This window comes from Vigna unguiculata, chromosome 10 (assembly GCF_004118075.2).
Source record: "Vigna unguiculata cultivar IT97K-499-35 chromosome 10, ASM411807v1, whole genome shotgun sequence".
Taxonomy (NCBI): domain Eukaryota; kingdom Viridiplantae; phylum Streptophyta; class Magnoliopsida; order Fabales; family Fabaceae; genus Vigna; species Vigna unguiculata.
This window is the reverse complement of record NC_040288.1, coordinates 32,869,553-32,931,600: the sequence shown is the minus strand read 5'-3', so window position 1 is coordinate 32,931,600 and position 62,048 is coordinate 32,869,553. Positions and strand designations below refer to the sequence as shown.

General features: G+C 35.0%; 4 protein-coding genes and 2 non-coding genes across 8 annotated transcripts; 2 read left to right on the top strand and 4 right to left on the bottom strand.

Annotated features, from left to right (window-relative positions):
* Positions 1–8,266: 8,266 nt before the first annotated feature.
* LOC114165561 lies at positions 8,267–11,371 on the bottom strand. The gene has a single exon (XM_028050152.1). The coding sequence runs from the start codon at positions 11,369–11,371 to the stop codon at positions 8,267–8,269; it is 3,105 nt and encodes a 1,034-aa protein (XP_027905953.1).
* Positions 11,372–27,654: 16,283 nt separating this feature from the next.
* On the top strand, positions 27,655–27,725 carry TRNAG-GCC. Its single transcript has one exon. It is a non-coding gene; the product is annotated as a tRNA-Gly (tRNA).
* Positions 27,726–29,653: 1,928 nt separating this feature from the next.
* Positions 29,654–34,516, bottom strand: LOC114167447 (probable methyltransferase PMT13). Its single transcript, XM_028052542.1, has 7 exons — positions 33,848–34,516; positions 32,481–32,684; positions 32,183–32,393; positions 31,833–32,094; positions 31,241–31,609; positions 30,637–30,732; positions 29,654–30,171 (listed from the first exon to the last, which is right to left on the bottom strand). Exons 1-7 carry the CDS (start codon positions 34,274–34,276, stop codon positions 29,964–29,966), a joined length of 1,779 nt encoding a protein of 592 aa, XP_027908343.1. The 5' UTR covers positions 34,277–34,516; the 3' UTR covers positions 29,654–29,963.
* Positions 34,517–36,488: 1,972 nt separating this feature from the next.
* Positions 36,489–40,665, bottom strand: LOC114167189 (COP9 signalosome complex subunit 1). The gene is made up of 6 exons (XM_028052188.1): positions 40,067–40,665; positions 38,533–38,853; positions 38,287–38,403; positions 38,098–38,183; positions 37,104–37,338; positions 36,489–36,860 (listed from the first exon to the last, which is right to left on the bottom strand). The coding sequence occupies exons 1-6, from the start codon at positions 40,463–40,465 to the stop codon at positions 36,684–36,686; spliced, it is 1,335 nt and encodes a 444-aa protein (XP_027907989.1). The 5' UTR covers positions 40,466–40,665; the 3' UTR covers positions 36,489–36,683.
* Positions 40,666–46,564: 5,899 nt separating this feature from the next.
* On the top strand, positions 46,565–52,393 carry LOC114166114 (plant UBX domain-containing protein 9-like). 3 transcript variants are annotated; one of them, XR_003599853.1, is made up of 11 exons: positions 46,565–46,797; positions 47,474–47,535; positions 47,769–48,282; positions 48,373–48,456; positions 48,538–48,660; positions 49,866–49,988; positions 50,092–50,292; positions 50,369–50,488; positions 51,003–51,143; positions 51,778–52,011; positions 52,095–52,179. XR_003599853.1 is itself a non-coding variant. In XM_028050779.1 (11 exons), exons 1-11 carry the CDS (start codon positions 46,720–46,722, stop codon positions 52,200–52,202), a joined length of 1,611 nt encoding a protein of 536 aa, XP_027906580.1. In that variant the 5' UTR covers positions 46,566–46,719; the 3' UTR covers positions 52,203–52,393. The 3 variants fall into 3 exon arrangements, 2 of the variants coding, with proteins under 2 accessions (XP_027906580.1, XP_027906581.1); XM_028050779.1 differs by having other exon boundaries at positions 46,566–46,797; positions 51,778–51,834; positions 52,095–52,393; XM_028050780.1 differs by lacking the exon at positions 46,565–46,797 and having other exon boundaries at positions 47,490–47,535; positions 47,777–48,282; positions 51,778–51,834; positions 52,095–52,393.
* A 2,172-nt stretch (positions 52,394–54,565) lies between these two features.
* Positions 54,566–54,636, bottom strand: TRNAG-GCC. The gene has a single exon. It is a non-coding gene; the product is annotated as a tRNA-Gly (tRNA).
* Between the last annotated feature and the right edge of the window lie 7,412 nt (positions 54,637–62,048).

The window sequence follows — 62,048 nt, the reverse complement described above, 5'->3', positions numbered from 1 at the left end:
GATTATTTATGTATAGAACCATTGTCGTGACTTAATAACTTAGATATGATGTAAGTTAGAAGTGAGTTTTAAGTTTAATTCAACCTCATCCAACACATTCCCTCACGTCCGATGTATGTACATCTTGTGCGTGTCTGATATCACGTTAGAAGTGAGTTTTAGACCTAACTCAATCCCACAAAACCTACTTGTAAGGTGAAGATTGCACCCACTCATATATTATGAATTGGCCTTATCTCTAATCGATGTGAGACTTCCAACAAACATATATATGCTTTTCATAATTTTAATTAAACTTAAAATTTTGTTATCAACATAACATAATGATATATGGTGTTCTTTAAGAATAAATTTGACAGAGTGGTTAATAATTTTTTATAAGAAATCAAAACATATATATATATATGTTAAAAATCTTACATTAACTAAAGTTAAAGATAAATATATATAGTATATAAGTGTTAAAATTTACTTTTTAAGATTATATTGAAAGTTACTTAGAGTTTATTTTATTAGTTTTAGTCTTTTATATAAGGTTGACCAGGTTATATAAATGAAGCTCTGGTTATTGTTTGTAAAATCAGATATACTGTTTCAGTCTTTTTATAAAAGTTTATTCATTCTTCTTTCTTTTTTTTTTTTTCTTTTTCGCTTAGAACTTATCGTATATTATTTTGGAGCCTATTATACTACCGTATTAGACCAACCTCTCGCACTTTATATTTATATATCTGAAACATGTTAAAAATCCAACCAAACTTAAGAATAAATTTTTTCTTCCACTCAACATTGAAATATTGAACACCAAATAATAGTAAAAAAAAATCATATAAAAGACTAAAACATTATATATATATATATATAAGTTAAAATAAAAATATCATTAAATATTTATTTTTACATATTGATTATTTATTGATATTTTTTATTTGAAGTGAAATCTCATGTTTACTTTGAATTTTTAACATGTTGAATGGGAAATTGATGTATAACTTAAAAATCGACTTAAACAACTTAATTTAAGATTTAAATTTATGTCATATTAGTTTGTAGTAACTAAATATCAAACCAAACAATAGGGATTAAAGTTTTTCAAATAGCTTAAAAATTGAGAACTAAGTTAGATTTTTAGGTGAAAGAAGATGGGATGAAAGCGACAAAATAGGCGCAGAGTAAGGGACAAGGATCATCAATAATAGCTGAATGGGACCTTTCTATTTACAGGACTGGAAAATAAAACTATAATCTTCTCAATCTTATTTTTTCCCCTTTTTATTATCAAAATCGCCAACTTTACTATGCAAAACAGGTATTTACAAGTAGTGTACAAATTATAATTTTCATACTCTTATGATATTTATTCCAAACTTGGGATAGGTACCATAATTTTATTATGTGTATGTATATACATTTTCAGCCATCTTTTAATCAAATAATTATTTTCTTTTGCTTTTATGTGTAAAATTTACAAAAAGGAAAATGGAATGAAGTACGATCATCATTTTAATCGATCAAGATTTTACGTTGTTTGTGAATTTCAGTGCTTTAAAATTATTTTAAAAATTTAAGGATTAAATTTAAGTGGAAGCAAGACTATAAATATTGATAAAATTGAAAATTTCATATCTTCAATAAATGTTAAATAGATGTAAAACTAACAACGGTGGATAAATTTAAAAGTCCACACACACACACACACATATATATATATATATATATATATATATATATATATATATATATATATATATATTATGACAAAGTCATAAATTATTTTCCCACACCAATTATTCAATCAGTTCATTTTTTTCTACTTATAGTAAAATATTTATAAGATTTCTATTTTTCTCTTTTTGTTTTTTGTTATGGTAGAAAACTAAATCTCATATACATAAGAAAATAGTAATTAATACATTGTTTTAAACATTAAAAATAATAATTAAATAAAAAATAGATAAAAAATGAAGGAATTACGTTATCATTTAAAGACACATAATTGAATATAAAAAACCATTATTTTTTATCATCTCTCTTTAGTTTTATGAGAGATTTGTTTATAATTTTTAAGATTTGAGTCCTTCCTAATGGCCGATAATAAAGAGGAAGACATAACTTACCAATAAATTTTGTGTTTAGAATAAATTGCTCTTATAGTTCTTTCTCTTAGGTTGGTTGCATATTGGGTTATTTGCATATCTATGAATGTGTAATTAAATGTGCAATTTTATGGATAAAGATTGTACTAGCTTATTGTTTCGGGTGTAGGGATCGAGAGCCTGCTAAATGAACTCCTTCACTTCGCGTTATCTTCCTCCTCTCCAATGACTTCAACGAAATCCACTCCTTAGCTCGATCGGTTGGGATGACGATCGGGGTACCTGTCTAAAATACTCCGATGCTTAAGTCAGGAGGGGCCGATCGGCGTGTCAGAATATCAGTAGTAATAAATGCGCAATTAAGATTCTCACCAACCTACCTTTGGGCCCTATTTATAGCTTTCAACATGGGCTTGTAATTAGGGTTTCTTAATCACGGCCCAATGACCCCTTAATGAAGATTATTGACTCGTTTAGCCGATAATCCTTGGCTTAAGCTATATAATCGTGCGACCGATGGTCGCTTGGCTGGGTTGGTGACATTGTGTTGTTAACAAGCTAACGATGTGTTTTACCGATCGACCGCCAGGTGATTTTATAAATCCGTCGCTGTTATTTTACCGAGGGACCGATGGATCCTCAAGGTTGAAGGGCCATCGCTGTTGATTTACCGATGAACCGATGGACCCTTAACGTCAGAAGTCCATCGCTGATGCTTTACCGACGGACCGATGGGTATGAGTATGGTTAAGTCGTGACTTATATATTCAACCGTTTGACCGATGGTCTGCTATTTTATCTATTATTCGTTCGACCGATGGTCCTTTAATGATGCCACGTGGTTGTTCGTTTACCCGTGAGACCGATGGTCCCCTGAGGGTTAGTAACGACCGCCTGACCGACTGGACATACTGTACACAAGCCCCCCCAGCCTCGAGCGATGGGAATGAAGCGAAGAGGTTTTACCCAGACCGTGGTGCCGACTGACCGATGGTGTTTCCCAACGGTTACGTTGCCTCGTGGATCGTGCCTGACAGTTATGATCTGAAGCGTCGCGAAGCTGGGACCGTTGATCCGAATGTGATCGTAGGGTCCTGGAGCTGCCACGTGTCACATGGTCCCCCCTATAAATAGGTTTGTGTGGTTGTCGTTATTTTCACGCTTTCCTTTCTCTTTCTAGCCGAGCTTCCGATCGTTTTTCTCTCTCTGCAGGTAAAAAATGTCTTCAAGCGCATCGGATTCAGATGGTCTGTCGGGTGGAGCGGTCGGGTGGTCTGGGGACGCCGGGTCGATTTCCGCCTTGTTTGAGTCGTCTGAATCGGGAACTTCGCTCGGGGGAGTGTCGAGCGGCACGGGTTCACCAATACTCCTAAGTGGCAGTTCTGAGGACGAGGCACCGATCGCGGAGGCGGCGGAGCAGGTCGCTGCTTCTGAAGAAAGTGGGGACATCATCGGGATCGACGTTGGCGACGAGGGGGACGAAGTCAATCTGCCGGAAATATCGGGGTACGATTGGGCTCCTTATGAGCCGCGTACGGTCGCGACGAGGTTTCGTTGGGGGAACGACCTGGGGGATCTGGTCGAGCGGACCAGGATATTTAGCGAGGGGGTAGAGGATGGGCACCTTCGGGTCAAGATATGTGCCGGCAACGAGAGAGTGTGCCACGGGAAGAGAGAGGCGAAGCTAGACTTCTTCTACGTCTACACCTGCCTCTTCCATGATCTTGGTTTGAACGTGCCGTTTGCCGATTGGCAGATGGCCGTCCTCCGTCAGATTCAATGTGCACCGACGCAGATTCATCCGAACGCATGGGCGTCTATGCAGGCGTTCGACGTCCTTTGCCGGGCGGCCGGCCTGACACCCACCATGCCTCTGTTCCTTCATTTCTATAAGACGCGGCCGACGGCGTCCAAGGGTTGAGTTTCGTTCCTCGGGGCGAACAAGAGCCTGTTCACCCTTTATCTTGCCTCCTACAAGGGTTTCAAGACCGGATTTTTTAAGGTCGCAATTACCCGCAAGGGAAGGAGGTATATCTTCGACGAGCAGGATCGTCCCAAATTTCCGCTTTACTGGACGGCGTTCCCACCTCCCACTGATGCTTGGGCTGAAGAACGATTGACCCCGGCCGAGCGGGCTGACCTGGCCGTCCTCAAGACCCTGCCCGACAAGATCCCCCGCGGCCGCTGATCCAATGCCTCCGCTCTCCGGACTTATCGAGGGCGGTTTATGGTTAGTTGTTCTGATATTACCGATCGTCAATCTTGGTCGCAGTTTAACTTATTTGCTTTGTTGTTTTGCAGATATAATGTCTCGAACGACCGCTGCTAATGCCGAGTTCGTGGCTCGCGCTAAGGCTCGACGAAGGGGGGGAGATACCATAGAGGAGGTGGTGCCACTTTCGACCGTTCTAGCTGCCTCTCCGACCGGTCAAGTTCCTCCCACCGCCGCTCCTGCCGGCACTTCGGGCGCTGTCTCGCGGCCTCGTCTGGTTGTGAAGCGGCCGGGTTCTGGTGCTGCCGCCGCCGCGGCCGGGGACAAGGGAAAGAAGTCCAAAAGAGACGACCCCCCGATCGTTCCCCCGTTCAAAAAGCAGAAGCACAGGGAAACATCTGGATCCTTGGCCGACGCTTTCCTCGGCGGCGGCGCTCGCCTGGATGAAGAGGTCTTCCTTCAGTTGGGACCTCGCATGACTGAGGCACTGAAGGACGTGTCTGAAGAAGATGCCCTTCGGACCGCAGGGGAGCTCACCCTCAGACTGGCCGCCCTGTACACCAAGTTTCCTCGCCCCGAGCGGAGCAGAATAGAGGACTTGGAAAAAGAGCTCGCGGCGGCCAAGACTGAGCTCAAAGAGGTGAAGGCGTCGGCTGCTGACTTGAAGGCTCAGTTCGACCGGCTCAACGGCATCAAAACTGAGCACGCCAAGTGTGCCGGGCTGTTGAAGGCTGCAAACGACCGAGCCAAGGCAGAGCAAGCCAAAGCAGGTGAAGCCGCTGAAGAACTGCGCAAGCTCCAACGTCGTTTCGACGATCTAACTCTGGAGCATATGGCCGCCTCTAGTTCAGCGTCAGATTGGCAGAAGAAGGCCAAGGATTTGGAGGCCGAGCTGGAAGTGGCCGATGAACAAGTATTCGCTCAATATGAATTGGGCTTCCAGAGGGTCGTCGACCTGGCGGTCTTCCATTACAACTGCTCTCCCGACCGGTTCGACGTCCATATGGGAGTTGTAGATGGGAAGGTGGAGAGGGTCTTTGACCGGCTGGACGAAGTCAATGATCCTCCTGCATAGGCTTTTTATTTTTTATTTTTACTTGTAATTTTGATATAACCGATCGAACCCGATCGTCCGTTAGCTCGATCGCGTTCGCTCGGTTATTAACCTACTCAAACTTGTGTAAATTTTAACTTCCTGTTCATATCAAATGTTATTTCTTTCCTTCATTCGTTCGCTCACCAATTCGTTTTGGCGTCCGGCCGTAATTATGCTGTTTCTTAACGTTGGCGATCGGCCGTATAATTGTTTAACTTGTTGCTTTGCTTAGTCGTGCTTATTGAGCTGATCGATCGACCGGTGTGCAAACGTTAAACTTGACATCTTTGTTACCTGTCTTATACAGGTGACTTGTGCATTTGGTTCGTTTTTTAAATCGTTGGTGTTAAACACCGATCGACCAAGACAGCTCGTGTCACTTGTTTACCCGTAGGGTGATTAGATCTCTAGGATCGGTGCTGATGGAGTGGGGTTTCCTCTCGGAAGTCCCTGTCTCGATCGGTCAGGCTTTGCCTGGGTCCCGCAGGGACGTAGGGTAATTAGATCGCTAGGATCGGTGCTGACAGAGCGGGACTTCCTCTTGCAAGTCCCTTACTCGATCGGTCAGGCTTTCCTTGGGTCCCGTAGGGAGTCCCGTCGGTTAGAATGTTAGATGGAGTTGTATGAAACGCTCATTTTATTCATGATTAACTGTAATACATTTTGAGGTGTGACGCGTTCCATGTGTTGGGTATTTCTTTGCCGCTCAAGTGTTCCAGCCGATAGGCTCCATTCTGCAGGCTCTCGGTCACGCGGAACGGGCCCTCCCAGTTTGGTGCTAGCTTTCCCTGTGTTGACTTCTTTCGGGCGTCATTGGTTTTTCTCCAGACTAAATCTCCCTTGACGAAACTCCTTGGTTTGACCTTCGCGTTATACCTTCTTGCCACCATTCTCTTGCACGCTTCAGCTCGCACGGCTGCTCGTTCTCTTCGCTCGGTCGTCCAATCTAACTTCTCGCGCATTCGTCCATAATTCACCTCCAAGTCTTGCATTTCCCGCCGAAGGGTCGGTTCCCCTACTTCGACCGGCAGCATGGCATCTGTACCATATGTCAAGTTGAAGGGCGATTCTCCAGTCGTCCCGTGTGGCGTGCATCGGTAGGCCCAAAGGACTTGTGGCAGCTCGTCAACCCACGCTCCTTTGGCTTCTCCTAACCTCTTCTTTAACTCGGCCACTATCACCTTATTCATGGCCTCAGCCTGGCCGTTGGTTTGGGGATGCTCGACCGAGCTAGTCACGTGCCGTATCCCTACTTGCCGATAGAAGTCCTTCAGCTTTTTGTCAATGAACTGACGACCGTTGTCAGTGATTATCGTGTGGGGAAGGCCGAAGCGGCATATGATGTTACGCCAGACGAAGGAGTGAACCTGCCGAGCGGTGATATTAGCCAGAGCCTCCGCTTCGACCCACTTAGTGAAGTAGTCGACTGCTACGAGTATGAATTTCTTCTGCGCTCGGCCGATTGGAAAAGGTCCGACGATGTCCATGCCCCATTGGGCGAACAGCCACGGGGCTGTCAAACTATGTAGCTCGGTCGGAGCCCTCTTCATATCATTTCCATGGGCTTGACATCCTGCGCATTTGCGTATCACGGCTTCACAGTCTTCTTCCATGGTCGGCCAAAAATATCCCGCTCGGAGTATCCTTGCTTTCATCGTTCTCCGACCGGTATGCATCCCGCAGACGCCATTGTGGACCTCGTTCATGACGTACTCTGCTTCGTCGGCTGATAAGCACTTCAAGAGCGGCGCTGTGAAGCCTCTCTTATATAGATCTTCCCCGATGATCACGAACCGGAGCGCTCGTCTCCTCTCCGTCGGCCTAACCTCTTCTCCAGCCTCGCACCTCTTTAAGAGTTCTCGCACCTCGGTAGTCCAGTCAACCGATCGACTTGTTACGGCGCACTCTCCTGCTGAAGGTCTCATCAGGGTTTGCCTGATAATTGTCTTTAATTGGCCCTTCTCTTTTCCTTCCGCTAGCTTTGATAGCCTGTCGGCTCGGGCGTTCTCCGCTCGGGGGATGTGATGGATGGTCACCTCCTCAAACTCCTTCATGGCTTCGACAGTCTTGTGATAGTACTGGAGTAGTAAATCGTCCCTAACCTGATATTCTCCCTGTACTTGTCCGACCACAAGCTTAGAGTCGGTGTTACACCTCAACTTTGTTGCGCCCAAGTCTTTTGCTAGCCTCAACCCGGCGATCAGCGCTTCATACTCCGTCTGGTTATTTGATGCTTTAAACTGGAACTGCAAGGAGTGCTCCACTGTGAAGCCGTTCGGTCCTTCAATGACGATTCCTGCTCCGGCACTTCGTTTGTCCGACGACCCGTCGACGAACAGAATCCATGTTTGCTCGGACGAAGGGATCGGTCCATGGAGCTCGGCTGCAAAGTCGGCCAAATGCTGCCCTTTGATAGATCCTCTAGGTTCGTATTTGAGACCGAACTCGGATAACTCAACCGACCATGCGATCATTCTACCAGCCAAGTCGGGCTTCCGGAGTATTTTGGCTATAGGGTGATCGGTTCGGACGACCACCTGGTGGCTCTGGAAGTACTGCCGCAACCGACGTGAGGCCGTTAATAACGCCAAGGCTATCTTTTCTATCAACTGATACCTCGTTTCTGCGCTCTGTAGAACTCGGCTGATGAAATAAACAGGCCGCTGCTCCGGGGCTTCTTGTATTAAGGCCGCACTAATCGTGTCGTTAGATACCGACAGGTATAACTGCAGGGGCAACCCTTCTGCCGGTCGGCTCATGATTGGCGGACTGGTGATCATCTCCTTTATTTGTTGAAATGCCGCCTCGCACCGGTCATCCCACTTCTCTGTAGTTTGCTTCTTCATGATCTTCAGGATCGGCTTAACTTTCTCTGTCAGCTTGGGCAGAAAGCGTGCCAGAGAAGTCAGCCGCCCCATTAACCCGCCCCATTAACCGCTGAACCTCCTTCAGGTTTTTAGGGCTCCTCATCTCCACGATAGCAGCGCACTTGTCTGGATTCGCCTCTATGCCTCGGGCGGTCAGCATGAAACCTAGAAATTTCCCTGCCGGCACCCCAAAGACACACTTCTCTGGGTTGAGACGCATGTTGTACTTGCGTAACTGGCGGAAGACCTCGCCGAGGTCGCGTACATGGTCTTCGGCAGTCTGCGACTTCACGACCATGTCGTCCACATAGACTTCCATGGACCGACCGATCTGCCCGCGGAAGACCCGATCCATCAACCTCTGATAGGTAGCCTCCGCGTTCTTCAGACCGAACGACATGACCTCGTAGCAGAAGTTTGCTCGATCTGTGATGAACGCCGTTTTAGACCTGTTCGGGCCATACATAGGGATTTGGTTATACCCTGAGTATGCGTCCAGAAAGCTTAGGAAGTTGTGCCCCGAGGCCCCGTCTACCAGCCGATCGATGCTAGGCAGGGGATATGCGTCCTTTGGGCAAGCTTTGTTCAGATCAGTGAAGTCAGTACACATCCTCCACTTCCCGCTCGGCTTTTTTACCATGACCACGTTAGCCAGCCATGTCGTGTATTTGATTTCCCTGATAAAACCAGCTCCTTCTAGCTTTCTCACCTCCTCCTCGACCGCCTTCCGTCTTTCTTCTCCCATCTTTCTTTTCTTCTGAGCGACCGGCCGGGCTTCTCGGAAGATGGCTAGTTTGTGGGACATCACGTCCGGGTGGACGCCTGGCATGTCGGCGCTCGACCATGCGAAAAGGTCTTTGTTTTCCAGGATCACGGCGCCGATGAGCTCTTCCTCTTCCGCCCTCAGGGCTCCCCCAATCTTCGTGAGTTGTCCAGGTTGGCTCCCGATGAAGATCTCCTTGGTCTCTCCTTCTGGTTGCAGCCTATCCTCTGTGTTTGTTCGGGGATCCAGGTCCGTCATCGCTACCTCCGATCGGGATTGTTTACGCGGTCGGCTTTGAGGCCTGATCCTCAACCCTGCAGCATAGCACTGTCTGGCGACCTGTTGATCTGCATGCACCGTGCATATCGTCCCTCTGTCCGATGGGAACTTCATGGCCAGGTGCAGGGTAGACACAATCGCTCCGAAGGCGTTCAAACAGGGTCTCCCTAGCAACACATTGTATGAAGTGTTAGCTTCAACAAGAAGGAATCTAACTCTTACCTCTCGGTCGTCCTTCCTCGAGCCGATCCTCGTGCGAAGATCTACGTATCCCCTCGTGTCCACCCGCTCGCCCGAGAAACCAACTATCTGCTCGTTGTATGGTACGATCAGGTCCTCGGAGAGGTTCATCTTTTGGAAGGTCTTCCAGTATAGGATGTTTACCGAGCTTCCCTGGTCGACCAACACCTTCCCGATCCCATATTCGGCCACTTCTATCGAGATGACCATCGGGTCGTCATGATCAGGGTCCGACGCCTTGAAGTCGTCGTTTGTGAATGTGATGGGAGGCATCGATCGGATCTTCTTCTCGACCAGATGGACCGACTTCAGCGCCCGAACGTGCCTCTTTCGGGCTGCGGAGCTTGACCCTCCTCCGGCGAACCCCCCGGAGATGGTGTTGATATAACCCCTCAGAGGTCTTTCCTGGCTACGACTGCGGCTCCTTCTCGGACTCCGCCGTGACTGGGAGGGTCCCCTCCTACGCTTCTCGCGCTCGGGCTCCCTTTTCTTCTCCGATCGGGTTGGGGGGACTCTTCTCCTCGGGCTTTGGTTCCTCACCGGACTACGCTGGGGACGATCTTGCCGAATGTATTTCTTCAAGTGTCCCTGTCGAATGAGCTCTTCTATCTTGTCGCGGAGCGTGTGGCATTCTTCGGTAGTATGCCCGATAGTTCGATGGTACTGGCAATGCTTGCTCCCGTCGACACCGGGCGGCGGAGGCTTCTTCCTAATCGCTGGGAGCGAATCGGCGCTGAAGGCCTCCTGCAGGATCCTAGCTCGGGGAACAGCCAGGGGGGTGTAGGTTGTGAACCTCGGTGGCTTCTTCTCGGTAGGTCGGGCTACCGGTTTGCTCGATCTAGGAGCCATCGGCTTTGGGAGTGCCGCATCCTCTTTCTCCCTCTTCTTCACCCTAAACTCCTGCATGTCTTCCATCTGTATGAATTTGGCTGCGCGTTCCCTCATCTCTTCCATCGTCTGCGGCTTCTTACGGCTTATCTTGTCCGCAAAAACTCCTGGCTGGAGTCCGTAAGAGAAGTGATGTCGCGCGATCTCGTCACTGAGACCTTTTATCTTGACCGACATTCGGTTATACCGATCAAGGTAACTCCTCAGTGATTCCCCATCCTCCTGTCGGATGTTCACCAGATTGTCGACCGTCAGAATGGCCGGTTTCAGAGGCGCGAACTGTGTGCTGAACCTCGCTTTCAGAGTAGCAAATGAGTCGATACAACCGGTCGGGAGCTCAGAGAACCATTCCAGTGCCTCCCCGGTCAGTGAGGTTGAGAAGACTCGGCACCAGATGGGATCACTGACAGCATGAAACATCATCTGGTGCATGAAGACCCGCATGTGGTTGTCTGGATCGGTCGTGCCGTCGTACTTGTCAAAAGTCGGCATTTTCCATTTCTCCGGCAGCGGTGTTTCTAAGATATACGAGGTGAAGGGGGAAGACCCCGACGCGGGTATCGGCTGTCGTGACGGGCGGCCCCCGTTGTTTGCTCCTGAACTCTCCGCCACCGTGTGTGACGGGTTTCCTCTTGAGCCCTGCGTCCTCTCAACCCGAGCTGGTTGTGATTGTTCATGTCCCGAGGGTGGAAGACGGCTCTCCACCCGCTCAGCATCTCGATGCTGTTGTACTCGACTTAGCTTGTTCGGGTCGGGTACGGTCGGCGTCGAAGGGATTTCGTCCTCCTTCTGCCTTAGGATGGCATTCTCCTCACGTAAAATCTGCATCTGCGCTTCATAGTTCCTCTGCATCTCGTCCATTCTCTGCTGCATCAACCGCATCATCTCCCTAGTATCCGCCTGATCATCAGCTAACCTCCCTCCGTCCATGTTGCTGTTTCGGTTCCTCGTGGTCACCATATGGGTATATTCTCAGAAGAGACTGCTCGGCCCCACGGTGGGCGCCAAAATGTTTCGGGTGTAGGGATCGAGAGCCTGCTAAATGAACTCCTTCACTTCGCGTTATCTTCCTCCTCTCCAATGACTTCAACGAAATCCACTCCTTAGCTCGATCGGTTGGGATGACGATCGGGGTACCTGTCTAAAATACTCCGATGCTTAAGTCAGGAGGGGCCGATCGGCGTGTCAGAATATCAGTAGTAATAAATGCGCAATTAAGATTCTCACCAACCTACCTTTGGGCCCTATTTATAGCTTTCAACATGGGCTTGTAATTAGGGTTTCTTAATCACGGCCCAATGACCCCTTAATGAAGATTATTGACTCGTTTAGCCGATAATCCTTGGCTTAAGCTATATAATCGTGCGACCGATGGTCGCTTGGCTGGGTTGGTGACATTGTGTTGTTAACAAGCTAACGATGTGTTTTACCGATCGACCGCCAGGTGATTTTATAAATCCGTCGCTGTTATTTTACCGAGGGACCGATGGATCCTCAAGGTTGAAGGGCCATCGCTGTTGATTTACCGATGAACCGATGGACCCTTAACGTCAGAAGTCCATCGCTGATGCTTTACCGACGGACCGATGGGTATGAGTATGGTTAAGTCGTGACTTATATATTCAACCGTTTGACCGATGGTCTGCTATTTTATCTGTTATTCGTTCGACCGATGGTCCTTTAATGATGCCACGTGGTTGTTCGTTTACCCGTGAGACCGATGGTCCCCTGAGGGTTAGTAATGACCGCCTGACCGACTGGACATACTGTACACTTATGATCATAATGGTACCTTCAATTTTGGATTATGGATTTTTGTGGTTTAAGCTTCGTGTTTTAAACCATAAGCTTTGTTTAGAGTAATAAGCATTTTAAGTAAGGGAAAGTATATTTAATACTATTTTGATGTAGAAATGAAATGAAGTTTTGATTAGTTGGAAGAGTTTCGGTTAGAAAGTTAGGGTAGCATGCATGAAATGAGAACTGATGGAGTATTGTTGTCAAGGTTTTGGTTCCATCTAGTAGATAATGACTTATAAATTATTTTGATAATTAATTGTTATATTTTGAAATGGAGTTCTCCCTTTAAGCTAGTTTGAGGAGAAGGTAATTTTAATTAGGTTTAAATTTTCAGAACCTTCTCGTTTTTGTTCTAAAATTTCAATTGGTTTCTCATATTTTAAGTCGTTCCAATTGGATCTTTATGTTTTAAAATGTGTTCTAATTTGACTATTTTTTGTTAGTGCAACACTGATGACGTCTTTGTACCACGTGTAAGTTTTTGATTTTTTTAATTATTTTTTTATTAAAGAAACAGAAGCTAATACGTGATACAAAGTTAATGTCATCAGTGTTTCACTAACAGAAAGAGTTAAATTAGAAAACGTTTTAAAAAATGAAGACCCAATTGGAACGATTTAAAATCCGAAGATCCAATTAAGATTTTGAAACAAAGATGAGAATGTTTCAACGACGGTTTAAACCTTTTAATTATTATATTAAATTGTTGTTTAAGTAACATTTGAGTTAGAAGTTATCCATAATTTTCTTTTACCAATTAGTTTTAGGATATTTGTTTGCATTTATTTGTTAATGTGCATCGATGACTTTAATGGTTGGGTGTTTGTGTAGTTGGTGTGTGGATTTAAAGATTTAACTTGATTTGGCACATACAGTAAAAAGGAATGATTAGAACAGTGCATAATTTGTGATCTTCTTTTGTGAGAAACATAATGATAAGTGTTAATTAGGGCATGAAAAGGTGAAAGGAAGAAACATGAAGCACATGTTTATGAGAAAGTGAATTTGTAGGAAACTTGTGCAATAGGTTTTTGTTTTTTCAACCATTGATGCATCAACTGCCTCTTCATTGATATATGTTGTATATGGACAACACTTTCCTAACTAACAGCTTTAGATGTGCATCAGAATGAAGAACAACTTGTGGAGAGTATTGCAGCAATAAGTGTTACAATAATGATCAATAAAGAATAATTGAAGGAGTAGTGCTTTCTTGATTTGATACTTCAACCATCATTATTTTACTGGGGAATATACTAACACTCACCATCTCTAACTTCTTATTAATTAATTCACTTTGTTAAATATTCTTCTTCAGATTTATATTGTTTCAATGTTGCTTTGTTTAATTTAGTGATGTTTGGTTTAATAATATAGGTTTAATATTGTCTCATGTCTTGTTTAATATTTAATTAGAATGTTGCAGTTTTATTTAGATCATTAAAAACTTTCTATTGGTAAAAAAAGTGTAGTATAAGGACGAGTACGTCGTTACAATTCAAAGGTGGAGGACATCTCAATGTAGAAGGAAGGACAAACACGTATGTCATTATCGCAGTGCAAATCCACCTAGACAAAAGGATGAGTCACAAAGTAATTAAAGGTAAATAAACATGTTAAGCGAAAAACTAAAACAATCTAATCATGCATAAGTCAGGCTTAACAATCTGAGCTCATTCAGGTATAAAGAGCATTGTTCATGAGGTAAGAATCGGATGTTATTTATTACAACCATCCTATTTACTGCAGTAGCTAACTTAAACATCAGAATGTTTTTGCAAGCACCCATACCGTTGTCAACTCATCGAAAAAGAACATCTCGATAGGAAGGAGTAAAGAGTTCTCTTAAGTTAAAAGAAAGATTGAAAAGTAGGTTCAAGTGTCGACCTAAGACATCTCGGCCTGAGTAAAAAATTTGTCCCTTGAACATATTTAGTCCCATATAAACAAAAGTTTATTTATCAATATCTTTGGTTTGAGCTTAGTTCATATTTTTTAAATTATCTACAGAAACATATTAAATTTGAAACTTTGGTCCTAATTCTCATGAAACCATGTATTATTATAATAAAGCCACTAATAAAAATCTATTTTGTGTACATATATATGTCATAAGTTCTTTCTAAAGTTTTTACGCTAAATTAATTCAAACCAATATTAATTTGTTTCTTAATTTGATATTCAAATAAACAAGATTCTTACCTTTCATGATTTTTTTTCAACATTTAAATATATATATATATATATATATATATATATATATATATATATATATATTCAGCATTAAATATAAAAGAGTATTTTCAAATCATCGATGAAATAACACTTAACTTTTTAATTCGATTTATTTGAATAATCGAAAGAAAATATATGTACATGACCATTTCTTATTTTGGTAAAGTTAAAGGTGAAAGCTAAATGTGTTGAAAAGTCCACATGCTGTGTTTGGTGAGTAGCAATGAATAAGTAAATGTTGTTATACCTATACCTTACTTAATTCATCTTAAATAATTTCTTAGGTTGACGGGTATTAAAAACTTGTCAAACCATTGCTTAATTTGTCCTAACTTTCACAGCATTTATTAACCCATTTATTCAACCAATATTAATACATGTAAGATTAAATTTATATTCTTTCAAAACTTATACACTAGTATTTTGGATTATCATGTTTAATATATACCACTCAAAATATTTATCAGTTCTATTGTTAATTATTATTTTTTAACTATTTTTAGTGTCACATTAATTTTTCTACAATCATGTGTTCTTTTTTCATACACAAGAAGCTATTTGTGACCAAGAATGCTTTTATATATGGTAAATATGCTTACTTCTATAAAAAAAACATATAAATAATTTTTATTTGATAAATAAAAGGATTTTTAAAATATCATATCGGAGTAAATTTTAAAATTATTCAATGATTTTATAGTCAAAATAAATAATGAGTCGATAACTTGTGGTTTATCACTTAAATAATTGTAGATGAATAATGCACTTGATATTCAACTTGCTTTTCTTCATGTAACCAGTGATGAGACATTAACTAATAAAAGATTTTAAACACAAAACATAAAAAAGTTTTTAAAATATATTTATTTAGTCCATTTCTCAACATTTTACAATCATTATTAATTGGTAGAAAAAGTAAAATCAAATGAGTGACAAAAAATATGATTCCTCGCTGAAAGAAACCAGTTTTTTTTTTTTCGGAAAAAAAGATAATTTTGTGACTGAGTCGAAGTTGTTATTTAATGATTGAATAAGCGATAAATTTACTTTCCTCTTAATAATGTTACTAAATAAAAATTATTTCAGCAGTAATTTTGTAAGAGAATATTTTATCACCTAACGAAATTTATCGCAGAATAAATTTAATTATTCATGAGATTAAACTATGAAAATAGTTTTTGTCCTTATTCTTTGGTAATTAATAATGAATTATATTTTCTCCCTTCCTTTTTAATTTTTAAAATATTTTTATTTCTTTTTAAAACAGGCTTAAATCTTTTATTATTCATATATTTATTGTGATGTTATAATGAAAAGAGAAACAAAAAGTTTATAAATATTTACTAAAATGAAAGAAAATTTATTACTGCATTAATTAAATTCACGAAGAAAAAAAAACGAGTATTACATTTGTTTGTTTCAAACGAAATGCATTGAAATGGAAGCTCGATTAAAGGAATCTCACTTGCGTGCAGAGAAGAGGTGAGAAAGACAACTCACCATTGTTGAAGTTACAGAATTGTCTTTAAAATGAGGGAGAATTTGGATGGAAGAGGAAGATACATGATTTAGGAGTTATGCGCGATGAGAATCGATTCTCTTATCTCTTTATTCCTAAGAATAGATTCTCTCCCATGTGTTTGACATCAGAATTGGTTGTTGGTGCTAGTGTTTGGTTGCTAAGTTGTGCTGGTGTATGACTTGGTTTCATGCGTTGTAGTGGCCGGTCACGGTGTGATTCTATTGAACTATGGAAGGAGAATTGATTCTCCATTTGGTAGGGGTCATTATGGATTGTATTTTTAAAGATTCAATTCATATTAGGTCTAAATAATTGGATCAGATTTTGGATTTAAATTCATTTTTCTGTAGAACTGGTATAAAATCCAAATCTAAATATCTGGATCAAGATTTAAATCTAGATTCAAATAATTGGATCAAGTTCAAAATCCATAATTCATTTTTTATAAAAGAAATTTAAATTGAATTTTCTAAGACTTGTCGTCGAAAATGACATGACAAAATTTGGTAGAAATGAGGATGAGACGACTTAGTTGAATTTTGACTGCGCCAACTCGGTTGAGTTTTGGCATGGGCTGACGTGACCGACTGTTGACTGGGTCAACTCAGTTAAATTTCGGACGAATTTTAGTAGGGTTGACTTTGCCGAATCGAGCCGAATATTAACTAGGCCGACTTGTTCAAATTCGAATGAATTACGATCAAGACTGACTTGCTCAAATTTGACCGTAGGAGTAATTTATAAATACATGTTAAATAAATAAAGTGGTTAACATGCATAAGATAAGCATAAAGAGGGTACTAGTAGGAATAATTTAGGTAGCTCCAACCTATGTTCAAAATAATAAAGACTCAATCGATGCCAAACTCTATTTAGGCAAATTCATTAACATCACTACAAGAAAATGTTTCATTAGTAACTAATTTTAGTGACCAAAAGTTATTAGTCACTATAGTAACTAACTTAGAACCAATTTATAAAGTAAAAAATTATTGGTTACTAAAATAGTCACTATTATGAATAAAAAATTATAATTGACCACTAAATTAGTTTTTAAAATTAGCTACCATAATTTTGGCTACCAAAGGAAATTAGTCACTCAAAATTAGCTACCTAAGTTTTGACTACCAAAATGACTTAGTTAATAAATTGGTCTCTAATTAATTAGCGACTAATTTAGTGAATAATTATATTTTTTATTTATAATAGTGACTATTTTAGTAACCAATAATTTTTTATTTTTTAAATTGGCATTTAAATTGGTTATTATAGTGACTAACAACTTTTGGTCACTAAAATTGATTACTAATAAAATATTTTCTTGTAGTGATGTTTTTTTTGTTATAACCACTTTAAGTTGACTAGGAATATAATACATAACTTTATTGTCATCTTTCATAGATGTCAAAATATATTTGATATATGAGTTAACTCAACTCACTATGGGGTTTAAGTCAGTTGGTTGAAAAAAAGTAGTTTTTCAAAATGTGGATAAATTAGACTCGATTTGCTTAACTCGTGAATTTGAGTTGGTTGATCCACAACCCACCAATAACAATCTTCATTAATTTTTTTACAAGTTTTTTATTATAATTTTTTACTACTTCTTATTATGTAGGTTGACAATTGATTTTTTTTATATTATATGTTGTTCAATAATCTTTGAATAGTTTAAATGTTTAACTTATTTGTCTGTTAGGGTAGTTTACTTTAATTTTCAACCATTATCTTTATAATAATGTTTAATAAAACGAACAAACATTTTAATTGTACTATTATAAAATAATGAGTTGAATGACAAACATTTTAATTGTACTGTTATAAAATAATGAGTTGAATCAATCTACTTTGATTGTAATATAATAAATATATATAAAAATAAATTGAAATAACAAATTATTCTTAAGTGAATCAATCAACTAATCCACCAATCTATATGGTGGGTCGAGCTGAATCACAAAACTTTTAGTTTATCAAAAGGTAAGTCAGATGAAACTAACTCATGTTTAACTCAATCCATGGTAAACAAACCCATCTGAACTGGATTAATTCATTTTGACACTAGTCTAATTCAATTTTCATATGTCAAATTGTAAAATGAAATTTTCATTTATTCATATGTCATAAATTTATTTATTTTATTTTTAATCGATGTAGAACGGATAATTCAAGTCACTGAAAACGCAAACCTTAACATCCACACAAAACAAATGTTCTGATCTGGAAATAGGAAATCCTCAATGACTGTTATTTTCTTAGTTTACTGTTGTTATAGTGCATGTGATTATTGCAGAGAACATGGTAAGTGATTGAAGGTTCTTAACATGATTCTTTAATCAAGTTGTGTGAGCATCCCAATTCATCAGATGAAGCCAAAGAAGAATGATCCTTCAATTTCATGTTGCTAACTCTTGTCCTGTTTGTTTTGATTTGTAGTCCATAAAGCAATATCAACAGTGCATCTATTTATTTTCTTGCCCCACTGCAGCATGCTTTCCAACTGTGTTAACTTTCTATGTAGTTTTTAGGTTATGTATTTCACATTCTTTTATTAATCAGAATGATAAGGTGGTTTAATGGATGAAAAAAATAATAAAGAGAAAAGTCGTGGATTCAATTCCCTACTAACAATTTAAAGAAATAATGTTAGTTGGATGAATTTTAAAAGAATGGTAAGAAAAAGTATAGGTTCTACAAATATAGTTTTATTTAATGTATTTGTATTGTTAGATAAAGGTAATTAAAATCCAGATATAATGTGAATATAAGCTTTATTTTTTCCCTTATTTTATAAAAATACAAGAAAAATATTTGAAAGAAGAAGTGAAATTCGAATGCTATAGGGTTTGGAAGCACAATGTTTGTTCTTAAAAGATTTATTGTAAAAAAATATTTAGTTTTAAGTGATTCTTAAGTGTATGATAAAAAAACTGATGAGTTTTGGGTTACTTCTTTACAGCCATGAAAAAGACATTTTTAATAAGGTTATAGTAATCACGTGAAGAAAAAGTAAACAAAGATAGAAAGAAGAGAAACAAATGCATAAGTTAGTTCTTAAAAAGAGCATTTTTACGGTTTTTTATTACGAAAAAAATCTAAATTTTTTTCTAAGTCGTTATTTTATTAATAAAAGTAACTTTTTTACTTTAGATAAAATTAAACATATTGCTTCTTTTTTTTTTGCTTTAGTTTATAATAATGGTTGTGTTTTTACCCATTTCCAACCAATTTCTTTGCAAATTATGTTAGATTTTTTTTTCAGTTATTTCTCGTGAACTAGTTTAACGAGTTTATTTAAAATTTTAAAAATTACTCCGGAAAACCATAAGTTTCTGAATATTTTAAGAAATTGTTTTGAGTAGTTAAAAAAAAGAAACTAAATAAAGTAAAAGTTATTATTAACTACCACCTAAAATCGGAAACAATAATCAACTAAATACAATAAATTCGTTCAGAGATTTTGAATAACTTGCAGAATTAATGAGATTTGAATGTTGAATCTTATTCAAACTTTTCATTATTATAGTGACCCTACTATCTAAGCTAATTCATAATACTTTCATGTCTAATAAGATATGTCACATGGGAAGGAAGTAATGATAAGGATGTATCAATATAACAAAATAATAATGAAATAAGTAGTAGAATAAAATTCTCTTGAAAGAATATGTGAAAAAAAATTATAAAAGGAAGATTTTCTACATAAGAGACACATTTTTTTACATTAACTATAAAATATGTCAATATAAGATAATAAATCATGAGCGGCCACTTAAAACAATTCATTATATTGAATAAAAATATAAGTTTTTTACTTAATATAGAAACAATGCATTCAATTAGACAAAAACAAACCAAATTATTCCTCTCTCAAATAAGAAATAAGATAAAATGTCAAAACAGAATTACTATTCTATTCCTGAAGAAACTTTTTTCTATTTTTATATCTCAAATTAATGATCCAACCATTCGAAATAACCCACCACCCTTGATAATTTGTTTTTAGTTCTTCTTTCATGCTAACAAATCTAGTTTAATCTCTTTACTTAAATAAATAAAAGGAAAATGATTTTTTGACTACTAAATTTTAACAACTTTCTCTTATAACTTTAGGTGTCATCTTCTAAGTGATTTTCCATTTTTTTCTTTTTCTCATTCTCAATATTCAAAAACCACATAGAAGATGACATATCATGTTGTAAGAAAAAGTTGTCAAAATTTAGTAGTCAAAATATCATTGTCTACCGGTAAACTAATTATTATACCGAAGAAGAATTGACTGAATTATGAATTTTAGGTTCACTTGTATAAAGTTTAAAGTTTAAGTATATATAATTATATAAAGGGTTAAATACGTTTTTAGTTTCAGAACTTTGATCCAAACTTAAAATTCATCCATGTTAACTACGATACATTTTTGTCCCTAAATTTTAAAAATAAATGAATATAGTCATTTTAATTCAATTACATTAATTATTTTTTGAGGTGTCAAACGCATTTTTTTGCAAATATTGAACCAGAAATATGTTAAATGATATAAACAACTTCAATACTAACATGAAACATGTTCTACACATAAAAAAGGTTAAAAGTACTATATTCATTCATTTTTAAAATTTAAAGACCAAAATGTATAAAAATTTCAAACATGGACAAATTCTAATTTTTTATCAAAGTTCAAAAAATAAAAAGATACTATCACTTATGTGACAGACAAACATATAATTAATTTATATTAGTATATAAAATCATATTAAATTCTTTAACATAACAAAAATTGCAAATAAAAACATAAAACCTAAACAGAATTATAAATTGAATATCACCATTCTCATTCTCATCCATGGACAAAGAAAAATACTTATAAAAGAATTACTATTTTAAGAACACTAGGTATGATTGAACACCAACATCTCACATTTTGCTCTCATCTTTATTACTACTCTTGCTGTTCAACAAAAGAAGATCATATATACAACAACTATATATAGTTCCAACAGATAGAAATAAGTACTCAATAACGTGTATTGATACAGGTACACATATCCCTATATATGTACGACTTGACCTTTTTAAGAGTGCCCTAATTTGTAGGTCATTGTTCACTGCCATAGAAGCCCAGCTATAATAATCCTTGCTTTATTGTTTATTTCATAAACAGACAAAGGAAAACTATATAAAGATGAATAGTTATTGATTTGAGATGGTATAAACTTCAAAACTGGAATGAAATATGAAGAAATCGATGGAATGGAATATGCTGACACCCTGTTGTTCTGGTTGGGAAATTGAAACCACAAAAACTGAATAATAATAATAGGTTATTGCATAGAAATAGGAACTCATGATAGTGAAGATATATGTGAAGGTCTGCGTTGAGTTTTCCATTCAAAGAGCAACAATCCCACATGACCTTTTCAGACCAAAAGTTGTGTGCATAGGAAATAGACAGCTTCATCATCTTTCCATGCTGTGCCTTATCTATCTTAGATTTGACTATTGTAAGAGAGAGAGAGTGCAATAAGCTTTGGTTATAATGGTGTAGATCAAGGACCACCAAGTTTTGGTTAATTAGTTTGCCTTTTTCTGCTTGTTTTTATATGCATGCATGACACTCTTTTCACCTTTCACCGTGTTGAGTCTAAGTTTCATATCGAGTATTAAAATACAAGTTTTGAATATAAAAAGACACATAAACTCATTGTCTTAAGGTTTTATGTTGAAGATAATATAATACTGACTCATGTCTCGTTGATATTGTATTTCTGAATAAGGAAAAAACCAGTGAGCTTGTTGAAGTTCAAGTTTCTTAGTAGCCCCCACCTTGATGATGTTCCAGCCTATTCTCTCTGCCTGTTTCTGGGTGCAACAAATGCTTTTAATAAGGGCCAGCCAAATTTGTAGTGTTTTATTTTGCTACCTGATATCTGATGAAACTAAGATGGTTCAAACTCTGCCTCTGAAATTTTCTTCCTCAACTGATAATTGGTATAGCTTAGGATCATTAATGATCTATGATGTTGTTGTTGTTGGTGTATTGTTGTAGTAATATAGTTGTGGTTTGATCCTTTATGCACACAACATCATGTGAAAACATAATGACCCGTAGGCTCCTATAGCTAACATTATGCATACACCCCATTTCTTCTTCTTTCTCAAAAATCTTATTCGAGATGTAGTTGTTTTAATGCAGAACATGTGCATCTGTCTCGATTTCAAATTTTTATTGGTTTATGATCGTGTGGAGAACTAAGATCTTTTCCTAAATGTTTCATTTTAGATGATGATATAGAAACATCCCACTTTTCACTTAACATTAATCTAATACCAATGAAATAATATTTTTATTTTAAAATATAAAAAATTTGGAATGAAAAAATTCAAAAAGTAAATTATTATTTTCTATTACATATTATTAAGAAGTGACTTTTAAGTATAATTTAATTCTATAAAATCTAATCTATAAAATCTAATCGTAAAATAAGGTTTATATTCATAGAATAAATTTGTTTTATATCTGATTGATATGAGATTAAAGATTTAGTATATCATATTTTAAGATAATGAGATAACATTAAATTAATGTCTTTGTTTATAGATTACAATTATGTTTTAGTAAAACCAACAAGGATCAACTGTTTTATATATGAATTGTTTGATTGTAGTATTAAATTGTGTTTTTAACCAAGTTGAAAAAATAATTGAAGAAATCTAGGGGTCTATATGACAATATATGCATAAAAAAATTTAAGTTTAATTTTGAGTGGCATGAATAAATGTATAGCGAAGTAGTATTTTCCATCATAAGTAGGTTTATGAAAGGAGATAGATATTGCAGTGAATTAAATCACGACAGAAAATTATTGTGGACACTTTACCCGATTTAATGTTTGTCTGAAGAGGAACAAGTGGAATTTTTTTTTTCATCTTTTAATTTAAATGGATTTGAGATGATGGAAATGCGGGGTGTGAGATTTTGATTTCTATCATGAGGTGAAAAAGAAGATAAAATCAACATTTGAAAATTTTCCCTGTTGGAAAAAGATTTTGATTTCTATCAGGTTAGGTTTTGTTTTTTAAAATTTTTTACATTTGTGATATATTATTTAATTTTCTCATTTTGATGTCAATATTTTTAAATTGAGACGAGAAGGAGAAAAATAATTGAACCTTAATTTATTAATAATTTAGTAAACACAATCCATTATGTTTTTCGCTTTACACTATTAACAATATTAACAAAATTAATTAATCAATCCAATAATTATGGATTTAAACACCATTTAAAATAGTTTAAATTTACTTTAAATTTTAAAAAGATATAAAAATTAAGACAAAAATTAAATATAATTAAAGTATCTAACGTGAAATCACGTTAGATAATTAATATTTTGATTTACTTTGATTTTAAACAAAATTCAATTTTCTTCTATTTAAAATTCAAATAAATTAATTAAATTTCAATGATTTATTTTGTTTTTTTAAATAATATTAATAAAATAAACTAAATTTATATAGAAGTATAAAATTACATATATTAAAACTTTAATTGTTTTTTAAATCTGTGTAAATTGATGAAAATTATTAAAATAAATTTAAATATTATTTGAAATTTTATAAATTAATTATTTTTAAATTTTAATTCATACTCACTCATAAATATAAATTTTATTATAACTTAATAATATTACTTAACTATTCTTTCTTCTACAACATCATCCAATTTTATTATAAACATTTCATCTTAACTCTCTTTCCTCCTATTTTCTCTTAAATCAATTAAAATCATTTTTTTATTTTTTTTACTTTCACCTCCGATCCAAAAACATCACAATGGATGATCTTTTTAAAGAAGAAAAACATTATGAGAGAATGAAAAGTTGAGATTCATTGTCTGAGAAGGTTGAGACACTCATAACACAGATGACCTAAATAAGCATGTCATCATCATTCATGTGTTCATTAACATTATTCAAAGCATTGACACATGGAATATTAAATAGGGAAACAAAAGGTGAATCAATTTTGAAGTCATAAAATACTTTCTCCAACTTACATATGCCAATCATATCTTCCTTTGACACATATATATCCTTTATCATCACAAAGAAAGTACACAAATTATGATTTCACAACAAACCACCAATGTCAATGCCAAAGTTAATTATGTCTCCTGCTAATCCTTATTATTACATATTCTCATGTAATAACAACATAAAATTCACCCCAACTTGATATACACTAAAAACTATTGAATCATAATTTTGGTTAAATTAGTGTATTTGTTGGTTAACTTAGTATTTGAAATTACATATGTCAATCGTAACACATCCAAATATTATATAACCATTAAAAAAAATCTTCTTAAACTCTCATAACCATTATGTGACATAGTTATCATGGAAATACATGACATCTTAAACTTTTTTCATAACAACAATTATTTAGATAGTATAATATTTTAGTTAAATTAATATAATTATAGATTTATATTTAAATAAATAGATATGAAGCTGGTATATGCAATTTTACGCTGTATTCTAATGGGAGGATTTACTGTTTATGTGAGATGGAAATAGAGGATTAATATGTGATCACTTTGTTCTTTTGGGATGATAAAAGGTCACGTTGGCGATGATAGGAAGATTCATTCCAAATGCAATACCTTGTGCAGGATGAGATTAGAGTGTGATACATTTCAATTTACTAAATTATTCTCTTATATTTTAGTTTTTTTCACATGATTTATTCATTTTTCCTAATTATGAAAACAACATAATAAAAATTAATAACACAAATAAAAAATTATTATGGTGATAATAAAAATTTATTACTTCTAAAATTATTATTAAAAATAAAATAAAATACTCATATAAATAAATTATTTCCTACCTTACATATTAAATTTATTTTCAAACTAAATATATTGTATTATTTATTTTTTATAAATAATTTTTTTTATAATTTCAATAAATCAATAAAATTTATAAAAATAATTCTAAATACTTCATATATCATTTTATATTACTTTTAACAATAAAAATATTTTGATAATCTAATTTTTTTATTTATTAAATTTTTATAATATATCAAATTAGTCTATACAATCACAAATTTCACTTTTTAAATAACTCTAAAATCATTTCTAACCTTTTAAAAGGAACAAAACCAATCTCATTTTCTGATCCTTCCGATCTGATCTCTTTCTCTGGTATCATTCTTCCAAAAAAAAAAACCAGTCTTAATGATGTATATGGATTAACACTCTTATTATAAAGACATTTCAGTGACAGTGGGAACAAACTTTTCTCTCTGTAACTTTTTAACGTTGGATTTTTGTTAAACATTGAAGTAAAAAGTGTTAGAAAGGTGAGAGAAATGACATGCATATAGAAGAATGTTAAACCTAACGTGCGCGTGTGGCACACACATTGAATGCATCACAAGGCAGTGTTGAAGAAGAAGATGACAAGAGTTAATGCTTCATCATATCTTAACTGTGTTTTCTTCTTTCTCAATGCCAACACATTTTGGGGACTTGTAGAGCAACTTTTACTGTTTTATTAACTTTAAAAATATTATTTTATTTTCGAATTGAAATTTTCTTTTAGAAATTAAGATTTGAAATATAATGTTTAGGATATTATTCTTAATATTTAGAGACTAAAATTATATTTTTCTTTCTTTGGTCTTTTGGGGGAATAGGTTTCTTAAAATTCATGGAATTAAAATTACAAACATTCCAAATTTTTACTAAAAACATAATCAACCAATTATAAAATTATTTTTGTTTCTTTACTTTGTAAGTAGGGAAATTATTAATGGAAGTTTATGATCAGGCTATTAATTTATTCTCAATAAATAATGTAGTTATCTATTCAAATTTATAGTGTAAATTATAGAATTAAGATAAGATTCCAGTAATTTTAACTTTAAACTTTGTTTGTGAATAGTAATTGTTACCGATATTATTAACAAAAATTAAAATAAATGTGAAAAATAATACATATACTTTTTTAGGTTACTTAATAAACTATTTTAGTAATTAATTTAAATCAGAACGAGAATAAATGAGTATGAATGAAGAATATATATATATATATATATATATATATATATATATTTAAATTGAAAAAATTGAAGTATTACTTATATTATATTTATCCCGTATTCGATTAATGGAGCTCCTCAGATAAAACGGAAATGAGTTTAGATGGACGTAGTATTCATTTTAACCTAGATTTTTTTGTAAATAATTAGATAAGTGTGAAAACTAAAATAAAAATAAATAAATTATTTTAAAAAAATGGTAAAGAAACAATAATATATCCTCTTCAATGTATTATTATATGTGCTCCCTCCACAGCAATAGTTTATTTCTAAAGAAAATCTTCATGTGATGATTTACTCTAAGTATTAAACATCAAACAAACATATTAAATATTTTGATAAGTGATCCAACACTTTTTTTCACTTCAAAAAATATTTTTTTTATAAAAAAAATAGGATATAAAAGCTTAACAATATAAGAATTGCTTTATGAAGACTCGATGTTCTTATAAATCCACGTCTTCATTAATCTTTTATAAGATAAATCACATCACACTTATATCTCTTTATAATTTTAAAAAAAATATGTATCTCCCAAATTTTTGTTAATGAAATAACACTTACAGTCTTATTATTTAAATTTTAAAAGTATTTATCTCTCAAATTTATTAATAAATCTTTAATTTAATAAAATAATTTTTGTTAATAAAATAATACCTTTATTATTATTATTATTATTATTATTATTATTATTTTGCAAAGGATGTAAAGAAAAAACAAAAATAGGAAGCTCATATTAGATGCTCCCAACAGGGCTCTGCATTGTTGCAGAGCTTTGAATTTCTGCAACAAAAACCAGTTGCAGATGCACTTCTCTGCAGTATTAATTATGTTATATGAATTTAGATGAAAAGGGTAGAAATTTTTGCTCAATAATTTGCCTTCCCTTTTTGTTTTTATACATATCTCATGGCCCTGTGTTTCCCAATCTTCAACCACCTTCAACTTCCTTCTGCACCCAACTTTTTTTTGGGATCATGTTTCCCAGATACTCTTTATAATTAATTCACTTCAATCACTTCACAGATTTTGTTGTTATGTGCACTTCGTTGTGAACAAGTTCAGCAATGTTCTTGGCCATTATTACAGTTTAGAACAATATCAGATCATGAAACCTTTACCTGAAAGCTGAAGGGTTCTTGTTTCATGAGTTGGGACACGTGCACTACCAAATCATGATTTTAGTTGGTGTTGGACATCAAATTAAAATCAATTTCAACCATGATTTCGCTTTCTTAATTTTTGTATATTTCAGTCTGCATGTATCAGCATAGTAGTAATATAACACAAATGAAACATGATGGGTTTATTCGGAAAATATTATATGATCTGAGTTGAGTTTATATGAGGAATTGAAATCACTTTTTAACTGAAATATAATGAAATGTAAATTATTTCCAATGGTGTATACTTAACAATGTTATAATTTACCAAATCAAAGCAATTAACTACCTATGTTTCATTCATGGCCTATTCCATTTGACAACGGGTGGTAAAACATATTGTGCTTATATAGTACTTAAATTCCCAGTAATGAAATCAAAGAGCACCAGTGGTCTAGTGGTAGAATAGTACCCTGCCACGGTACAGACCCGGGTTCGATTCCCGGCTGGTGCACATTTATGAGAGCTGTGATGATCAAAGCATTTGATTGAAGAGTCCGTCAGTGTTCATCTCAAAAACATAGATGAAACAAATGCACCCTCTGAGCTCTCTTTTTTTCTGTGTGGAAACGACGATTAATATCATGTAAAATATGTAGGACTATAATTTATACAACTAAACGAAAATGTGAGTTTTTTTTTATTATTTACTTGATAGATGTAAGATATACATATTTTATATATGGTTTGAGGCTAAGTTAACTTAATTCATCGTTTTAGGTTCAAAAAATTTAAAACTTATGGGTTTTAAGTTAATAATTTTTTACCTATTTGAATTTAATATTTAAATTCTTAAATTGTAATAATGTATTTTTATTTTTTAAAATATATTAACCATTTTTAAAATGTTTTTTTATCTGAATTCAAAATAACGATTTTGGAAAAATCTTCTATATCTAATGTATAGCTAGCTTGTTATCTCTTTATGGGCTTGGTTTTAGTTTGGTCTCTAGTCAATTTTGTTATTCTTTAATAATATTTTCATGTAATGGTAAATTATAGATATTTTTTAGGGTTTCTTGTGAGAGCTGTGATGATGAGTTTCTGTCCAACTGAGGGGTCAGTTGTTAGTGATCGTTCACATTTCTTCTCCTTTTTATAGATACAGAACAATTCAAACAATATTTCCAAAGATGAGAATAAATAATTATGGAATGTTATTGGGTTTGAACTAACCCTTTGTTTTCTACGTGACTTTAGAATTAAGTCTATGTAAAATTAGTTCAATAGTTTACTTGCGTTAAAAAAGAATATTGAAAAGTGAAAAGATAATTTTGTAGAGAAAGTCATCATCGCTAAAATTAGGGTGAAAAAATGTATCTGAGTTCCTTAGATTTATTCCGAAGTTCTTAATTTAACGAACGAAAAATATATTTTATAATTACATTTTTCCTCTACAGCTTTAATTACTTTTTCTCCACATCTCCCATTTGAGACAAATGTTATATATTTACAAATTGATGTATCTTTCTTTCGGGTAAAATCTGATTTCTATGTCTTTTATTAAAAAAATAATTGTAACTTCTTATTTGGATTAACAACTTCTGAAGTTTTAAACTTATACGACGAACAAAAATAAATAAATTTATAGAAAAAGATGATTTTACTGTACAAGTCATTATTGAGAGGATTGTACATAATATTTATAATTATTAATATATCTTTTTGAATAATAAATATAGGAAATTAAAAATTATCTTTATATAAATTTTCAATTATTTATCCGTAAATTACCATTTAACAAAAGCATTAAATGAGAAAGAAAAATAATTTATTAAGATGAACATTAAAATAAACTTTTGCTTGAAAGTGGTGAAATGTCTAAACATAAAGATTAAATATATGCTATGAAACTTAAACTAAAACAAGTGAAACTAAATTAAAAGCAAAAGACATGCAATTATATTTGAAGAACAAAATAAAATAAAATTAGACTGGTGAGAAGACATATATAGCAAGTGCACTTTCAATGAAGAAGAAAATAAGATAGAATTAGAATGGTGAAAAGACATACGTTACAACTGCACTTTCAATGAAGAGCAAAATAAGACAAAACTATAGTTATGATTTATTTTGTTTTGTCTATTTTCCAAATGATGAAATAAAAGATTTGTTTCATGACATTACAAATATTCAAATAATATGATGACATTTTTAATCAACTTCAGTCCAATTCATTCCTCTATATTATGTTCTGATCCACTCTGATCCATTTTCTATCATCAAACATTGAGTACAATTTTCATAAGAAAAAACAATGACTAAAGCTTGAAGAGCACAGCCTCTACTGGGAATCTTAGAAAAAATGTAGTTGTAGTTGGAAACAAAATCAGGGAAGAAGTCTTCATAGACATGGGAATTAGGGGTGAGTTAGATAGCTAATTAGATCAGTGATGGATGTTTTCAATAAATAAACAATGATAAATAAAAGTACTGAATTACAAGTTATCCTTATGGTTATAGAGAAAATATAACACTAGCTTGTGCTTTCCATATAAAACTGCACAAAATCCTCACATCTTTTTTCATTTTCTCAGATCCTAACCTTACTCTCTCTTTATATAAACACTGAACAGGAAAGGAAACTGCATCCTTTTGATGCACAGATAAGATAGCCTTAAAAACCGCATCCACCGAAACGGTGAGAAGGAAATTTTACCTAAATGACGCAGCTATGTTAGTTGGATGAACATTAGAGCTTCCACAAAGTCTTGGTTGCAACTAGAATGTTCTCCCTGCCGTGTGATTCGGGTTCTTTATTATATATAGTGGGCTCCCACCTCACTGCACGTGCAACACGAGCTACTCTTTCAATTACTTCAGGGGTATCCCTCACCACCAAAGTTCCTTCTGGGCGTAAAATTCGATCCAATTCCACTATCAAATCAACAAGGTTACATCTGCAATGAATTCATGAAGCAGTCAGGGTGAGTTTATAACTTATGTGAATAGTTTCTCTGCAAGGATGATACAGTATGACAAATACTCTCACTTTGTGTTTGCTAGCATCTGAAACTTAATAGAAGAAAATTGGAAATCTAGGCAACTTAGAACTACATTTGACTTTAATCTTTTGTTTATTAAGTAGTAAAACCATGACCGTAAGAACATGCATACTTTACTTTGGTACAAAACTAAGATGAAACTAACGAGCTACAAGTCACTTAATGTAGCAGCAAGTTTTTGCTAACGTTTTACCCAATTGTTCGTGTTAACAAATATTTGAAAACAACGATTGAAATTTAAAATTAATAAACGAAAATTCCATCACATTATCAGGACCCCAAATAGTCCCATGACGAGTATGGAAAATGCAGAAGAAGCCGGGACTGTGACTTTGAATGAGCACTTCAGAATGAAAATACCTGTTTTTGGCAGAGGCAGGATCCTTTATAAGTGATTCAATGCTTGTTGCATGGATCAGATCATAGGTGCGAGGATATGTTGAGAAAGGTTCACACCTGGGAGCATTAATCAAACAACTCAAATTTCAAATATTTGTACATTCTAAACGCTAATGCACGTTCAAAGGCTCTACCTAAAAGAAGGATCCTAATTAACAATCTAAAACAAGAGGTGAGTTACTTCAGTTTTCATTTTTATAATAAAAACTAGAAAATTATCACTACTTTTTTAAAGAGCATAGAAAAGCACAAGATAAAATATAGAAGTAGTAAGCGCCAGGAAAAGAAAAAGCCACTAAACAAGTCAAACTTCAGAACAGGAATCAACTTGTAAGCAAAATAATTACAGAAACAGAAGTCGAATTAAATAGTCTACAGTGTAACGGTAAGAAAAATCTTTATCATCAAGTACAATGATATTTCCCACACTAGAGTAACTTTTAAGTCATATTAACACTTGTGAAGTATATAAGGTAAGGTAAACCATTGACTAACAAAAGTGAAATGATAAAACAAAAAGGCCTTTTAAGAGAAACACATGAAAAATATGCAGCATAAAACTTACCAATCATGATAGACTCCAATAAGGCCTCTATCAAAGATTGCATCAAGAGTGGGTGGCTTGTGAGATGGAACAACATTCATTACCCACACAGGATCAGAATTCAGTGCTGCCGCAAATCCCCCAAAAAATGCATTCATGTCCATAACATTGCGTATAGCTGGAGTCCCCAACTTTATTTTTAGAGAATTCTTATAGAATGCAACTCTTCTTACCCATCGCTTAGTGTCAGCCTCATATACATCAGCACCATTTTTTAGGATCGTGGACCTTACTGGAGGAGCAGTGAGCCTTTCTGGCCATTTGGAAATTGTACCAACAATACCTTTGACAGAAGACATCCTAGTGACACATTTTTTCAATTTGAAGTACCTGCAAAATAAATCATCTTAATTGCGGAATCTCAATTAAACACTATGAGAAGTCCATACACAAATAACAACAGCATTCTCCCAAGTGCCATTACACCATGTCCGTATGAAACAAATGCGTAGCAAGCACAAACAATGGATGTTAACACATTATCAATGTCAACCAATGTGAAGCAAAGACAGTTGGAGGAAAAATTAACTAGCAATAACCTACTGGAAATTACCATGCGATATTTGGGTCATCTGAATCATCACACATGCCTAGACCAAATTCATTTTGGTTGGGGAGACACGTGTCCATTGCTGGCTTTTTCCAGATCACAGTGTTACCATCTACAGCAATCAGTTCATAACACAAAGCTCTTGCCACAGCCTGAAGATCTGACCATTCTTTATCTTGCTTAGGCCACTGAACAGGGGGACCAGAAATGACTAAATATCCACCAGGGCGAAGTAATCTGTCCACTTCAATGAAATAAGTTGCATCTGCAAGGCAAGGTTTCTGCATTAGGCTAGTGATGCCTATTTAGAAGATTGCAAGATCTGCAAAGGTCAGCTTCGATAATGAACTTACTGTAGGCTGTAAAAGGGATTAAACACCGAGAACAATGGACTAAGTCAAAGCCAAATGCAGGAAATGGTAGTCTGCGAGTACCAAGCATGGCAACAAAAGCCGGTATTCCTCTTTCAAGTGCAAATTGTATCTGTGATTTGTGTGAATCTCTTGGAGCAAAAGACATGGTTAATATGTTTTGAGCTAGTAAATATCCTCCAAAACTGGCAACCTGTAAACATGAGAAAAAATTTTCATGCTAAATAACAACAAATTTTAGTAATAAAAGGTCTCAAGGAAACAGTAAAATAGATCCTACCCCACATCCCATATCAAGAGCAGTCCTCAGAACACCACCATTCATTGGAATGTATTGACCAAGTTTTTCAATATACTGCTCTGCTCCATCTGGAAACATTGTGCCACCTCCAGGAAATATAAAGTACGGACCTTCAATCTTCATCCATCCCTGGTGACCTTTCCTGTCAGCAATCTTGTTGTATGGCATGTTGCTATACCATATCTACAGAGATCGCATGAGTGCTTTCAGAAAGGTGGATCACTGATGACAAATATCGAAAACATTTTTCTGAAACACATAATTGCCTATGTCTTGGACGCAGACAGTTTTTTTTATATCGTAGGTTGCTCCAAAACTTGGCTTCCAAATAATTTTACCAGCATTAAAATTATTATTTATTTTTAAAAAGTCTCTGCTCAAACACCAAAAAATTTACTAAATGCTAACAGTTAAACGAAACCAATCACATGCCTGAAAACACTAAAAAGAAACTCCTATCTTCCAAACGTGAAAATTATTCAGTTGTCAAACACTAACATAATAGCTCCCTTAGTAGAACTAGTGCAAAGCACCATAAGTGAAAAAAGTGTCCTTCTATTGACTGCCCTAAAATAATAGGAACATTTTATTAGAAATTTCCTGCGGTTTTATTCCACATTCTACTCAAAATATAGAGCTCTAATTGCAATGTACTTATTATAATGCACAGCTTTTTACTTTTATACTACCATTCTCGTAAGATTGTTAACTTTTTGTATTATCCATTCTATAAGTTTTTTTATGCTCACAACAGCTCTCAGTCAGGAGTTAAAGACTAAAGCTATGTTTGGATAAAAGTTAGAAACACGCTTTTTCAAATCAATGCACATTCCCCAATTCCCAGATACAAAATGAAGAAGAAAAAGATTATAGCTTCAAGAGCGAAAATACTTTAGAACTCTAAATATTTACATCCAAACATACACTAATATGTTATGTTAGAGAAATTCATTTAAGAAATTTCTCTAAACGAGCATCTTTTTTTCCATACACACAATCTTAGGGATAAATACTCCACATATTTAACTATGCCAATTATATCACCTCATATAGGTCAGACATCTAGAGTAGTTTCTAATTAGTTAACAATGTAAAAATCTCAGTCTAATAATGGCTATATACTGACACTTACAGCAGTTTTGCACTAACATTCAATAAGAATTCACCTCTATGGTAATTATTATAAAAATCAACAAACTTCCTGATATGACGGCATAACACTGTAAAACTATTTTAAACTTTATATAACCTATTTTCTCAAGCATTTAACACACTTGTAATTAACGAATTAAACATCATTCACCAACTTTGTATCACTTTCTCACGATTAAGAACACTGCACATACCTTATGCAAGCTCTCCGGCCACTGCACCGACACCTTGTACCCGGGGGGCGGCGGGACGAGGCAGAGTGGCGTGTTCTCCAGCGGCGGGCAGTGCCTCTCTCGGTAGTAATTCATCTCCCTGCTCAGCTGGCTGTTCAGCCTCGGATCCTCGCACGGCATGTGGTCGGCGGTGTCGGCGGGGCAGGCCTCGATCACGAGCGGCTGCCCAGCCTCAATGGCCGCCGACACGCGGAGGCGCTGAAGCGGATCGGAGGTGGAGAGGTGCAGCGTCTGGCGGCCTGAGGAGGCGAGCGAGTCCCCCAGGGACGTGAAGACGAGGACGAAGAAGAGGAAGACAAGGCCGAAGAACGCCGCGGTGACGACGTCCAGCACGCGCCACTGGCGAGGGCCACCCACGCGCTTTGAGGCAGGGAGGTTCACGTGACCCATCGGAAACCGTATTGGATGGGATCAAAACAGCATTGGGGATTGGCGTTTTGGAGCTGGGCGCGTTGATGAATGCAAGTGGGAATGAATGAAAGTGAAGAAGGGTTTATTGGAAGATGAAGAGTGTGAATGCTTTATTGTTTTGCATGTGTTGAGATGAGTGAAGCTCCTACATCACTCTTTCACCGGTCGGCAATGTGGGATATAGATCTCATTGCAACACCACATCTTCCATACACTCCACACACACTGTATTATTAATTAAGCTTGTAAAATTTTAAAACACTTTTAAATTCTAGGTTTTAAACTATAAATAAAATTTTAAAACTTATTTTAGTTCCTCGTATATTATATTTCAATATTCATTTATTAAATTTAAGGAATTAGAAACTAAAATTTAGTTTGAGAAATAAATTCAGAGATAGTCTAAATTTTAAGGATTAAAAGGTAATTAAACTGTAATTTTATTTTCATAACTATAATTTAAATTATTATAGAAATTTACTTTTACATCATGACTTACTATTATTTTTAAATTTAAACAAATGAATACATGAACTCAATTGATATTACTGACAAATATTTATTGGTAGCTGACTCTTAGAGTGAAATGTAAAATGTATATTCTACAGGGAAGAGAAAGAATATTAAGAAATTAATTGAGAGTATGTACCGTAAATGAATAGGTGGAACAGATGAATAAAGCAAATAAATATAAAATAGGTGTAATGAAATAGAAAGAGACTTCAAGCTTAAGTAAGTGCAAGTTGGAATCTGGAACAGCATGTGCTTCAGAACTGCCACAAAAATAGTGCAAGATATGTCCGCCATTTTCTCAAATAAAAATTTAACATCATCTTAAAACGAATTGAGGGTAAAACGAAGTTCATAAATCATTTAGAATTTGGGTTTTTGTGTTATGTTTTTTATTTCCCACCTTGATTTTATGTTTGGAATTAGAAACAAAATTCATCGTAGAATATGTGGTTATGAGTATAATTAATAGTAATTTATAGTTTTATATAAGTTTTTAAAGTTCAAAGGAAATCATTTAAATACTTACGCTCATATAAAAGTACACCATCAATATAATAAATTACAAAGAATCCATATTTTTTTGAATTTTTAATTAAAGTTAGAATGTCTTTTTTTGGTGGATACAGGTAATATGGTAAACCCCTTGTAGCCTTGCTGACAAAATTACGTGCATATAAAAAAGTCCATGTTCATTTAATATCTGTCAGATGATTTTATCCACATGTCTGTAATTGTTGTACAATGTGAAAGTGGAGTTGAGAAACGCAATAGTAATTTAGAATTGAGAGATCTCAAACAGTTTAGATTTAAAGTTTAAGCGTGGCTCAGCTATTCACAGTAAATGTCAAAGTTGGAAATTTATACTACTAGAAGTGCATAAAATTATATCCTTAAATTGTCCTTTCAATTCTGGCATATTACATAGGACAAACGAACATTAATGGTGTACAAAATTGTAGTCACTAAAACATTTCACCGTCAAAGCTTGGCTGTGTAACCATACCATTTTAGTATATTAGTGAAAAGTAAACTTTTAATTAAAGGATTAAAATTTCCCTTTTATAAAAGGATATTACTCACGAAAAAATATACAAAGTTCCTTGGTATAAACGGTTAATTTTGCTTTCTTTTATGTAGTACGATAACTTTACTTTTCAGCATTTGATCATATAAATAACACAGCCTAATATTAAACTCAATTATTAGTAAAGATAATATACCCCTAGTACGTAACAAAAAATACAAGCACTTGTTTGCATCATGCAACAAAACATGAAATGAGACACTTGAACCAAATCAATCAGATTTCACCATCTATAGTATAAAGTCCCATGGTAATTGGTTCCTTTAATTTCCATAAAACCATTAAAATAAGTAAAATTCGTCATAATACTACTACTAAGATTAAGAATCATCAAACAATTAAAACTTAAAGCAGATAAACCCAATCAGCCAACCCCCCTCCAACAGTTTTTTGATAGGTAAGAAAAGGGTTACTTGGTTGGAAACTTCAATGCCAAATAGGCTAGTTAAAGGAGTTGAAATAACAGGTCATGAGAATGATTTTTAGACCATCAAGACTCTGTCTTACGCAACGGAGTTACCGAAAAAGAGATGCGGGTTAAAACCAGAAAATGAATATCTTGTGACAAAATAATCGAAATTATGAAAGAGTATATACAAAAAGAAAGCATAATATGCCGTTCCGTTAAATGTTTGCACAAACGTACGTTTTGCAACGTTGATTGAATCCAGCATGAGGTAAGGCAATCTTACCTTCACTCTAGAAACTTGCTCCATCACAGTTGACCAATGCCTGTGCCCGGTGATATGTATAAAACCACAACTTCATTCCATTATCGGTGGTTCATAATTAAAGTTTCCTTAATGCTCTAAGATTGTAATCATGCTTGATAAGATTTGATCTCAGTAACATGGAACGAACATCACGATCAAATTCTCTTCCAGTTTCTAGAACCCTTTGGAAGGTGGCATTCCTTTGATCCGCATGCCGTGCATACAAAATTTTGTTGTGTGAATCAATTCGAGCCTGCAAAAGGTTCCACCAATAATACTGTTTAAATCTTGTTTAGACTGTTTGATTGTAACGGTACAAAAAGAAAATTGTAACCCCCAATCACTAGGCCGACCCTAGTGGGCTAAAGGTATAAAAAATAGAATCATCTCCAAAGTTATTTGGCCACAGACATATTGAAAAAGGAGAAGTATGCAGATATGTTGATTTTTTTCATTATAAACTCAACCTAATCGAGGCAAATTAAGTCAACCAGACCTGTATCTGATTATCAGTAATCAATGCTTCTAGCTCTTTCTCAAGTCCAGCAACAGTTGTCTTGAATGCATTAGCCATCATGTTCAAATCAACAGACACAAATGGGTGTGTGTACTGGATAAGGGCTTTGTGACGAATTTGATCATAAAGTGTCTCAACATGGTCATGCAAATGTATATCAAGTAATAGGTTTGCTTTGAGGTTCCCAAGGTATTCCAGACATGAAGCATAGTGGCTGTTAAAAGGAAGCAAAGAGATCGAAATAAATATATTCTCCCCATAAAACCACAGAAAAGATATTTAAGGACAGTAAGTAAGCCACTGCAAGGAAACAATTTGAGCAAGATATACATATTTGAATATACATAAATATTTTAATGTAAAACAATTAAGAGTAAAATAAATATTGAAATATGTAACCATGTAACAAGCCCTTTGTCGGATTTCATCAATTCAACAATATTAAAAATGAGAATTTAATTTGTATGCACAGCACTCAGACATTAATCACATTGTTATGTATCATAACTTCATTGACTTATCTCATGGTTGAGACGATTTCTAAGTAGTTGACAGTTCAAATTTTATTACATCAACACATGAAAATTGAATTCTTAAAATACAATGTCTTAATTTGCAGAACACAACTCAAAAGGACTTGAACTATAACCAACCACTTATTAAGCCAAAAGAAAAGGTTTAATTGTATCAATAATCAATAATCAATATAACACACATAGCTAACCTCGCAGCAATCGATTACCGTCTAACTGTCTAAGAAATTGATGTCATACTCTCCACGCAAACCTTCCAATCCAACTTTTTAAAAATCCGATATTTTTTTCAGACAGCTTAGCACCACAAATGAAGAACTTCATGTATTTTCGTAATTTAATTCGAATTAAGTTAACCAAAAAAATAAAAAGTGATGCCGAGTGACTAGTTCCAACTTCGTGACATAATAGAACGACAATAAATGAGAAGACCAACTTACCTCGAGTAAAAATCATTTATCAGTTCCCTTACTTCGGGTACTAGCTCTAAGAAATTGCGGAAGTTGGAATTGTCTATAACTTTGCTCTGCCAAGCATTGAACAATTAAATAAATAAAGATGACATCATCAATGTCTCTGGGAAGTCATTGATAAGAAGAAACATCATAATAATATATTGGAGTACTTGCCTTTAACTCTGCCCTATCAAATGTAGCAAGTGCACAAAGTCCTCCATATGTTGCAACATCTTGAGGTGCGATTACATCATTATAGTGACTTCCCAGTTCAGGTCCTGTTTCTAGAAACTGCATTAATAAATGAAAATGAGGTTCACAGAGTTATAAGCAATTATGTTGATATGTTATCACACATCAAAAATAATAAATGAATAGTTGAATCCCTAAATCCAAGTCAGGGATTTCATAGATCATGACCTTTCGGGCAGCAAGTTTGTACTTTTTGGCCTCTAGATTAGCCAATCCAGCAGCACATCGTAGCTTTGCAACAATTATTGAGTCATGGACATCCAGTGCCTGTTCTGCCTTGCTAACATAGCTTGTAACATGAGGAAATTGACCCATCTCTATGCTGACAAGAATTGCACTCATACACATGTGAATAATGTGCTTTGATGTGGTGCAATAATCCCGAGTTCGGACATAACTTTTAAAAGCTTCCCCCAATTGACCATGAGCATAATAAAAGTCTCCAAAATCATTGTATCCCATTCTAATGCTTTCTTTAATCAAGTTTGTCTGCAAAATTGAAATTCAAGATGAACAAATTGACAGGATAAGAAAGCAATGGCAGTTTATGAAAAAGCGGGTCTAATCAAAACACCATACAAGGGAATGTCATCACAAGTGAACATAATCACAAAACCTATCTAATATCCACTTAGCTTCAAATTTTTATTCATTTATACCTTTGTTTGGGAAGAGTCCAACTAGATTCTTTACCATGTCAATTGTAGGGACACAAAACACATTTACGTGACAAACATAAGGTGAAGCTCCACTGGGAAACTACTTCAGGATCCACAACCATGTCAAACAGAAATGAAGCAACAATTTGTTTCAACATAATGTACATTATATTCATTGATACACTGGTGTTGCTTCTTCAATTTCTGTCTTAGAATGTAAAAATGTACCATTTAGTCACTCAAAAAGCAATCCAAACACATTATAATTTTTAAATCTTGCATGTTGAACACATCTGAACCAAGCCCAAACACAACCACCAATTACAAGATACTTCAGAGTTTGCTATCCAGTACCATACAACTGCTCACAACAACCGTCCACCAAGAACCGTAAACAAAACTATTTGCCCATAAAAACACACAACTCTTCAATGCTCATTGCTCATAAATAAGCACCAGAGTACAAATAAAGCTTGAAAGCAAAGCAATACATACTAATCACCAGACAAAAGCTAATCAGTGAATGTGTACAAAACACAATAGTTGGCGGCAGAAGACCACCATAAACAAATGTTATAATAAAACTCAAACTCTCAGCCAACGGCCAACAGAAGAGCTTGAAAGAAACAAGGCAATTCATAAAAAATAGATAAAAAAAGTAACTATTCAGTCTCCACTACAAGGTTTAAAAAAAAACAGTTTAAGACCACGTTTTAGTGATCAGAACATCAAGGTTTGTTCGCGTAAATGCACTATACCAACAATAGCCACGAAACCTTAGCTTGCAATTGCAGCCAAGGTCGCATAATTTTCCCGTATAATTTTAAACCATAGCATTCACAGACAATAATTAGCATCAACTACACGTGCGGTTAAAACATCCTACGATCAAAATCTAAAAACAAGTTTAGTGACACACCTAAATTCTAAAAATTAATAGCCTAGATTCAAATAAGCTGAAAATAATTATGAGATTATATTTTAAAATAAATTAGTAAATCAACCAAAGATAGGAGAACAGAAGTAAAAAATCAAAAACGGACCCGATACGCATTGAGTTCATTCTCCAGTTTCTCCTTCTTCTGCTCCGCTCTCCGATCCACGGCTTCACACCACGCTGTGTCCATGCCATAACTCGCTCCCAACCTTCCATCGATCTTCTGCACGACCTCCCTGAACAGCTGCGTGTTCTCGCCCTTCTTAATCTCGTCGTAGGCCATGCGCAGCGCCTCGAGCTGCGTCGTAGCGTTGTTCATCTTGTCGGCGATGAAGATGAGCCGCATGATCTTCGTACGTCCCGAGTACAGCGCCGCGTACGCCTCGACATCGAGCTGGTCGCCGCTCATGATCGCGCGACGGCTCCGCTTGTCTCCATCGTCGGCCCCGCCGTTGGCATAGAATTCGTCGATCATCGGACCAGAGGTCTCGTCGTCGCCGTCCATTTCGGTCGGAGCTAGGGTTAGAGTTAGGGTTTTCGGGAACAGGGGTTTGTTTCGGTGCGGGGGGGTTCACGGGGTAAGGGTGGGTCGCGCAGGAGTGGTTTCTACTTCCTTTGTGTCACTATCTATGTATGCACGGAGATTGCTAAGTAACGCTTTCCGTGCTCTTGTTCTACTTCTTAGTACTGTCAATGCAACACGGCGTCGTTTCCTGCATTTTCGGTGACATTGTAGTCAGAATAGCCGAGTATTTTTCTAAATAAAGTTGAAACTAATTTCTCCTTTGTTCCGGATTATAAAAATCTATGAGCAAATATGATTTTTTGGGTTTTTAAAATCAAACAACTTTATTCCAGCATAATATATCATCTAACTAATTAAAAAATATTAATATACTTTTTAACAATTATTGTTTAGGGTGTCAATAGGTACATTGTCATCTAAGATATGGATTTCTAAATGTGGTAAGATAAGAATAACGGTAAGAATAAGGAAAAATGTTTTTTTTTATTTATATATTTTTTTTTATTTGTTGTATGGAATAATGTCATGATAATAGAAAATATATAAATAGAGAGAACAAATGGAAATAAATGGATGACAAATTGGGAATACATTTTCAAAATATTATGAGACTATTGCGAATAGAAATAAAAAGCAAAAACAGTATTGAATGTAACTATTTGAGTTACTGCTTTTATATTTATTTACTTTATTTGTTCTTGTTTTATCCTTAATAGAAAAAAAATTATCATTTACATTTTTGCAAATTCTTCATCTTCATTTTTTTTTTGTCCTTTTTCCTTTTATCCAATATTCTATTTATACAAAAAAAAAATACCAAAAGTATAAATATCGAAAAAAAATGTTTGAATTGTTGATTGAGATCATATTAAGAGATTATTCAGTAATATGGAAATATTTAAAATTTTGGTGAATTATTTGTTAATTTCATTTTTTTTACGGTGAGTGCATCAATACTCAAATACTTTAAATTATATTCAAAATTGCATAAGGTTGCTAGTCTACTTTAAATGAATCTATATTAGATAGATTGTATTTATCAAGAGACATTGTAAAAACATGAAATCCAAATACTTGAAAAACATTTATCAAAGTATAATTAGTGTAAGGGTCTAGAAATTGGTATATTAGAATGGATAATATGTTTAAAAATAACGAGACTTGATTATTTTAATATTAAAAAGTTAAAGTATACATAGAAGTTTTATAAACGAGTTTCATTATTTAAAAACATATCATCTTACCATTTACATTTTTGCAAATTCTTCATCTTCATTCTTCTTTTTTTGTCTTTTTTCCTTTTATCCAATATCTTACTTGTATGAAAAAAAAAATCTAAAAATATAAATGTTGGAAAGAAATGTTCAAATTGTTGATTGAGATCCATATTAAGAGATGATTCAGTAATATGGAGATATTTGGAATTTTGGTGAATTATTTGTTAATTTCATTTTTATAGTGAGTGTATATACACTCAAATACTTTAAATTATATTTAAAATTGCATAATGTTGCTAGTCTACTTTAAACGAATCAACGCCATGTAGATTGTATTCATTGAGAGACATTGTAAAAGCATCGGATCCAAATACTTGAAAAACATTTATTAAAGTATAATTAGTATAAGGGTCTAGAAATTTGTATATTAGAATTGATAATATGTTTAAAAATAACGAGACTGAATTATTTTAATATTAAAAGTTAAAGTATACGTAGAAGTTTTATAAACGAGTTTCATTATTTAAAAACACACAATCTTTCTAAAAACTATTTTTCTAGAGTTTTCTCGCTTCTCTCTAGGTTTTCTCACCCATAGTTCATATGTTTGAATATTGGAAACCACCAGGGTGATCCTCGCAACGAATTTTTCAGTTCTAACCGATTAATTTCTCTATTATAGTAAGTTGGTTTTCTGTTATTTTTCCTTGGTCTGTTTGTTCTTCCTTGTGCATGCAAGTAATTTTAGCTTGCATGTGGTGTTCCAGACTTCTTTATGAGTCTTTGCTAATTAATGGTGTGGCTTGTGTTGTTTCTAGGTATAGATAGTTATCATCACATTTTGATCTAGATTTTTCACACTTTAAGAAAATAGTTATCTTTTTTTCTATAATTTGTCTGTAAATAGTATTCTTTTTTGGGTTAATTATGTTTTTCGTCCCTCAAGTATGGGTAATTTTTGGTTTTAGTCCCTCACGTAACGTTTGCTCATATTCAGTCCTCCACGTTTTAAATCTAATGGAATTTGTCCTCAATTTTAAACTCCATTAATTTTAATTGACACGTGTCTAACGGATGGCCACGTAAGAATCACGTTTTCAGCTGAGAGGATTTTTTTTGCACGTTTTAGTTACTCATTAATAAGGCACATGTCATTAATGTGATTAAAAGAACTTAGCTGAGGTTTTTGTTAGTATTAAAATGTCATTAACTTCACTAAAACAACTTAGCTGCTGAGTGGGGGTTATGTTAGAAAGTGATTAAGCTGTTATCATTTGTAAAAATCTCAGCTGAGGAGATTTGGAAGAACCCTAGGCACGACGAAGAAGACAGTCCGTAATCAAAGCATTTCAATTTCTTTGGAAGAAGCAAGCTTTGAACGACGAAGAAGGTGGTGGTAACTGCTCGCATTTGGTGGACGAAGAAGTGAGGTTAGTCGTTTATGCATTTTGAATTTCTTTGGTTGAATGTTCACTTTTCTCTTCACCGTTTATGTGGTTGAATGTTGGATTGGGTTGGTTTGTGATGCGATTTGAAATGTAGGGCTAAAAATGGGGTTCGCGGTTGCGTTCCATCACATGGGTAGGTTTGAACGGAATAGGGGATTGAAGTATGTGGGGGGTGAAATCCATGTGGTATCGGGTATCAATCCAGATTTCTGATCATTCTTTGAAGCATTAGGCATCCTGAAGGAGTTCAAATACGCTGAAGATGTTAGACTTTGGTGGAAGGGCTCGAAGGAAACGTTGTTGAACAACCTAAGATTGTTGAGTGACGATAAGGAGGCATTGGCATTGGCTAATTATGCGGAGGATAGGAATGAAGAAGTAGATATATATGTCCAGCACATTCCTTCTCAGTCTGAGGTAGTTCATTTTATTACTGGTCCTGGAATATATCTGAGTAACCATACTTGCACGTGTTATTTTTGGGATTTGATAGGCATACCTTGTAGACATGTTGTAGCAGCAATTAATTATAAGGTGGAAAACCCTGAAGCTTATGTGCATCCATATTACAAAAGAGCTGCATATGAGGCATGCTATAGCCTAGAAATAACCCCAATCAATGGACAACAATTGTGGCCTAAAAGCACTCAACCTGAACTACTCCCACCAATTTATAAAACACCACCTGGGAGACCAAAAAACTGAGAATAAGGGAAGCTGATGAACATGTCAGTCATTCCAAGCTATCAAAGAAAAATCTTATCATGAAGTGCAGCAGGTGTAAGCAGATGGGACACAACATTAGGAGTTGTAAGGGGAATCAGGCATAGAAAGGTAAGAACACAAACTGGACCTCTAATTCAATTTTTTTTTTCATTCAAACAAACAAAATCTGGAGTTGTAATACATACCCAATTCACAGGCACAATCACAAGGAACTCCAAGTGTTAGTGCATCTAGCAGCGCTGCAGGACCATCTACCCAAAGCGGCAGTAGTAGAAGAAGATCCAGACTGAGGGTTGCTGCAAACGTGAACCAGGGAGAAAGACCACCAACACCCAAACCAGAAGCATGGCTGCACAAGTGATAGGGTCTCAAGCAAGTACTGCAACCTCTGCTCAACCCACATGAAATAGAAGGAGGAATCAAACTGTTTTTGTTGCTTTTAATGGTGGACCACTATTTTTTGTAGCAGTGGGCATTGTCATAGTGGACAACTTTTTGGATTAAAGCAATATTGTATTCAGATGTATGGACCACATGTCTGGTGTCCAATACTTTATTCAATGTAGTAAAACTTATTGTATTCAAATTTATGGACCACATGTCTGGTGTCCATTAAACCTTGTGTATGGATTACTTGTGTTTTGTGATAATGCAGTAAAACTTTGTGTATGGATTACTTGTGTTTTGTGATAATGCAATAAAACTTCGTGTATGGATTAAATGTATATCCTGTTTACATTAAACGAAACCTTACAGGATAAAAGTCACAGCAAATAATCACTGCTATTTAACAATGAATTAAATTACAACACAGTTGTTAAGTAAAAATTATCTCATAAATTACAACACACTTGTTTCTACACATAAACTTCTCAGTTTAAAACACCACCATGTAAAACACAATTGAACTTCTCATTTCATTATTACTGCCATATTACAAATACAAAACACTTCCCCACCAGAAGTTACCTCAAACATACTTAACCATTAAAGTTCCATACATAACTAATCACTACTAAATAGTAGTTACTAAAAAACTAGTTGCAATTGAACTTGAACAACAACATAAAAACAAAGACAACTGTTAATGTCCACGACAAAAGGAAAAAAACTTGCAGGAATCTCCCAAACTTTTTCTCCTTTTGCAATTTCGCCTTCAATTTCTCATTTTTCTTTATCAACTCCAATATAACTTTCTCCTTCTCCAAACACACTTCATCTTCTTCAGTTCGTGTTCTACCATTGTCTTGAAAGTCCGGTGCGTTCCCTTCATATTTAGAATCCTCTTCATTAAACCATTCAAAGAAATTACAATGATAATTGGACTGCATAAATAAAACAAAACCATTAAGACATCAAACGAAATCAAGTTCGCCCAATAAATACCAAATTTGTCACTTACAGCCCAGTTTCTACATCTCCAAAATAATCTCCCCTTGTTCTTCACAGTCGTTGCCTTTAGGAGCAGTAATCTTTCCCCACACCCACACAGTTTGGATATCATATCCGACGACGATGAACAGGTCTGCGAAATTTTCGAACCATTACTCCTCTGCGTACAATGAATCCCTCTGCTCCCACTTTTCATCACCCTACAACGATGTTCAAACTTCAATTTTGGCTGTCAATGAATTCAATACTATATCCCTCCAAACCAACACGAACGCTCCAATTTTAGGGTTTCAGAAAGACCCCAAATCCCTCTTTTAAAACGGTCCTAAAATATCAAGACCACGTGTTATTCATCAATTCCTAACGAGATCCTTACGTGACCATCCGTTAGACACCTATCAATTAAAATTAACGGAGTTTAAAATTGAGGACCAATTCCATTAGATTTAAAACGTGGAAGATTGAATATGAGCAAACGTTACGTGGAGACTAAAACAAAAAATTAACCATACTTGAGGGACGAAAAACATAATTAATTCTTTTTTTTTATCCTTATAATGTGTTTTCAATGGATTTAGGTTTTTATTGAAAAAGAAAATTCCAATAATGTTTTATTTATTTAGACTAACAGGTTTAAAGATTTCCAACTTGAATGAAATAATAAAAATAGTATAAAATAACTTATATTTATATAAAAGAAATAAACTTTTGTGAAACTATTATATTCTAAAAATATAACTTTTATTTTCATTCTCATAGAAGTTTCGATTTTTTAAATAAACATAAAAATAAATGTTACAGATATTTTTTACTTTTCTGTTCCAAAAGAAAATTGCAAGAAATTACCTGATATGGTAATATTGAAATTAATATGACTTAGAAAAAAAATAAAAGCCACTAGGGTTTAGGGTACGTCAATGATTATTAAGCCGCAAAGGATGAATAGAAACGAACCATTTCATACTTTAAATAATGCAAAAAAATATAAAAATAAAGAAAGTAAAATATTAATGGCTTAAATAACTTATCATGAAATTTGTGAATACAGAACTTATAAAAAGACTTGATGATAAAAAAATATGAAAGATGTTATATCATTAGTTCTTCTAGTTACATATAATTTACTGTATATAATTTAATATCTGTTATTGTTTTAACATGATTACCTTTTAATTTGATGAAACTCGTTTATGAAAAATGAAAAAAATCTGAAAAATTATGTTAGAGAAAAGTAAAAGGCTACATTAAAAGCTAGTTATTTATTTTGAATAAAGAACAGTGCAGTTTTTATTTTCAGCAAGAACAGTGCAGAGTGTTGCGTTGCGTTGCGTCACAGAGTTGAATCGAAGTATAAAGGTGGCGCGCATTACACAAAGATTCTGTACAATACACTTCTTCACTGCACAATCAAACACTAACTTTTGGGTTTCTTCGAGAGATCCACCCACTCATGGCCACGCCGGAAGCCGTCGCAGCCTTCCAACGCATCACCGGAGCACCGGAATTCGTCGCCGTTCAGAAATTAGAGGTCCACCTCTTCACATTCCCACTCTTTACTTTTTTACTTTCATGTTTTCTGTTATTTCTCGTTCTTTAAGTTTCATTTTCCGAATGTGAAGAGTCTCGCGCTGTTCTTGCTAGAAGAAGCGCCGATCTAAAAGAAATAAAAGAAACGATCAAGAGGAAAAACTATAAACAATTTTTAATTATTAATTAATCGTATTTTAAGTTGCTTAATTGTTTAACTTAGTTCGTTCAACTTATAATTTAGTCTCATGTTACTGTAAAACCCTTTTAAATTTCACTGCATTACCGGTTTGGTCCAGCTGTCGTGCATATTTTTACTTTCCTTCTAGGAGAGAAAAATAATAAAAAAAAATGAAATGTGGTTGAGTTTATTTTCTTTAAACTCCTATTTTTAACTTCTACATAAACTATAACATTTTTAGTTTAGTCATTTCATTTCTTTCTATTTTTTCTCTCCTAAAAATGGTTTGGAAGAAATTTATTCACATTGATCATTTGTACTTTTAATTTTTAATATGGTCCTTGTGCATTTAGAGTGATCTTGGTTAATTTTGGACAGAGACAATGTTAAGAATGCAATGCGCTATATCTGCAGAATTCGTGATATGCTGTGCATTTTCAAGAATAAAATAGAAGACCTTTATATTATTTTGACCTTTTTGTTTAACTGGTTGCAGGAATATGGGGGCAATCTAAATGAAGCTATTAATGCCCATTTTCTTGAAGGGGATAGGCACATGTATGGCAAAGTGGTTTATAGTTTTTCTTTTGTTCTCTTTCATCTTAATGCCTTTCTGGGAAAGGAAAATGATATTTTAACCTATATTTTTGACCATTTTTAACCTAGTATTTAGATCATCTTTCGGGAAATGGGAATCCTTAATGATATTACTAAACATGGTCTAAAGTAGCTGAGTTTTCTTTGAAGTTGTATTGTCCTTTTACTCAGAGTTTGTTTGATTCCTGGACTAGATTATCAGGTCAAGGGCAAAATCTTGCTGCTGCCCCACGACATAATAACACTGGCGCAAGTAATCAAGATCGTGGCAGTGGATCAAATGGAATCTTGCCTTTTCTTAATGCTGCTAGAAGATTTCGACCTTCACTCTTACTTGACCCAAATTATAGGAGAGAGCTTAGAGATCTATATAATGGGACTGGTGGTGCTGGTGCTACTGCGTATACAAATCGCCCACCGCCTCTTACTTCCCATCCGGCAGAGGTGAGGGAAGTTCCTGCATGGATCAATAATCCGTTTGAGCCGCATTATCAATCAGGATTGAGCACTACAGGTGAAGATTTATCTTCTCATGGTTTAGGAATCCGTGGGACAGATGGTTATCAGAACCAATACCCTTTAGCTCAGTCAAATGCTTCACATGGTCCTGATACTGAAACAGAGGAAGCAATGCTTCAGGCAGCTATTGAGGCCTCGAAAATGGAGACGAGAGGAGGTTCTTCATGGGAGCGAATTGGCGTTGTCAATGTATACTTAGTGAAATTTACCATATTGCTTTTACTTCTATTTCTATATGCTTTCTAAAGTTCCCCTGCTTTCAATAAACCATTGTTTCAGAATTCATCTGATGGTGGGCTTCCTCAAACTCTTGTTCAACAAGAAGATGATGATTTGGCCCGTGCAATTGCGTCATCTTTAGAGGTTTTATAAATATTCATTATATTTGTACAATTCAATTTCTTCTTTTCCAATCTTTCTGATTCTTAGCTGTGTTGAATTTAGACAGCAGAGCAAGAGAAAACCAGACGTGAGCTTTTAGTAGAAGAGGGAAAGGAAGGGCAGCTTGGAGTTCACCATTTATTAGACAAGGGAAAGAAAACTAACAGTAGCAGAAACCAATTAGAGGTGTGTATCTTATAAGCCCGTCTATATTTCTCGCACACACATAGAAGGGATGCATGGGTGTTAGGGAAGAAATGTATGCGTGCACTAAGTGAATCTACATTAAGTGTAAAAAAATTCAATTATGTCTTATTTTCTATCTTTTTTTGGCCATTGTCCACTCCCACTGACATGTTTTACTTAAAAGCCTATAGGGTTATATAATCTGGTTCAAACTCCTCCAACTTTCTCTGCTTAGATTTGCCTAATGTACATTTCTGTTTTCTAATCAGTACTGTATTATTTAAAATGCATAGAAAATTCTTCTGCACCATTTCAGGTTACAGATTTGTCATAGTTAGTTTAAAATGCTTTATAGTAAATTTACAGAACTAGAAACTTTCGAGTATATCAATTAAACATGAAATGGTGGCTCAAGGGTGACATAGGACTTCTAAAAGCAATCTTGACCATGCGTACATCACTCAGCTGAATGAGATACTTACACTAGGATCCCCAAAGAACGGATGTACATGTATTATCGTACAACCTTCTTATACAACAAGAAGAGCAAATTTTACTAGACCAATTTTTAACACTAAACTTAGCACTGAGCTCTATTAGTGTATATAAGGTTTACACCCATTCACCCTAGTTTCTTTCAAGAGATAAATAATGTACTTTTGTTGTGACACCATAATGCCTTTTTTTTTAATCTTGCAGCCTCCATTCCGAGAAAGTACCTTAGCTGTCCTAAGTCTTTAATCTCAAATTCCTTGTATATGGCTGTTATTGAGCCCTTTGGCTCATGATTGTGAGCCAAAGCTTTGCAGTAAAAAACTTTGAACGGGATGTATTGTTAGCCAAGAATCGGAAAACAATTTAGAAAAGCTGTAAAGGAGTATTATGGCTCAAGATTCATGTAGGAAGTCTATTAACTAACTAAGTGGCTGTGAAAATAGCTTCTCCCCATAAAAATTAAGGAACATTCTTTCTGAAACTAAAAGATCTAGTTGCTTCTGAAACTAAAGGTTGAGACGGAAAAACAGCACAATAGTGTTTTAGTACTTCACAATTTTCATTTTAATTAACTAGGTTTCAGTATTTAGCTCCTAGTTTTTTAGCTTTTAATTGCTAGGTTTTCTGTTATTAATGTTATTTCTAACAAGTTATGCAATTAGATCCAATATATCTATCTTTGACAAATTATATCTGTTTTCTAAATCAAGTTAGGAACAGCATCTGATCAAAATGTAGCTCAAGATGTTGTACAACCAGTCAGCAGTCATTTGTCAAATAAAAGTGCGGGTGGTCATAGTCAACAAAATGAAGATATTTTTCTTGCTGACAAGGTAACCATTGGAGACCCAATATTCTTTTATGTTCGCATGAGGCTTTATCCATCAACTGATGATTATTATGCTCAATAATCTCTTGCCTTATTTCTCAATGTAGTGGGGTGGTATTTCTGCTGAAGAGATTAATGAAGCATTGTTGGTTGAAACTGCACTTTTTGCTGAAACTTCCACTCACAGTTTTCCATCCTTGCCTAATCTACAACGTCGTCCAAAAGAAAATATGGATCCCGAGACGAAGTGCATGTCCAGTTCTATGTCACAATTATTAATTGACTCTCGGTTGCTGAAACAACAACAGGTTTAGATTCTTGCCTATGATGCCTGTGTGATCAAGGTTTATGACATGATACATAATTTGTCGTAATTTTGTGCAGGATGCTGACTATCTAGCATCACTACGAGCTGATAAACAAAAGGAATTGAATTCTTTCAATAAAACTGAAAGCCAGTCCTCACAGGAAGAAGAATCATGCAAAAAGATGCTTGAAGAAAAGGTAATACATTTAGAAAACATGTTTTCCAGGATTTTTTTATTATGTTTGTTTCTCACCTTTAGATGCTTTAAAATATAACATTACGGCTATATGTTTTCTGGGATTTGTTTTAGCTACCATTTCCCACAAAATTCTTCTCAAAGGGGATATGAAAATATAAAATATGTAAAAAAGTTTTACTACTATATAAAATATAAAAATACCATATTGTTCTTATATAATTTAATGTGGTCAATAATTAAAATTGTTGATAAAGATATCGTGTAACTATTTGATTCCCAGGAAGCTTGTATAAATTTTCCATGAATATTTATTATGACAAACCAAATAGATTTTAGTCATCTATAGGAATCATGCTTCCCCAGATTTATAGTTACTAAGAGTCATGATCTCTTGGTAAGAAAAGCTTTTCTTGTATGTGACTCGTGTTTTTTTTTTTTTATTTCTTTGTATAGTGTATGCCATTCCTTGTTTTTAAAAGCACTATTGAATTATGTGTGGCTCGTGATTGTAGGAATTGATGAAACAACTTGACATGAAAGAACTTAGGCTCTCCAAGGAACCCCTGTTGTCTGATGAAGTAATTACTATTGTTGTTCGAATGCCAGATGGTGGTCGCTGTGAACGTCGCTTTCTCAAAACTGACAAACTGGAGGTAAAATTTCAAAACTGACAAACTGGAGGTAAAATTAGTTTTAGAATATGATGAAAACCAAATTCTGAAGATATCTCTGCGGAAGTAGCAAATGCAACTCTGAAACAGAAATAACAACAGGAAAGAAAAACCAGAATAATTACTCGAGAATATAGGAACCAACCAACACTACAAAACAGTATATGACAGATTTCTACACTTATTCACTCCCTTTCATTAAATTTCCTTCATTTCCCCTTTTTCTCTGCTCACTCGTGCACCAACCGGCATTTATTGCCTTTTACTCTCTTGTTTGGAGAATTGAGAAATTTTTCCTAAATTCATTTTTAATACCGGATGAGATCGAATTCCTGGTAGGATTTCTGCATCTGAATTAACATATACTTTTTTGAAAGTCTATTTCAAAATTATTTACGTTCTCTCACAAGAACATAGAGGAAAATAATTTCTCACTTCAGTTTGTAAGTTAAACAAGTCTTCAGTATCTTTCTCTTATTTTCTTCATGAATGTACGCTTATGAAATAGGTGTTCGGAGCACAAGATAAACATTATTAAGAGTAATATTCCTATTTTACATTATTATGAAAGTATGCATAGTTGGCTAACGAATTGTCATTTTGTTACCTTCGGTAGCTTCTTTTTGAGTTCATAGACGTATGCGGAGCACAGAAGCCTGGAACCTATAGATTTGTGAGTATCCCTTTCCCTACCCTCTTGATTTCTAGATTCAACCTTTGTGTGTAGTTGAAATGTTATCTCACGTACCACTTTTTTCCAAAAAAGAAATTACAGTTAGTATTAGTGTTTACCAATACCACACTTATTTTTAGGCTAGGGTTCGGTATCAGATACGCTTATGTAATGCAGGTACATTAATTACATTGTTTAATTATGTTGAAGCAGCGTATGATCCACTGTCCTTCCTTCAATTTTCCTTGAATTTTGAACAGGTGAAGTCATACCCGCGTCGTGCTTACAGTATTAACGATTGCTCGTCGACCTTCAATGAAGTAGGCCTTAACAAAAGTAATGAAGCTTTGTTTCTGGAGTTTATTTAGTTTCACCATCTTCATCTTTAGTTTTGTACCTTATATTAAAAGGAAAAATGCAATCTTTGTGACTTAGTTGGTTTCTTCTCTCTTTTCTTAAATTTGTTCAGTTAAAACTCTTGTATTGACAGAAGTGGTAAGCTAATCCTACTTCTCTTCAACTTCTATTTTGGAATATATTTCAATTAATTGTCACGATTGTTCATACTTCTAATTACTCTCCGAATATTCATGATATATGTAGCAATATGTGTACGAAAGTGACTGATCTTGGTCAATAGTTTTTAAGAGTAAAAATAATACATTCAAAATTTATATTTAATTATTATCATTAATACTATAAAAATTAATACATAATTTAGTATAATTATAATTACAAAAAAAATTAAACATATATATAAAATATTATCTTTCGATCATTCATATTATCAAATCATAATTAAGAATCGGTGATAAAAAAAAAATATGGTACGTATCTTTTCTTTTACATTCATAAAAATTCAAAATATACAAATAGCTTACAAGTTAACATATCATGTGAGATAAGAGAGTTTTTTTTTTCAAAATAGAAAAGAATAAATAAAAAATAATTAAAAAATAGTGAGTTTGTGTTTTAATTCCGTTTTTCTTCAATAAAATAAAAAAAAAAACAGGGGAGAAAAGGAGATATACATCACATGTGAGAAACTCAAGATAATTGGAAACAAAAAAAAATCTTAATAAATATTTTTGTTTTTTTATATTTAATTTTATTGTTTATTAACATTAAATGTTGTATTTTATAAAAGAAATAAAAAACATTAATTTAATTTTCATCAATTTTTAATATATACTGTATGTAATTTAAAAAATTTAAAAAGAAATAAAAAATTTCTAATACACATAACTTAAAAATTTTTGAAAAAATTTTGAGGGCCATAACACCCTAGCCCCTTAAATGATGTGCCCCTATATATGAAGGTCATCTTTTTTATATTGTTTAATTTGGTTTTCAACATATTTCTTATTAATGAGAAATCGTCTCTTAGAATATTATGGTTGATTTTTTTTTTGTATTGTTTAATTGATTTTCTATGATGTTATAATCGGTGGAATTTTGAAATTATTACAACTTCCGATTCTTTTGTTTAAGAGTGATAAAATGGATCAATCTAACTTGTTTTAACTCAACCTGCCACTGAGTTGCTAGAGAGGGATTTGATCCACAATATAAGTGAGTTGAAACGTCTCTTCTCAAAATCTTAAGAATTTTCTCATTTTTTGAGTCATTTATAAATTTTTAACAATATTTTCTTTTTCTTATCGACATCATCTTCTATTATAATTCAAAAACAATTAAAAATTCTTAAAGATGATCTATTTTGTTATTTTTGTTATCATATAACATACGATCCTATAATTCAAATATATTTATGAATGTTTAAGTTTTTCAATAAATAAAACTCTATAAATATTATATATGCTTTATGTTTTAGATTATTGAACCTAGTCTTGTGCGTACACTATCGTTATGCTTTGAGAATGAAAATTTAAAAATCAAAAAACAAACAAGAAACACTTGGTTCTTTGATTTGAAATGCATGAATTATATAAACATGTCTTGTTATAATTCACTCCACTATTAAAATTAAAAGACTAATATTAATCAGTTAAGAGACAAGAGAATATAAGAAAAAAGAATGTGAAACAAAAACAGTACAAATACAAATGTCGAGATACATCAATTTTACATTTGCTGTAACAAGATTTCCTAATCTTCGCAAAATGAAGAAAAATGCTAAGAAAAACTTCTAATCACAAATTAGATTTTTCTACTCATAAAGGTTGATGATATCACATTTAGCTAAAAACTTAAAATTGCATGGATTCTCTTATATATATTATTCAACTTTTTCAATTTTATTAATAAGCTCATACTTAAATTCTTAATAATACGATAATAGTAATGAAACAAAAATGTGATGACACATAAAAGTGAAGATCGAGTTTTTAATCTTAGTCCTAATAGAGAATATAAAAATGCAAAAGATAACAAAAATATAAACATATTACTATTAAAAGGGCACGACATCATTCAAACTAAGATATATCTAGTTTGAATTTAAATAAACAAAAATACATTATGATTACATTTTTGGTAACTTACCCCATTTATTAAGAATTTTCATCCAGCTTCGTAACCTTCAAGTGCTTCCACCTTCCTCGTCTCATATTCTTGATAACCTTCAACACCAAGTAAACAAAAAAAAAAAAAAAAAAAAACCACAGAAAAAGGAGAGCTCAGGGAGTGCATTTATCTCATCTACGTGTTTGAGATGAAACTGATCGACTCTTCAATCAAATGCTTAATATCATCACAGCTCTCAAAGAAGTGCACCAGCCGGGAATCGAACCCGGGTCTGTACCGTGGCAGGGTACTATTCTACCACTAGACCACTGGTGCTTCTGATTAATTGATGGAAATGTTACATTATGATTTTATCATGAATCGTGAATATTTGATTCATGTTGACTGACCAGAACTTTTTTACCATCCTTCATTGTCAAATGGAATAGGCAAGAATGCAAACATAGGAAGTTAATTATTTTGCGTTCTGGTCTATTTATTATAAATGAATAAGTTAACTTTATGTAATAACATTGTTAAGTTGGAAATAATTTTAATGAGAGTCTAATTTTACATTGGATCAAAATAATAAAGTTATAAGAAAAAAACTTATAAATTATTATCTTAAAAGATTAAGTTAAAAATAGTAGTACTTTCTTATATGATTGAAATTAGATCACATTTATATAATATTTTCTTAATAAATCCATCAAGTTTGATTTGTGGTACATCAATATTATGTTGATATATACGCAATGAAATATACAAAAAGATTGTTCCACAAGAAGACAGGTATTTGTCTTGTGCAATTGAATTGTCCATTAAGATTTCTACAAGCTCAAACAAGAGTATGGCAGAAACATATATATTATGTACACTTGATCTATTATTAAAAGAACAAATATTAATCTTAGAGGTTTTTTAACATTTCAATTAAACACCTATGTTAAAATATTTAAGATAAATTAAACTCCTAAAAGCTCAAAAAGTGATCCAACAAGGCCATTGTGGATTGAAAGTCAAGGTGGACCACGAAACGACCCGAGTTGAAGTTTAATGAGCCTACCTATCAAAGTTCGAGACACATCAGCTACAAATAAAGGCCTGAACATGTCGTTTATAGTCGAATGTCAGGATGAATGAATTACGTTGAATGTCAAAACAAACCGACCATAGGCATGTCAGACCGAAGGTTGGGAGAGGTTGGCCCAGGCAAAGCTAGTAAAGGGACATCTTGTGCCGAAGACCGAGGTGGGTCGTCCCAAGTTCAAGGTCAAGATGAACCTTTCTAGAGTGAAGGTCGAGTTGGGCCATCTTGGGACAATGGTCGAGATGGGCCGGCTTGGACCAAAGGTTGTGTATCGAGTCCAAGCCGAAGGTCGAGAAAAGTTGGTCCAGAACGAAGTCTAAGATGGAGACGTAGCATAGTAGGCTGAAATTCGACAAAATTCGTGAGTTGACCTAAGCAAAAGGTCAAGACAAGCCCACTTAAGTTGGAAGCCGAGATATGTTGACCAGTTGAAGGTCTAGACAATTTGGCACCAATTGAAGGTCGAGATAAGTTGGCCTGTGTGAAAAGTTGACACATGCTTACTCGGTTTGAAGGTAGAGAAAGGTCGACCTAATTAGACGGTCAAGACAAGCTGGTTTAGGCCTAAGGTCAAGACGTAATGGGTTTATCAAAAGGTCAATACATACTTATCTGAATCAAAGGTCGAGACATGATGTCTAAATTCGAAGTTTGGGACGAGCTGGTAAGTGCAGAAGGTTGAGACTGACCATCCTAGGCCAAAAGGTTGAGACAAACTGGCCAGACTGAAGATCGAGTCTAAAGTATATAAAAGTCAACCTCAACTAGAAAGATTTGATGTGACTTGAAAATGAAAGAAAAAAATCTGGTGTGATTTGAAAAAAAAAACTGTCAAAAAAAATGTTTTTCAAAATATTAGAGTCCTGAAATAAGCACACAAACTCACGTGTTTAGGTGTGCATATGTCAAAATTATCTTTATCATCTTAATCAATTATCTTCGAGATATTCTTATTTTTTATTGCATTCAATGATTATTCATTTATTCTTTATCATTCAAAAACTCATGGATTTGAGTGATTTGTTATACTAACTTCATTATACTACCATGATACATTAGTAAAATCATAATTATTTTTTGCTAGACTCTAAGAAATAGACTTGGGTCCAATCATGTAAACTAATCATATATACCTTAATGTATGTAAGGATGATACTACAAGTCATTAATAACTTAAAATTAGAACTAACTTTTGATAAATGTTGTCGCAACCGAAATCGCGACGGGAGGGCGAACCGAAAAAATAAAACGGGTTTAAAAAAAGAGATTTGGAGTCGCCACCATAGTTATTCTGGAAAACTATGGAAAACCATAAAAATAAAACAAGTTTGTTAAAAACCAGATTTTAGATTCGGGAGTCGGTTACGCGTAGGGAAGGTGTTAGCACCCTACCGCACCCGCCTAAGGGCGGTACCTTTAATTAAAAATGCAAAGTTGATGTGGTTTTCAAAATATTAATTTTCCCCAAAAATAATAAGACAAAAATGCTAAAAAGAAACAAAAATATTTTTTAATTTTTTGGGCCCGACAAGGATTGACCTTGGTCCTACGTATTCTCATTCAAAATGAGAAATCAGGGATACGTAGTTCTTTAAAAGATATTTGGAAAACAATTTGAGAAAATGATTTGATTTTTGTGGAAGTGAACCTGACAAGGACTGGCCTTGCTCCTAAAAAAGACGTATTTTAAAAAAGACTTTTTGCTTGAAAATGTTGATATTTTTGTATTTTAAAAAAAAATTGTATTTTTTTTGGTATTTTTTGAATTACTTGAAAATATGTGTCATACGACGCGAGCGGTCGGGCAAACACTAAAAGAGAAAAAAAAAACTATTTTTGGTATTTTTGAAAATGAGTGTCACACGGTGTAGGCGACCGGACACACACAATAAAGCAAAAAAAGAACATTTTCCGTTTTTTCTATTTTTCTATTTTTTTTGTAATTTTTATAATTTAAAACATTTTTGTTTACTCTTTTTTTTTGAGAAAAAAAAATAGATAAATGACAAAAAAGGATAAAAGAAAATTTAATAACAAAAGGACAAAAGTGAAAGAAAGAAAAAAAAATTAATAATAATAATAGGGTGCATGAGTAATGTGTGAGGTGCATGAAGTAAACATAAAACACAGGCTCAAAACAAGATAAACATAACAGGGGTGCAAGGTTATTGATTATGGTGGTGCACGAAGTAAAACATGAAACAAGGGTGACAGGGGTGCGAGGTTAGTAAATATTAGGGGTACTTGCAGACAAAATTAAAACAGGGGTGCGAGATGAAGGAAAAAGGGGGTGCGCATAGTAAAGCATGAAACAAGTGTGGCAGGGGTGCGAGGTTAGTAAATATCAGGGGTACTCGCAGCAAAATTTAAAATAGGGGTGCGAGATAAAGGAAAAATGGGGTGCGTAGAGTAAAATGTGAAACAAGTGTGGCAGGGGTACGAGGTCAGTAAATATCAAGGGGTACTCGCAGCATAAAATTAAAACAGGGGTGCGAGATAAAGGAAAAAGGGGTGCACAGAGTAAAACATGAAACAAGTGTGGAAAGGGGTGTGACGTTAGTAAATATCAGGGGGTACTCGCAGCATAAAATTAAAACAGGGGTGCAAGATAAAAGAAAAAGGGGTGCGCAGAGTAAAACAAATCCAATTTTTCAAACCCTAATGAAGTGAGCTCTCCTTCACAAACACAAACAGCTCCTTCCTCATCACCGCAGACCACCACCACGACTCCAACAGCAACCGCCGTCACTGCACGTCCCACCGCCGGCAAAAGACGCCGCCGCCGCCGGCGGTCACCGTCGAAGGTGTCGCCGGCTAGAACAAGCCTCCCGAATCGCCTCTTTTCTTCCTTCTTCCCCCGCGCGACCACATGACGGCACCACTTCCCTTCACGCGAGACACCAACTCCCCGGTCTGTCAAAGCCGCCGGCGACGGCGCTGTGTAAGACCCGGGAAAATTAAATAGTTATTTAATTAATTATTTAATTAGGACGAGTAGCGGGAACATTTAAAGCAATAAATGTGAGGGACTATGACGTGGAAAAGTACTAGCTCAAGTGGTTGAGAGTACTTTATTTTGTGTGAGGACTTGGGTTCGAGTCCTATGTGTGTCACTTGGATGTTACTAAATTGTGTATTTTATATAATTATGTATTGAATGCGTGGTGTCATGATAAACTCTTAAAATTGTAGGATTTAACATGAAATAAGGATTGGTTGAATGGTTTGGCCTTGGTGTGGTATGTGCAGGTGTGGTATGTGCAGGAGTGTGGGTTCAAACCTTGGTGAGAACTAAATAATTCCTTTTTGCCAAATTTTTCTTGTGCATGAATGTGGAAGGGTTAGAAACTTAGCAGCCAAGGAGGGGTAACCTAAGGGCTGGAAAACAAAGGGTTAATTAAGCAAATTGGTTAATCTTAGTATCATTTTTATTTAAAAATTCGTATAAGCCCCTAAAGGAGCAATTAAGGGAGAGAGATAGTAAGAGCAAGGGTTAAAAGAGAGGAAATAGCAGTGAGGGTTCGTGGTACTCATAAGCAGAGGCTTTTTCTGAGTTTTGGGACTGATTGAGAGAAGTGGTAGGGCTGAAATCACCAAGGCTTGGATTGGAAACAAAGACTAAGGAGGCTTACTGAGAGGATAGGCATACAAATTCGAATTTGGTCAAAGAATCCAGGTTAGGGGAGCTGCTTATTATGTTTTTGCTTCGTGTTCGATTGGTTATGTGATGTTTGTTTGAATGCATGAGTTTCCCTTTCATTCTGACGCTGTTCCACGAAAATTCTGGGTTCTCGCCCAGAAACCGCCTGGCGGGCATGTATGTGCCGCCAGGCGGCACATCAGTGTAACCCTATTTCTGGGTTTTGTTATGAGTTGCTTGGCGGTGGGTTGAATTCCGCCAGGCGGTGCATTCTGGTTGTCGCTGTTCTGTCGCGATTTCGTGACTTTTACCTTGTGTTGTGATTCCATTGGGACATTTATCCTATTTGATTGTATAATTGTACTTGAATGACTTCGTTGTGATGTTATAAATTAGATTGTGATTATAACCCTTAAGAGTTCAATTACGCGAGGGTGTGATTCAATCCTTGGAATTTGGAGGTTAGGGATGCCTGAATTAAATCAGTATATTGTTTTGAATGGATTAGTATCAATGAATCATGTTATTACTGAATTTATAAAGTGTGCTGGTCACTGGAAAGAAGTAGAGTGAGTGGGGTTCACGGGAGATGCAAGAACGCGTACAACGTGGTCTGGTTCTGGTGTAGCGCCTGGCGGCTCCTTGTTAGCCGCCAGGCGGGGACGCGAGTAGTCCCAGTTTAAGTGCAGTGTGTGATTGGCCGTGAGGGAGTTGTGATATTTGAATTGTACATAACTATTGGTGAGTGAAGAGAGAAAGATTGATGGGCTAAGGGTACTTTTGGGAGAAGGATAAAATTTACGCAAAGGGAATATGATAAGGTATGTTGGTAGGAATGTTATGGAGTGAAGAGGGAAGAGTAACTGTATTTAACAATTTGGGTTCTGGGAGTATATTTTTGCATATGTGGTTGGATAATTGTGATTAGGACTTATTAGTTAGGTATCATGCGTGACTTAAGTGGGTGATGGATGATGTTGAATTATGTAAACATTGTATATGAATACCAAATTTAGGGTGTAGTGAAGGTGCTGGTTGGAGCAATGGTGATGTTAAGCTAACAAATCTTTAGAGAGGAGGACATTAGGGATGCTAAAGGCCAAGTTATGACTAGGGCCACTTAGGGAGTGAATTAAAGACCATGGATCATGTGTAGTGTGACAGGATTACACAAAGTTGAGGGTGAGGAAAAAGAGATCATGAGTTTCTTGGCATTATTAGTGGTATAAGTCCATATACTCGAACTCGCGTGAGGAAAATTTACAGTATGTAGGCCACTGGTGTAGCGCCTAGCGGCACGAGCGAGTGCGCCAGGCGATTGGACTAGCGTCAGATGTCCCTGCACCGTATGGCGCCTGGCGGCGAGGATATGCTCCGCCAGGCGGTGTTGGAAAAACAGTGGCGCTGAAAGAGCGCTGGCGCCTGGCGGCGGGCATGAACCGCCAAGCGGTCTGGACCTGTTTCGCCAGGCGGTGTTGGCTGGGACGCTAGGCAGCCGTGCCCAGGTCACGAGTTGTGTGAGATGTTTTAACTGACAATGATGCTTTGCTTGGATCGGGAGATGCTGTGCCATGAGCGGGTAGGTTCATGGATGGTGTGACATGTGATGATATGAGCGGGGAGGTTCATATCAAGTTACTCTCACGTGGGGATACGAGCGAGGTAGGTTCGTATGTTCCGTGCTCACGTTGAGAGATGCCACGTGCGGGGAGGTACGGGGGCTGGTGGATCACATGTGTTGGACTACGGGCGGGTAGGTCCGTAGAGCAGGACTACGAGCGGGGAGGTTCGTAGAGGCAGGACCACGAGCGGGCAGGTTCGTGTGAGCATCAGATTCCCGAGTCCAAGGCTAACAAATTGTATGTTTTGGAGACTGATAAGTCTTGGGGTTAGGGTCTTGGCCAAGAATTATAGATAATGAATAAGATGGGTAAGCGATCTATCTTGTGTTTATATGTTTGTTATTTTATTTTCTTAGCTCACCCTTTCTGTTTGTGTTTGGCGATGATCGTGTAATTCGTTACACGGGAGCAGAAGTTGATACAGGTGGTGTTGAGGATGCTCGGATGGCGGAGTGAGGGCTAGCATGGGAGTAGTGCTAGGGTTTTGATAAACTGTAATTTATATTTTAAATACAAATTTTGGTAACTTGTAACCTGTTATGAATTCAGTTATGAGTTTTGGCGCGCTATCTTAATAAGTTGAAATTATCCCGCGTTGGGATTTTTATCGAGATGGCTATTAATGCAATTATTTATTTTTAATATTTATTTTTAAGTAATATTCCCTAGGGATGTTACACGCTAAACCATACCTGAAGCGACGCCGGCCTCCAAGGTGCTCCAAGGTTCTTGAACCTCTTCCCGCACGAGCCACACCGGGTTTGGAAGCTACGCCTCCAAGCCTTACTGTCGTGCCCCAACTGTGATCGGAGCCGCCATCACTATCCCCTTTCGACTTGTGCTTTACTGTTCCGAATTGTGCTGGGTTGTGATGATGAATTTGGAGTGTTGTATTGTCTTGTTTGTGGTGTATGCAAATTCGGGTGGTGTTTGTATTTGTGTAGGTGGAATGGCGTTGATGATTCACGGTGGTATTGGGTTGGGGTTATGTGTTGTTGACATTGTGAGGACGACTCTTGCCGTTCTCTTCAATCTCTCTTCCCCTTCTCAAAGATGTTACTTCCCCTCTTTTGTAGTATTGTTTCCCTGTGTTTGTTTTTTCAATTTGATTCTCCTCTGTGTGGTTCATCATGAATTCCTGATGCCTATATTTCTTGAGCCATGTGAGAAGTGGAAAGGGGGGTTGCTTCTTGCAACATGGCTACCCTATCTCCTGTCCACCATAGACACCATCTTTCCATTGATCTATGCAATCTTCTCTCTCTTATTATTTTTTAATCTATTTTATTTTTTCTTAAATAATAAAAAGTAAAAAAGGAATATAAAGAAAATTGTAAATAAAATAAAAATAAATAAAATAAGATTAAATCGAAGAAAATAATAATAATAATAATAA

Coding starts and splice junctions, on each gene's coding strand:
- LOC114165561 (XM_028050152.1), bottom strand. CDS start 11,371: ATGGACGGAGGGAGGTTAGCTGATGATCAGGCGGATACTAGGGAGATG.
- LOC114167447 (XM_028052542.1), bottom strand. CDS start 34,276: ATGGGTCACGTGAACCTCCCTGCCTCAAAGCGCGTGGGTGGCCCTCGC. Junction 32,394..32,480: donor CTCTTGATATGGGATGTGGG/GTAGGATCTATT, acceptor TCATGTTTACAG/GTTGCCAGTTTTGGAGGATA. Junction 31,610..31,832: donor GATGACCCAAATATCGCATG/GTAATTTCCAGT, acceptor TTTATTTTGCAG/GTACTTCAAATTGAAAAAAT.
- LOC114167189 (XM_028052188.1), bottom strand. CDS start 40,465: ATGGACGGCGACGACGAGACCTCTGGTCCGATGATCGACGAATTCTAT. Junction 38,184..38,286: donor TTGATAGGGCAGAGTTAAAG/GCAAGTACTCCA, acceptor AATGCTTGGCAG/AGCAAAGTTATAGACAATTC. Junction 37,339..38,097: donor ATAAATGATTTTTACTCGAG/GTAAGTTGGTCT, acceptor TCCTTTTAACAG/CCACTATGCTTCATGTCTGG.
- LOC114166114 (XM_028050779.1), top strand. CDS start 46,720: ATGGCCACGCCGGAAGCCGTCGCAGCCTTCCAACGCATCACCGGAGCA. Junction 49,989..50,091: donor ATATTTTTCTTGCTGACAAG/GTAACCATTGGA, acceptor TTCTCAATGTAG/TGGGGTGGTATTTCTGCTGA. Junction 50,489..51,002: donor AAAAGATGCTTGAAGAAAAG/GTAATACATTTA, acceptor TCGTGATTGTAG/GAATTGATGAAACAACTTGA.